Source organism: Sceloporus undulatus, chromosome 4 (genome assembly GCF_019175285.1).
Source record: "Sceloporus undulatus isolate JIND9_A2432 ecotype Alabama chromosome 4, SceUnd_v1.1, whole genome shotgun sequence".
NCBI classification, from domain to species: Eukaryota; Metazoa; Chordata; class Lepidosauria; order Squamata; family Phrynosomatidae; genus Sceloporus; species Sceloporus undulatus.
In genome coordinates this window covers 70,612,103-70,684,191 of record NC_056525.1, presented here as the reverse complement: position 1 = coordinate 70,684,191, position 72,089 = coordinate 70,612,103, and the positions used below count along the sequence as shown (strand labels likewise).

The window sequence follows — 72,089 nt, the reverse complement described above, 5'->3', positions numbered from 1 at the left end:
TGGCTTCAACATAATAACAAGAATGGCACCAGGAATGAGAACCCATACCCTCCAATAGTCCACAGATGAAAACTGGGACACATGTGTCCATGCAACATCAGAGTGTGGTTAAAAAACTGTGGCTAGGCAACAAGAGAGCAAGTTATTAATGAGGAAAACACACACACAAAAAACCTATCTTCTGCTGAAAATCCCTGGAATTCAAGAAATGTTCAGCGGGAGGATAAACTTATTTGGAAGGACAAAATTTTGCTCCCTCCTCTCTCCTTCCACCTCCTGAGTTGAGTGCAAGCCACCTTTTTACTTTGCACTCAGGCTGCAGCAACTGAAGAAAGCTGGGACAAAGGGGGGAAATGGGAGGAGGTGAGAGTATTTTAAAAGCAACTGAGAAAGTGGGATGGCAGAGAATTACCTGGGGTTGTCCCTGCACAACTGGGCCAGTTGGAGGAATGAGAACATCCTTGGTAAAGTGTATGAGTTTCAACTGGGGGAGACTGAAAGCAGAATCCTAAAACCCTACCATAATCTAAAAGATGTTACACTACAGCTGCTTGAGATTTTCTTTTTAAAAGGCCCTTAGCCTTTAATCAACAGTAAACCAAAGTGCAACCATATTGTCAGCAGAGGCAAGAGCTATTAGAGGTCAGAAATAATCTTGGATAGTTCAGTATATATCAGAGATACTGTTGCAGCTATGATACTGCTAGGAACTGCTGTTCCCATTATGAAAGGTTATATTTATACAACCTGGACTGACTAGCTCAGATAAAATGAATACCCTCTTGTTGATTGTTGAAACTAAACTTTCACCTAATGAAGTCATGAGAACCAGGCGGAAAAAAGCAAAGCCAAACACTCTCAAAAACTAAAAATACAGTAAAACTCAAGCTAAATAGCTTCTGTGATAACTATGAAGTTCTACTGAGGTCACAGAAGCCACACATCTAACAGAGGGCTTGTTGAGAGAGCCATATGATGTAAGGAACTCCTGCAAAATTTCTTGAAAGTCCAGGACATGCTGGCTCCACGTCTCTGCACCCTGTTGACGTATTTGTCCAGAATTATCTGCTGAAGATTTGATCAACCCAGCAAGCTGGCAAAATTGCTTACACGGTAGAGGACATCCATCAAAGAAAAGATGTGTATGACCAGACTGCGGTAAGATGAAGTGAAGGCAAGCCAAATAAACCATGACTTTATTACTATTTGTTACAGAAAGGAAAAAGAAGGCCTTGATGTCATGGCAAAATGAAATGAAATTTTTATGGGACTGTTTTTAAAATATGCTGGAAGACCAAACACTGCATTTTGAAACAGTGTATTATTTTTCAAGGAGAAATAAAAGAAAAGCAGACACTGTAGCACTTCTCTCTGTCATTAGGAAAGCTGAGGCTGTGAGCCTTTGCCTTATACTGGGATCAGTTCCGGACCCTTCTGCGTAAGGCAAATTGCGCGTATGCTTGAGCCCCATTGAAAATAATGGGGCTCGCGCATGGCGCATGCTCCATTATTCTCCCATCACACAGCTTTCAGCGTGGGAAGCAAAAGGAGAAGACCCAGGATTTTTTAAAATACAAATTTCAAAATTTTAATTTTAAAAAAATCTTTTATTTTTAAATTTTTCTTTAAAAACATCACATTTTAACCCAGTCTTCTATGCATATGTAAATACATATGTAAATAGGTTGTGCATATGAAATTGTAATTTGAAGGAATAATTTTAATTTTGCTAGTTGTTTATGTCACAACTATTAGCATTATACTCAGTGGTACAGTATATGGGAATTATCGGTAACATTAGTGCAAAAAATCATTTCTAAGGATTCTGTATGGTGTGAAATGGGAAGAGGTCAATGGCGGTGGTGACACCATGAGTTACCGCACCGAGTAACACCAACCCTAGGGATGCCACTGCCCTTGTGTACAGTATAATAGGGCTACTGATAATAGCTTATACTTTATCATCCTGTCCTACTGCCTGTCCTAAGGTTGTTGTTACTGTTGTGTGCCTTCATGTCATCTCTGATTTATGGCAACCCTAAAATGACCATATCATTGGCTCTTTTTGGCAAGATTTGTCCAAAGGGGGTTTCCCATTGCTTTCTGAGTCTGAGAGAGCATAGCTTGCCTTGTGTCACCCAGTGGATTTCCATGACCAAGCAGAGATTTGAAACTTGGTCTCCTGACGTCTAGCACTCAAATCACTACACCACGCTTGGTCTAGGGATAGAAAAAATAGTCTCCAGAAATCATTCCAAACAGAAGAATGAATTTCCTAACACTTGGGGAAAAAAACTTCCATGAAGAATAGTGCAGTAGCAAGATTCTTCACATTTTGTGAAGTCTCTTGGGGAATGATTCTGCACAGAAATACATAGGCTTAAATCTTGTCGTTATTCCTATCTAGAGTAGAATAGATCTACTGAATATCAGTCTCGACAGACCCGCAATGGGGAGTAATGGGGGCATGGCATGCACACTCCCCATGCTGCTGTGATGCCATGTGCCCCACCACGCAGCGGGCAGCATCACGGTGCTCCTCTGGCGCTGTGTCCAGATGATGCAGCAGCAAAGGAGCAACGAAAAGCCATGGCATTGGCAGCTATGGCACCCTTTCTGTGGCACAAAAAGGAGCTTTTTAATTGCATTTAATTGCTGCGGCCCCAATCTGGCGCTGAAAGGGGCGGCTGCAGGCCACCCCCTAGGTGTGGCCTGTTTAGCCCCTCAGTCAGATTTACCTGTGTGTTGACTCACAACACATACTGATTCAATAATTGATTAAATGGGCCTTCTATAGTTGGACTAACCAACAGGATGGCAGGCACAGTGTATTTTGTGCAGGAAACACTGTTTTCTGATCCAAACATTTTGTGTGTGTGCAGCAAAAATAATGCATATTTCTAAGCAGCATAATTCCCTAGGAGACTTCAGAATGTGTGAATGCCTCTTGAGAACTGTGCAGTAATTTTCATTTTTTCCTTCAGTAGAGAGAAAACTATGGGCACTGTTCCTCCTATCATACAAAAACAAAGAATACCAAGATTTACATCTTTACTTAGTAGAGTTGTTTATGACTATGCAAAGGAAAGGAAGCTGGTATGCTTAGTATTGCACATACTCTAAGGGCCATCCTTGGCACTGAAACAGGTTCCAAGGTTATGTTTTAAAGCACTAGTCTCCATTGTTTAAATTTAAGTTTTATTATCTTATTAAACCTTATTCTTTGCTCCAGAGTCACCTCTGATGCAAATCAACCTGGTCACTACTATTCTTTTCCTGTGGAACATGATAATGTAGTCAACTGGTGACACTGTAAAGCAGGGAGTGGATATAATGGTTCTTGCCTTAGAGCAGCACATTGAATGAGATGGCATAAGGGCATTTCTAACCATAAATGTCTAAAGGCTCCCCCCACCCATTCACAGTGGAGTTTGGTTATAGCACTAGAGAAGAGTGATCTTTTTAAAATATCCACTGCCAACTTCATTCAAAAATTGTCTGACTCACTTATGCATCACAGCTGTGACAATTTAAATAGATAACAGTCAGGACAAATACATAATAATGCAATTTCCTGCATCTGTTAAAATTCAAATAATTTAAATTAAGTAAAGATGGAGAAAATAAGCATCAGTCTTATTCAAGGAAATGCTAAACAAATAAAAATCAAATTCTGCTAAGTCTATTTATGACTTATTATGCTGAAGCCATCAGAGCTATTTTGGGAACAGGAAGTATAATCCATCAAGAAAGAAGATATATGTACCTAGTTATGTGAATCCAAAATCCTGATATTCCATCTTTGTTTCATTTTATTTGTTTGACTCGGAAGATTTACCAAATGGATTGTTGTTAAAATAGTTACATGTAGCATTTTGGTTTTGGATTCATCTGAATTCCTCAATTGTTTTTAATCTACATAAAATATCTAAATTAGATCATATCAGAAGCAGCGGCTTTATATTCAATACAAAATACTCAAAGGAACAAAGTGAAACCTGTGAGATAATATATTAATAGAAAAGGAAATATTGACCTAACTTAATCAAGTCCAGTCTAGTTAGATAATGCTAGTTAAGTATTTCCTTAAAACAGAACCAATATCTCTATACTATATCAACATTTACATAATTTCCACTGACTCAGTGAGTCTATTCTAGTCAGAACTGGCAACTGCATTTATTATATTTATATTTATTAAAATAATTATAATTATTATTTATTTTCCAACAACATGGAGATCCACATGTTTTCTAACTCTGGCTTAACAACTGCCTTACTGTGTTGTGTTCTTAGAAAAGAAGAATCCAGCCCACTTAATTTTTAAGTGAAATATAATATAATTTCCCCCCTTAGAATCTCCAAACTGTAGAGGGACTATTATATATTTGAATGTTCTACAACATCAAAAACTTTCTGAATATTACCAACCTGGGTTGATTCAGCATGAGTTTGGACCATTTGCTTAATTCCTTCTGCCAAAGGTGCTTAACATTTTTAATTCATGCAGTTTATGTACTTTTTAGTAAAATGTGATTTAAAATAAATCATCATCAAACAAGGTGGCTCCTATTCCTTTAATATTTCTCATTCAAATCCACCTCTTGATATTCCTTATTTTCCACAACTATTAAATGTTCAGGTGCTCATCTACTTAGCTACTTTATTTGGAGAAGATGCAAAGCTACACTTTAGTGAGTAGCTTCTGGACTTGGTTGATTAGATAGTCCCCCTAGTTTCTCTTTGTGTTAGTCTCTAAGGTAATTTTAATTGTTTTGTGTACGCTAATGAATATTCTATTGTTTATTGTTTGAATTTTATTAAATCTCTGGGTGGGGGATATGAGAGAAATTGTTATTTCTGTTCAGCTTTGATAGAATTTATCCAGTTCACACATGTTGGAGCCAAACCTGGACTCAAATGTTGTTTGAAATCAGAAATCAGAAATTCATATGTGAGACTGAGATCTGTTCTGCTCATCTTCCTTTGTCCACACATATCAGATATCCCGCAAACTGTGTTTGATAAATGCATGCATTTGAAAAATTGTGTGAAAAAAAGGGAGGCACTTAAAACTGCATACAAGCATGCTTTAATCAATGGGGAAATGTGTTCAAAAACAAAGGCACACCAAAAATGTGTGTGGTTATCTACACCTTATGTTATATTAAATCTTTCTCTCCACCAATGCTGCAGATACTCCCTCACTTTGAATAAGAGGACACCAAGCAGCCACCTAAGTCTAGGGAGTAAAGGCACATAAACATGCTTGCTCATTTGGCCACCAGACTATGATAGCCATTTGACAAAGAGGACTGGGCTTCAGTACATAGTAACAACTATAGGAAAGAAGGAATTTCAGCAGGGGCAGATTGCTGGACCAGTGTGAGTGTGCTATGCTCACACACATGCTGTAACTCCCTCTTTCACATACCTACTGAAGATACAAGAACCTGGTTCTTTCCTTATGGCCATCCTAGAGCCATGGAAGTACCCACTTAGAATCCTCTTGCAACATTAGGCCAATGTAACTCAGGGAGGAGGGCATAAGAATGCTGCCTCTGTAAGTGAAAATCTTCTTTGTTCCCCAAATTTCTAGTGTTAAAATCTAAAATTTCAGTTGAGCATTTAATAAATATATGTTATGCATCCAAAGAAATGGGGCAGGCAAAATTACCAGGGGGTTGCAAATACAGCAAATATATGCACTCCAGGTGTGAACCATTTTCAGTATCTCACTCTCTGGAATGCTAGAAATTTGGAGACTGAAGGAATATTTCATTTAAGAGGGTAGAATTCTCATTAGGGTAATTTCTTCATTTTCCCCTTCTGTAATTACATCCAGAGAGCCAGCATGGTGTAGTGGTTTGAGTGACGGACTACGACTCTGGAAACCCACTGAGTGACCCTAGGCAAGTCACACACACTCAGCCTCAGAAAAAGCCATGAGAGATTCACCTTAGGGTCACCATGAGTTGGAAACGACTTGAAGGTGCACAGCAACAACAAATAACTACATCTGTAGTGTAACCCCTGCTTATATTGGTGGTTGTACTATTCAGATGCTTATACAAGGAGTTAACATGCTATTTCCTTGCAAAACAAAAGTATGTGGAAACACTGCTCCTCCTACAACTAGAATGACTGCCTAACAGCTGGGAAGTTACCAAGCATACTGTTCAGTCAGCACCTTCTGCATTAAAGCTCTGGTGGAGCTTCATGTGCTGCCATCAGTAAACAGAATCTTTGCCGCGAGTAAGAGAATTTTTGCTGTTGTTGTTGTTAACCACCCTCGATCTTGACCTAACACAAGTCTGTGGATGACAGAGCTCTGAGACTCCTTGTCCTCCACTGATCTGCTTAGTTCCTGTACATTCATACCCGTGATCTCTTTAATAGAGTCCATCCATCTAGCATGTGGCCCTCCTCTCTTTCTGCTTCTCTCCACCTTTCCTAGAATTATGTTTTTTTCCAGTGAGCCATGCCTTCTCATTATGTGGGCAAATTACTACAGCCTCAGTTTACTCATCTTGGCATCCAGGGAGATTTCAGGCTTGATCTGTTCAAGGACTCATTTGTTTGTCTTTTTGGCTGTCCATGAAATCCTCGGCACTCTTCTCCAGCACCACATCTCAAATGAATTGATTTTCTTCCTATCTGCTTTCTTAACTATCCAGCTTTCACATCCATACATGGTGACGGGAAATACAATGGTTTGTATGATTCTCTTCTGAATAAACCAAGCCTCATGAATATACCAATTCTGAAGGCTTTCAAGGTGGGACTGTGAAGGCTCAGGCCACAAGGCAATATCTTCCAACATGTGAATACTCTCTGACTATGTCTTCTGTGTGTTTATTCCCTTCATGACTTGCTTCTCATGCATATTCTGTGTTTGGAGAATTGCCTTCTGATAGACATTGGAGTACTGGCCTTTGGACCTTATCACACTAGCAAAATCCCATTCAGAAACGGGATTTAAACTAGATTTAATTTTTTTAAAAACCCACAAATCTGGGAAGTTTATCACACAACATTCCTGCAAACGTGAAATAATGTGAAAATAAACCAAAGGTAAAATGGGGGAAACTGCAGCTTTTTACTTTCAGGAAATTCCGAAAGTAAACTTGTGATAAACTTCTCACATTTGCAGGTGTTTTAAAAACTTAAATCTGGTTTAAATCCCATTTCTGAATGGAATTTTGCTAGTGTGATAAGGCCCTTTGTTAATTTGTAGTTGCTTTCTTTTACCATGTTATATTACTGGGCATACCCAAACTGATTGAAACATCCCAGATTTTGTTCCTGTTCTTTCAGATTTTATGCTGGGTTAAAATAAACCAACCTGGGGAGCTGGTATAAAAAGTTTGTGATCATATCAGGATCTGACAGAAAATATTTTGAAATACACAAAACAGCTATTGATTTTCAAAATAAAACTGGAAAGAATGGGAACAAAATTGGAAACAGTCTGGTTTTTTTAATCAGTCTGGATGTGCCTTTAGAGTTGAAAGTGAACATCTCTTTAGAATGATACCAGTTCTGAGGACAATAACTGGAGATTATTCCCATAGAAACTGTTTTTTAAGAACAAGATGGGATAAAATATTTTAAACAAATGAAATAAACATTAGCTTTAATTCCAGAAATAAACTAATCAGATACAACTGCTCATTATGCTGGCTATGTATAAATGTGTTCAGGGCTCACTGTACTTTTAGTTGTTTTGTAGAGGGATTTTCAGCAAGTGTGGTTTGCCATGCAAAATTTCCCTGCAAACCTTCTCTCATCTGCTCAGTGGTTTAAAGGTACAGCACCCTGTACTTACTTTCAAGAGACAGTGGTATTTCTAATTCATTTTTTATTGTTATGTCCCTTCAAGTCAACTGTAACTTACAGTGCTCCTATCCTAAGATTTTCTTGGGAAGATTTATTCAGAAAAGGGTTGCTGTTGACTATCTTTAAGGCCGAGAGAGTGTGACTTGTTCAAGGACACTCAGTGGGTTTCCATGGGTGAGCAGGGATTCAAATTGTAGTCTCCCAGAGTCCTAGTTCAAAACTCAGACCAGTATACCACACTGCTCACTTCTAATTCTTATTTGAAATTTGAAGAGAGAAAAATTGGCATCATGGACAACACTGCCCTTTTTTGATACCTATTATAGCCAGTCAATCTTGATATTTTAAAATAATAAAAAAATAATCCAGCTTTCTTTTAGCTTGTGTATAAAACTCTTGAATATTTGCATATATTTACTATACAATCCTACATATATTTATTGAGAGATAAGTTGCACTGATCACATAGACATTATTTCTAGATAAGTTGTACAGGTCATGTCTTGAATCTGCCCCCTCCCATCCCCTGTAGTCCTGTGTCTTCAAACATTATTTGAAAGAGATTAAACCAAAATTTTGCACCTAGTGCTGTGATTTTTCTAAAAAGTTTAAGATGCAGTAGGTAAATAAACAGTGGATATCACTGCTCTTAATTTTTTGTTACTTTTTTGTGTGGTTTTGTAAGGTGAGTGATTAAATAAAAATCAGACTTTTAGACAACATAGGGTGTTTTCTTCTTTCTTTCTTAGCAATGATAACCATTTTCATTTTGAAATCCAACTCTTTATTTCTTATGATTAACTTTCTTGCAACTTGATTCTACAAACACATTGCAATACAAATCACAGCCCACTAGTTACAGTTGAACTGACAGTGCATTAACTTCACCACTGTTGCAGTAGACCCAAACATCTGAGCCCAAACATGAATCAGCTGTAGGCATTTATATCAGTTAACAAGACAAAAGAAATAGTTCTCCAGCTGTTGTTAAAAGTATTAACATGAGAAAGATAAATTCCAACATTTCTAGCTACTAAGGCAGACTTAGCCAGGTTTGGGGCTTCTCCCAACAATATCTTTGTCTTAGAATCAGGCTGCTGACTTACTTTTGTCTCATAACTTGCCTAATTCATGGTCCATCCTCACAGTAACTGGGCTACAAGTACATGCTACATATATTATTCAGACAAGACTGCTTCAACAGTTAAAATCAGATAAGCAAGATTTTTTTAAAAAAAACTTACCCCGGTGATAACTGCACACTTATTCAAGGCTATTAACACAAAAAAGCACAAGATTTGTACAATTATTTTCATGATGCTGGAGAAAATGGTTAAATCCTTGTCTTTCCTCCTCCTCAAGTTCTCTCTTTCATGTCACAGCTGATGCACTGCTATGCCAGTCCTCCTGTTCTCCCTCCTCCTTGCTAGGTTTTCAAAGAGATCTGATCGCCTCCTGCTCTCTATTTAACATCTTCTCAGCCCCTTTCACTTTTTCTTTTTTGCTGAGGCTGTACTTATGGTGACGATCCCAGGTACCACCTCCCATGAACACTGAATGTAAAACATAGTTGAACAGGAAGCAGAGGACTGAGTGGTTTTTTAAATAATAATACAAATAATACAGATATCTTTAAACTATGTTTTCTTTTACATCTAATATTGGTGGACTTACCAGTAGCATAGGAACTGGGATCCTGTTGTTTTAAAAGTTTTAATGTATGAATTAAACCATTTTATACATGCCCCTTTCAGCTATTGAAGGAGACCTTTTAAAAATGATCATCAAATATTTCTGAAACAATGACCAGATCCATAGTAAATGACCTAGAAAATGTCCTGGATTTCACTGTCATTGCCCAAAGGGCAAAAAAGACAATGAAGACAGAGCCTTCCTTCCTTTCCTCCCTCTTTCCTCCCTGTGCTGGGCAAATTCTCTTTCTGATGCCAGTGCAAGTTTAGGAACATAGAAACTGTCTTATATGAAATCAGATTATTTATCCATCCAGCCCTATACTGGGTGGCAACTCTCCAGAGTCTCAGATCTTTACATCAACTATTAGACACCTGACTCTTTTCACTGGAAGTGCTAAGGATGGAACTTGTGGGGTTTCCATCTGAATGCAAACCATGTGCTTTCAGTCTCTCAACCTCTGGGGAACATAAAAGATTCCTATGATTTTAGGCAAGAGAATCTGAGGGTACTAAGCCCTTTCCTAGTTACAGAGAGTAAATGTCCTTATACAGTGCATACAGGGTGTTAAGGTAAAACTTTAGGGAAAGATAGTTGCCTTCATGACAGGTGCAGAGTATGGAAATCATATTTATTGACTATACCTCCCAGAATTCTCCATCCAACATACTGTTTGGGAGATTCTGTGAGATGTAATTCCTCAAAATGGCTTTTTTAGGCTCTGGGAGCTGCCCACAGCTTCTTGGATGCATTTAGCTGGTCACTGTAAACAAGTTGTTGGTCTGATGAAGCAGGACTCTCGAAGTCTGCTACCGATTATTGGTATTTGGAATGTGTGATGAGTTCAGTTAATTCACTTCTGTCTCAACTATAGTTCAACAGGTGGTTCTAATAAAGCACCACCATCATTCTGTTTATTTCCATTCTCAAAACATGTACCTGGACCCTGCTAAGACCTCCTTCTCTGCTATGATCCCAGCAAATAGCTGCTCTTCTTTCCTAGTTTCATCTATATGCATTTATCTGAAATGTGCAAAGGCATTTTAATAGCATGCATAATTTGGCCCAGAGCAGAGAAGCACCCTATATGTCCAGAGTCACTGCTGTAGAAAGTGGGAAGTGGGGAGGTCATGAAACAACATGGTCATGGAAGGCACTTCTTTGAAGTGAATGGGGATCGTAATCCAATACATTTAGAAGACACCAGGTTGCAGAAGCTAAGGGTAGAACAGATAAAATATTTTTTACGTTTGGGGGATTACAATGCCCAGACAGAATGCTGTCTGGGGTTTCTGGGATTTGTAGTTAAATATGTAACTTTTTCCAGCAGTAACAGAAGATGTTGGCTTTCACGTAGGGCTGGACAGTCCATGGCAGAACCCACAACTTTGTTCACTGCTATAAGCTTTCCACATGTAAAACTATAGCTTATTTACATGGAAAATGGTATATATAGCAATTTGAAGGCACACAACAACAACAACAACAACAACAACGAGCAGAATGTTTTTTTAACTGAGGTCCACAATGTTCTGGACTCAGATTGTACAATAAATCACTGCACAGCATGGCCTGACTGTGTGCAAGAGCATCCCAAGCCTGAATTAGTTAACAACTGAGAGAAATATTTCCATTTCATTATGATAAGTAATTTCTAAGTATCCACCTATCTGCTTCAGTCAGAATATGCAATAAATAAACCAATGAGGAGCTTGTATGGCAGTGTCTGGATATGCTAAGAAATATAATTAATCATCTACTAGACATGTTCTGTTTATCTTCTTAACATTTGTTTTTAGATGACATTTAATCTTGACTAACCTTAGTTGCTTTTATGGAACAGTGAAATCCTCAAATCTGATCACAGATACGAACATGCTGTGGCTGCTGCTGCTGTTGTTCCTCTCAGGGTGCATCTACAACACACAGTTACAACACTTTGATACTATTTCAGCTATCACAGCTCCATCCTGTGAAATCCTGATACTGTATTTGTAGTTTAGTCAGAGATGAATTAATATCTTTAGAGACACTAAACACTTAAAAGATTTTGGTGCCCCCATATATAGCTCATTCAAAATACAAACAATAATAAACTGTAAAATAAAGACAAGCGTGCTCACATGAGCCTCAGTGGACCTTGTGGCAGTTTACCAGCTACCAGATTATAATTTTGTTGTATTCTCAAGAGTAATGTATATCATTAACCTCTATTATTACTAAATTAATAATTTTTATTTGTGTGTGTGTGTCTGTGTGTTTTCATTTATTGTGGGAGCATTTTCTTTTGGTGGAACCTGGTTCAGCTGCACCATTTGCTTATTTTGCTTAATGGTTAATCCAGCCCTGAGTGTAGTGAGTGATTTAGATTTATCTACCAGACACTCCAGTGCTGACTTTGAGGGGAAAAGACCTGACCACTTTTGCAGAGAAGTCTTAGGTACTTTAAGTAATTTGAAGGGGTGTCATATTGAGGATGGAGCAAGTTTGTTTTCTGTTGCTCAAGCGATAGGACCCAGAGCAGTGGATTCAAACTACAGGAAAAGAGATTCCATCTCAACATTAGGAAGACCTTCCTGACAGTAAGGGCTGTTCGACAGTGGAATACACTCCCTCGGAGTGTAGTGGAGTCTCCTTCTTTGGAGGTCTTTAAACAGAGTCTGGATGGCCATCTGCCAGGGGTGCTTTGATTGTGTTTTCCTGCATGGCAGGGAGTTGGACTGGATAGCCCTTGTGGTCTCTTCCACCTGTACAATTCTATGATTCTAAACTACAGATCCCAGAATTCCACAAGATAAAGCAATGGCAATTAAAGGTGGTATCAAACTAGTATAATTGTGTCATGGATACTGCCCCATTCTCAACCAACATCATTGCAGTGGAATTCTTCTGTTCTTCTGTTACATGGATGCAGAACCCATAACCCTCTGGATGTTGTAGGACTCCAGCTCACATGACATCCGCCAGCATGGCCAAAGGCCAGGGCTGAAAGGAGCTGGAGTTAGACAACAACTGGAGGAATGCAAGTCCATCACTCTTACTCTATTAAATATTATTTTTTTCAAAACTGAGAGCTACCTTTAATAAAGGAGCCATTTTAAATCCTTTAGTATATATGATCATCTGTCCCCTTCTCTTCCTCCCCTATTCTCTTTCTCCTGCTCTGTTGCCTCGACCTTGTTTGCTTTCTCGTTTTCAAACACAACAGCAGCAAAACAAGACAGCTGTAATAGGACTACTATATAAAAAAAATTAAATAGGACCTTTTCGGGCTGGGAGGGCAACTTGTACCTTTTTTAAAAAAATGAAAATTATGTGACTCAAATTGCTTTGCTTATAGCTCTGCCCCTTCTAAGTCAGAAGCAATAAATGCTACTGAGTCTAATAGGGCTAAAACGTCAAGGTAAGTATATTGGTTTTCAGCCTTAAAACAGTTTTTGTGTCTTTTTGTTAATGTAGGATGCTTCGAGAGTAGATCCTACCCAGCAGATAGTCAAGTATAGCAAATTTCATTGAACATCTTCTGGCACTGTATAACATGGTGTAGTGCTCTCAAGTAATTAGGGAAATTAGAAAAATCCAGGTTTAATATCTAAACTAAGGCAAATATATCAATCTGATAGACTCAACACAATTCCTTAGCAATAATTCAGTTGACACTGATGTGTTTTAATGTTAATATTTATTAGGCAACTTTTAAAAAAGGCCTTAATAAAATGTTGACCTGACTAAACAACTAATCGATATTAAATTATAAACCTTTCAACTAATGATATTTTCAAAGAGTGCTAGTTATTTGACAGTTTGTGTGGGGGCGGGTGATGGAATAAGCTTGGCCTTAATAATGCTCTTCATGTGATCTATGGAAGGGGCAGGCTATGCCATTTCTCAGCTAGTTTCTCTAGGAGGCTTATCGCACAGCTTTTATAATGCAGCTTACCACTAATTCAGGCTGCATCCTGGTCCTATAGTATGGCTTTTGTTGCCAAATCTGCCAAATATGAGTACACCACAGCTGCAGCTTGTGCTTCTTAATGCGCTTTGGTGGCCATTTTTCAAAGTTGGGAGCTTTCTGGCTTTCTCTCAGCCTCCAAGGATGGCAGTAGCAAACCCCTCTGAAGAAAGTTGCCTCTTAGAGCCTTAGAGTCACTTTAGTCAGAAACAACTTGAAGGCACACAACAACAGCAACAACAACAACAACAACAACAACAACAAAGGATATTTGAGCCTGAGAGGAATGGTGAAATATTAGACTCAATTTGCATCTGACCCTCCTCGTATTAACTGCAACTATGAATTGACTGAACAGTAATGTAAAAACAAAGCAAGAAATAGTATGACAGCTGGAAGTAGACTTCCTGTTCTGTATTTAGATCCTTATGTACCCATATTTAATTATCCTGTCCTCTAAAGGTACATCAGCAACTTTCTCTGCTGGAAACTAGTAATTATTTAGAAGACTGGACTCTTTAGATGGCCCTAACACTTCAATCCCATCCCAGCATGCATGACTGTGAGTTAATTACCCAGAACCACCAAACAGACAAAGTAAATAAGGACTTAGCCCAGCAAATGACCAGAAATCAAATACGACAATGAAAAGACACATCCCAGGAAGCACAACAGACCTGTTGCTCATGCAGTATCCTGCAGTTAGGGCTCCTCAGCCCATTACTTATCACACTCTGCTATTTAATTCCAAACTCAGTCAATCAACTTGTGATGCCTTGAATGTTTTGTTCTAACCAATCAGAAATGGGATAATGGACTTGTACAAATATCTGTCCTATTTATGAGGGTCACAGAGGTCCTTATCTCATCCCAGCTGTTCTTGGCCTCCCTGCCCAAGCACCAGAAATTGTCTGAGGCTTCCCTGCCAGAAATTTCCTTGGGAACCTGCAAGAAAGGAATAACCATAGAGGGAAAGGAGGTCATTCAAGGGATATTGCTAGTATTTGGGGGGGGGGGGATAGAATTCCTCAGTCTACTGGAAAGAACAAGATTCTGTCCCTTCCTCTCCTCTCCCCTTTGCTAAGTTAAGTGTGTGCAAACTACCTTTTGACTTTGAAATCAATTTGTACCAACTGAAGTAAACAGAGGCTAAATGGGAAAGATGGAAGAAGAAAAAAGGAAGTGGGACATTTTTAAAGCCACTGAAAAAGTAGGATGATAGAGGATTAATCAGGACCATCTCTGCCAAATTGGGACAGATGGAGGGTGTGCAAACATATGGGATTTTGTGTTGTTGCTGTTGCTGTTCCAGAATACACATTTATGAACTGGTTTTTATCACTATTATAATTACACTTCAGGGGATATCCTGAAGAGTTTTGTGGAAATTTAAAGTCAAGCAGAAAATTTTAGCTGTCCTTCCAACCCCATAAAATTAATGGTTTGGGTCCATTTTGCATGGTACCTTCTGTGAAATAAATTTTAAGGACTGCCAACATGTCTTAGTTTAGTCACACTACAAGGATTTAGATGCCAGTTTAGATGCATTTAAAAACAAACAACTGTTTCCTTACCAGTATCTCTCAAAACTATGAAACAAAGCAAAGGCAGACCAAATTCTAATACACAATTTGAGTTGCATATGGGGTTACAGAACAAGAGCAAAAATGATGGTGGTTATGGTCGTGATGTAAATGATGATATTACAAGCCTCCTGGGAAGAATGAACAATATTTATCGCTTTGTGGAAATGAACACAGCTGGGTGGGTGGAGGGATGCAAAGTTGGAAAGTTGAACAGCTAGGACTAGATTTACTGGATTTTCAGTACAGATACAAGGTAGTACAAAGACACACAGTGCGACATCAGTAGCAATGGAAAAGAGTGGAAAAAGTAGTGTTACTCTGTGTATGTGGAATAAATATGTAGAGATGGCATTGCAACGTCGATATGTCCTGTAACACTCCTATGTATATGGAAGCCTAGGAAATATACAGGGCATGGGAAAATAGCTATTAAATATAAAAACACATGAGTGCCGTTTTCAGCATTTTTGGAAGCTACAGATGCCAAACAACATTGGTCCAAAACACACTGCAGAAATAATCAAGTATGAGACTGTTTTAACTGCCCTGGCTCAATGGTAGGGAATTCTGGGAACTGTAGTTTTGTGAGAAATTTAGTCTTTTTTGTCAGAAAGCTATGGTGCCACAATAAACTACAATTCCCAGGATTCCCTAGCATTGAGCCAGGACAGTTAAAGTGGCCTCAAACTGGATTATTTCTGCAGTGTGTTTTAGACCATTGTTACATCAGCTTTTGGAGGCTAATATCAATGAGAATAAGAACCTGAAATTATTTATTTGCCTTTAGTTCTAGTTCTTAATTGTGTGATTATATTTTAAAGTTTGTATTGTATTTTCTGTTGTGTTTTGTATATAATTAGAAACATACAACAATACTTTAATAAAATTCCTAGTGCCATCACTGCTGTCTCAAATAAATGTTCTAACTGTAGAAAAATATTTGAGAGTACAGGTATATTTCTTTACTTGTAGACATTATTTTATGTATAAAAGAAGGTGTATAAGATGCTGCATCTACTCATGTGTAAATGTAGAAATTTCAGTTAAAAAGTTGACACTCCCCTACCCCCAAAAAAACTGGATTGATTTATCCACATATCAATGTAAATATTGTACTTTAACTCTTATCAAAAAAAGCGATCGTTCCCTTCTATGAGTAGAGTAGTAACAAGTGAGAGCTTAGTCCATCCTGGAAGAACCTAAAAGAACCACTGACCACGGACTGGCATGAAGGAACAGCCAGAGGCCACTCTTACCCTGATCAGGCCAGGATTGTGATGAGAGGCTGGCCTGCTGCCAAAAGTGGGCCACCACTGTGGTCTGGAACAGGCTGCTGGCAGGAGCGGATTTAACCTGCTCCTGGAAAGTCTGGCTCCTCCTGCTTTGGCACAACTTCAGAGCGGCTTCCGGCTGCTTCAGAGGCATGCATCATCTGAACCGCACACTCTCAAAGCAGCTGGAAGCCACTCCTTTTGGCTTGTCTGTTTTAGGCTCCACTCTATTCTCTTTGCTGCAATACCACTTCTGGTCTTTTCGAATGCCTGGAAAATAGTGGTAGCAGTGACTCCTTGGTGCTTCCCCTCAAATGAACACCAAGGAAGTGGTGGGGGTCAGTGCTTCTTTTAGGTTCTCCCAGGAAAATATATTTGGTACGTTTTTATATAGACATCCTGAAGCTTAAATTTCAGTTGAAATCAGAACTTTGATTATTGGGAATCGTGGAAGAACAGATAGAGAAAAATGATCTAATATATGTTTACTACACCAGGCATACTGTATGGGCAGAAATGGAAGGATGTAGATAACTGATTTTATGAGAAAATATTGAGGAAAAATAGAAATTTTAAGATTTTAAGAATAGAAGTTTGGACTAATAAGTAAAGGTTTATTTTACTTATTTATTCATAGCAGTGGTTCCCAAACTTTGGTCTTCTAGGTGTTTTGGACTTCAACTTCCAGAAGCTGCAGCCAGCATGGCCAAGTGCAGATATTGTAAGATGGAATGGCCAGAACTGCCTTTTACTGTTCTGTACACAAAGTATTTCACATTCATCTATTTCACAAATATTTAAGAATGACAATACTTCCAATTTTATTTTCATCTCCCTTCCTAACAATTTGCATATTCTTTACTTCTACAATGCACTGAACTGACATTTTCACTAAGTTATCAAAGAGCTTAGAAATAACTGGTGAAATTACTTACCCCATTGCACCCAAGGTATAATGAATTAATTTGTTGGTTAACAGCACTCACTACCAGAGTTTGGAAATAACAAAATCAAATGTAACTAATTAAGAGCTAATTTGCTGCTCCCCACTGTGAAGGAGGTATGAAACTGTTACAGAAAAAGAGACTTTAAAATATATTACTGAGTTGCACTTTGTTGAATGAGTGTAAAGCAACACATGGAATATCTGAAAGCAAGCAATCTCAGCACAGAGAACTCTGTGATGGGAGGGAGGTCAGAGTCTCTTAAGAGTTCATTTGGTGACACTTGAGAGAGACACTTGAAAGAGTCAGTGCAAGAATAATGTTCAACAATTACACATGGAAAAAGAGGCTTTTCTGTCCCTGATCTATAGCTGTGACATCCCTTTTCATTGACAGGAAAAATCCATCGATGACCTCCCAGTCGCACTAGTCCCCAGCTGCAAAACATTGCTGGCATGGAAGTTGTGATATTAGCAGGCATGTGGTGGTATCAGAATCTCTTCCTCTCCCCTTCTCCCCCTACTATTCCAAAGCAGCCTGATTGCCCCCATTTCTTTTGTGGTTATTTTTAACATCAGTGGCAGCAGCAGAGCTCCAGAGTGAAAAGGTTAAAATAACAGAGTTCTTTTAGTTATCCCAGACTCCATATTACATTTTCAGGTCCTAAAGCTGCTGTTTATGAGATGGCACACAAGCCCAGTGCTGGGACCCAGCATTGTAGGGAATCTGATAGATTCAGTGGTTCCAGGAGAACCCATCAATGTTTCTGTTTTCAGTGTGATTTTTCTACTATTATATGTCTCAACAATTGCCTACTGTGATGCTACCATTCACATTATCTCCTGGTGGCTAGTGGCTTTTCTGACAGGGTCCAATGAATCCTCTCTGTGTGGCTAAAGTTCAGCACTTCAAATTGTTTCCTTAAAACTCAAAAATAAACCCCAGTGTAAATTTGACCCTTGAACCTTTGATATTCAAGATGCTGGCCTCCACAGCACCTGTTAAACTCATTGGGGAGGGCCCATGTGAATGGTTTTGGAGTGAAGTAAAGGACACATTGCCTGGGCCTCCTTAAAATTAGTTGCAGAACTGGAAAGGCAGCTCAAATGAAAAGCTGGACTGGTAGATTTTTTGAGACTTTGAGAATCATTGCTTAACTTGGCCAATCAATAAAATTTTAATTTTCTCATCTGACAAGCCGGGATCTATTGACACAAAATGGTTAATTTACTGTAGCAGGCAACCTATTTGTATCTATCTGAAGCTCCACAAATTAACTTTCTGAGAATAACATTTTACTTCCTTTCTGATATTTAAATGGGAAAGAACTGCTTGGCCCATGGAAAATGGAAACTTTTAATTTTCTTTGTTTTAGAGCCAATGAATTAACATCTCAAGGCTATAACGTTGTTATTGTTGTGTGCCATCAAGTTGTTTCCAACTTATGGCAACCCTAAGTTTTTCTGGGGCTATGAGTGTGTAACTCCCCCAAGATCATCAAGTGGCTTTCTATGAATGAGTGAGAAATTGAATCCTGGTTTCATTCCCACTTATATTTAAACCGGTTTGTGATTCGCCTTGGCTCCATGTCATTGAATCGGTTCCAAAAGGTCCGTAGTTCCCACTATGGAAGCGAATCTTTTCATTACTCTCTTGTAATCACTTCTTTTTTGGCATGCCTGTCATTCCCACTAGTTTGTGCCACTTCAAAATGCATGCCAATCATTTATGCGTCATCGGTGAAAACAAGGATGGAGGGAGAAGAGGGAAGGGAGGACTGGGAGAACCAGACACACCCCCCCCCAATGGAGGACCATCCAGGAAAAACTATATAGTGAGGACATCCCCAAATCAAAGCCCAAAGCACTGCTAGGTATGTCAATACATGCCTCTTGGTAATGCTCAATATGGAGGAGTTTCCAGAGGATCATTCCTAGGAATGTTGATGCAGAGTTTCTCTAAGTGATGCTCAGAGTGGGGGACATTCAAGGGAGGACTTAACACATTTGGGGGGGGGGGGGGGCAGGTGCTACCCTCCCAGCCTTGCAGGACTTGGAGGACATAAGGGTTTGAAGTGATGCCCTCTCAGCCTTGAAGGACTTGGAGGAAAGGGGGGGGCTTGAGGTGGTGCGCCCATAGAGGACTCTCCCATTGCCATCCTCTGAGGCTGAGAGTGTGGCTGATCTGGGATTCAAACATGGGTCTCCAGAGTCCAACATTCAAACCGCTGAACCACACTGCCTTGGAAGGATCACTCTCTCTTTTTCTAGACTCTACTCAAAAGTAAAGGCTGGGAAGCCAAGGGTGGGGGGTGGGGAATCACTTCTTCTTTCCCCCCACTCCAGCAGCTCCACAGCAGCCCTGAATGAGTCAAGCACACTATTTCTCCTTTGAACAGACCAGCTTGGCAACTATACCATATATACTTGTCTATAAGTCGATTTCATGTACAAGTTGAGGGCAGGTTTTGGGGCCAAAATTATGGATTTTGACATGACCAGTGGATAAGTTGAGGGTAAAACTTATGAACATGTAACAAAGGATCTAAAGGATGGAGGAAAGGAAAGCAATGTTAAAATACTTACAAAATTCCAGCAGGCATGTTTGTGTTCATACTAAAGTGAACAGAGTGGGGTCAGTGCTCCCAGGACAGATTACACTCTTGCCTATCACCAGGGGATGGTTCCTTTTTAAAATAAGAGTTAAAGTACAGTACAGTGGTACCCCGGGATACGAATTGATCGCGTTACGAAATTTCCGGGATACGAAAAAGTTAGATTGGAAAAAACTGTTCCGGGATACGAAGGTTTTTTCGGGTTACGAAATTTTTTTCGGCGCGAAATTCAAACGCGCGGCTTTCCAGCGCTAACGGAAAGCCTTTTTCGGGTTGCGAAATGCATCGGGTTACGAACAGGGCGGCGGAACGAATTAATTTCGTAACCCGAGGTAGCACTGTACTTACATTGACTTGTGGATAAGTCGACTCAGGTTTTTTGGGGTCAATTTTTTGACTAAAATTTCTGCTTATACATGAGTATATACAGTATATTTATTTAAAAAAATTAAAAATGACAGAATATGCGATCCATTGGTTTTGCAGCTACGTACTTGTCTCACTGAGCTGCAGCCTGGCACATCACCCAAGTAATTCCAAGTAGTTGCAAATACAATGGATCACATAATCTGTCATTTTTTTTATAAAAAGAAAATATATGATCATACACCTATAAGTTACATCGGGGGGCTAATTTCCCCAAAACTAAGGAGGGATCATAAACACCCTTCTGCCATAGTCCCTCCCCTCCAGAATGATGCAATTCAGATCCCTCGTTCCCACTTGTTGAACATGCTTCATAATAAATTCTTTTCAAAAGAACTGGCAAAGAACTAGAGTCAGGAAAGAGCGGGGTTTTTGCGTTTGCAAGCCAATCTCAGTAGGGTCAAAACTGGTCTCAAGTGGGAATGAGGCACATATAACCCAATCAAGTGGGTTCCCAGAATAGATCCCAGCCATGTAACACTCCCCCCACAGTCATATACAAGCAAAGACTCTGCCCACCATTATTTTATTATTGTAGTATTGTTTTTAGATTTTTATCATCTGTAATTTTAATGGATGGAATTGTTTAATCCTTTTTTAAGGGGGGGATTGTATATATTGTATTTTTAAAGGTTGTATGCCACTTTGATTGTGGAAACAAAAAGCGGGATTTAAATTAAAGTTTTATTATTATTATTTATAATCAGCAATTCGCTTTAAATCATAGTGGGAATGAGCCCCTGATCTCCAGTCCAACACTCAAATGACTACACCACTCAGGCAATAACTTTATCATTGTTAACTGCCCTCAGATTGACCCCAACTTACGGCAACCCTGTGGAGGAGGCATCTCCAAGGCCCCCTGTCCTCCACTGCTCTGCTTAGGTTCTTCAGATTCAGGCCTTTGACCTCCTTGATTTCTTCAGGCTAATTAAAATATATAAAACATGTATACATGGATTCAAACATTCCAAATGAGGATTCTGTAGGGAACAATTCACTGGGAACTTATTCTGTAGAAGGCCCATTCAAATAAACGAGAGAGATGTTACCAGGGAGGAGGTTACCAAGGAAAAAGCATTCTTGGTGGTGACCCCACAACTGTTGAATTTTCTCCTCAGACAAGCTCAACTGGCACCCACTTTGATAGCATTTTGGAATCAAAGAATAACTTCATATTTTTCCATGCAATCTTATCATATCTTATTTTTATTTTTATCTTTCTAGGTGCTCTTCATATGTTGTTCTCTTTAAACTTGCTGCATTGTATTGTAAGTATGTTTTAAATTATACCTCATTATATTTCTGAGTTGTTACATTTAGTTTTGTTTTGTAGTGTAAATGGCCATGTGGAATTCGTTTGTGCCCATGATACAATAAATAGATATGGCCATTAGCTAGTGAATATCCCCTGAAGTGAGAACCATCTTGGAGAGGTGAGCAGTGCATGGCCAAATCCTATTCCACCTCACTTACTCAACAGTGATGGGTGATAAAGGGAGGATTCTCTTTGAGCACTACTTGCTCTATAGCTAGAATAGCCTACAATGTTTCAGGAAACTTGGCCAGACAGGGAGTTATCCCTTGGTATTTTTGTCTGACAAAGAAAACCCATGGGATTCTGTTCAATCTAGCTGTTGTTTTTGTTGTTGTTGTTGTTGTTAGTTGAAAGGAATGGGCTAAACTGAATTTGATATGATTGAATCCCAATATGATTTAGAACTCCAAAGGAAAATTAAGAATGTATAATAGCAAGGGACTGTTCCTTATCAGTAGGTAGGGTCCTGTTTTCATAGAATCATAGAGTTGGAAGAGACCGCAAGGGCCATCCAGTCCAACCCCATTCTGCCATGCAGGAACTCTCAGTCGAAGCATCCCTGACAGATGGCCATCCAGCCTCTGCTTAAAGACCTCTAAGGAAGGAGACTCCACTACACTCCAAGGAAGTGTATTCTATTGTCGAACAACCCTCACTGTCAGGAAGTTTTAACTATGTTGTACTTATAATATTGTTTTATCATTGTAGAGGATATTAGATATGCATTTAATGCAGCATTAGATTATATTACTGGCTTATATTTTAATGGTATTCTAGATGGTATATCATACTTTTTTCCTGACTTGATTGACGATAGCTTTGGGGTACACAATAAAGATTTATTTTGGCTATCCAGCAGGCAATTGACTGTATTATACCAGCTCTCAAATGGATGCATCATTTCTTGGCAGGTTCTCTTACAGCGATGTTCTCCTTGGGGTGATCGACACAGCTGTAAAGAGAAGTCGTATTTTAGTGCAGCATCAACATATTTGAAGCACTTTGCCTTTGGTTTATAACAAAGTGCTTCACAGGAAGCGGTCTTAACAGCTCAGACTCCATCTAGCAGCCACAGTAAGTCATCTGCATTGGATAAGTCAATGAAAATGTATTTTTCATCACAAAGAGATGACAGGACCAAAAGGCCAATGTACACAGTTCACATTTTTCACCTCAAAGAGATGACAGGACCACAAGGCCATTATACACAATTCACATAAGCAAATGTATTTTCATAAAAGTAATATTAGCCTCAGTCAAAATAGATGTAACAGCAACAGGCTCTTTAAATGCAAGTCTGTCATAAAAATGCACAGAGATGGTGAGAGTTTACAGTAAACTACAGTTTAGAGTCCAAGATCCTGAGGGGCCTCTAAATACCCTCCCCATTTTAATTTTTTTACATAATAGTTACAATAATACATACATCAGGTAATGCTATAGGGCCTTTTAAACTCCATACGATTTAGGATCTCAGCCTATCTTAATCCATCTATAGTGAAGGTAGGAGCCATCATTTTGAAGCTTAACTCCCCATTATTTTACCTAAACCTCTTCCCTTGCAGTTGGCTTCACCTCAAGAAAGTTGGTCTCACCTCACATTGGACTTGGCTGAGAGAAGAGTACCTTCAGGGCAGAGGTGTAGCTATGCTGAGAACATGATGGCATTTCCCCTCTGCCAAAAATACCCTTCAAATATGAGGGTATCCCCCCCCCAAAAAAAATAAGAATTCTGTCCCTCCCAATGCAATTTTCCTTCAGCTCCCAATTTTCCCACAGCTCTAAGTGAGAACCATTTTCACGGTTTCACTCTCTACATCGCTAGAAATTTGGGGACCAAAGGAAATTTTATGGGGGCGGGGAGGGAATTGAGAATTTTTATTTAGAATGGAATACTCAACCATCCCCATAACTATACCTCTTACTGAGGGACAGACTTCTGGAAAGGAAGTTGAAGGGCTCAGCTTCTCTCACTTAACATGCCAGTTTGTTCTTCAAATCAGTTTTTTCATCCCCTGCTGACTGGAACTGGCCCACATTCAAATGATGGTCTGCTATTAGTAGGTCTAATTTGACTTTTAAACTTTATGGGAACAAAGTATATGTGCTAAAGATAGCTGCTGTAAATTATCACAGTATTAGGCAAGCCAATGAGAACAGGGAAAGACGCATATTCAACCATTCTTGCTGCTACTGCTAGTATGCAAATTGGGATTTCTTTAGGGCACAACAGGGTAGCCCTTTCAGGTAGACAGGCCTTTGGTTGATTTGCTTAAGTCTTTGGGCTATGGGAGCCTTTGATTTGCCTGCAGCAGAATCCTGGGATATTAATAGAAGGCTAGAGAGCAGGTATGGGGAATATGTAACACCTCACATGCTGCTAGATCATAACTTCCACTATCCTTCATCATTTTCTGTGGTAACATTGAGGGGATTGCCATCCATTTTCTTGTGGGGCTCAGGTTCCAATGTTTGTTTTAGAATAGTGGCTTTAAATCTGGAAGGCTCCAAATGTTGTTGGACTTGATCTCCTAGAATTCCTGACCACTGGCCATGATAGCTGGGGGTCCTGGGAGCTGAAACGGAACATCTGGAACTTTTCTGGTTGAGGACCACAGTTCTAGTACCTTTATATTTTAGAGTGTTAATTCATACCCACCGGTGGCTGGGACAAATTGGCCTCACTATGCAATCATTTTTGGCCCAAAGTGCAGTCTTTAATTTTATTTTTTAAAAAATCAAGTTTAACAACAAACTTTTAAAGTCTTCTCTATTCTATTTTAAATGCGCTGGTAACATCCTCTAGAACCCTGAAATTTGTAGCTGATGGAGAGTTATTTAGAATACTTAGCTAGAGAGCTCCAAAGCCTCACCAAACGAGGACCCCCAGGATTCCATGGGACATAGACATGGCAATTAAAGTGTAACAATAGTGCTAGAATCGTGTAGTGTGAAAGGACCCTCAATTTGCTATCATATGCTTCACCCTTAATCTAAGAGAAATGCAAGCTAATTCTGCTTTTTGAAGTAGGATCTGGTGGCTCTCAAGTAAATAATAGCATTATCAGCTCTTGGCATGCCATCTTCTCCAACGACATACAACTCCACCTTGGCACTATGAGGTATCATGTTGAAAAACTGTAGTCCCAAGTAAGAGGATATTTCCCTTTATTTGTTTTATTGTCATGGATTTGGGTCATCTCATATCTGGACTTTCTTTCTGTAACAAGGTGCTATTGTTTAGTCAAGTCTCTGTGCTCATGTGTCTCCTACGCCTTTTGATCATGTGGAGCTCAGCTGCAATATACTATAATTAAATAAGTTATCTTTGCCACCTCACAATGAGAAGTGAACAATAGCTTCTCTACCAGAGACAGTCAACTATGAATTCTTACTCATCTTCTTGGAACAGCAATGAACAGCAACACATTAGTCATAACCTAAAAAAAATCAATCTTGTGATGGCCCTACCGGATTTGGAAAATTCAGAGTCTGAATGGCTAAATTAATTTTATCTGTAAGGCCCCAGGGGAAATTAGGTTATTGATGCTGTTGTACTCACAGAATACCCATGGCTCCCTTGGCAATCACATCAGATTTGTATTTGTTCATCATTCTTGCAAAGCAGAAATATCGTTCTGCCATACTGTGTGGGAGATTGCTGTTAGATGGTGTCAATAGATCCAAGATAGACTGAATGTAAGTGAATAAAGATGTGTACAGACTAGACAAGCAGTGGTTGCCTCACTTGACCAGGTGCATGAGCAAACTGCCTATTCTGAATGGGATGCAAACCTGAATGAGCAAGATCCTTAAATCCAACCTAAACATGCCTGTTCTTTCCTTGTTTTAAAAGCTGAATAGTGTGTCAGGCCTGTTTAATACTTAGATGTGAGACCACCAAGTTAAACCAACGATCTCTGGGTAGGGCTAGGAAAGTATTCCATTTGAAACCTGGAGATCCACTGCCAGTCAGAGCTGACAATACTAAGCTAAAATGACCATTGGTCTGATTACATAAGGCAATTTCTTTATGTGTTTCTGGAGTCCCAACTAATGGATTCAAAGATCCAAAATACACTGCAGAAAATACCCAGTTTGAGTCTGCTTTAACTGCCCTGGCTCAGTGCTAGGGAATTCTGGGGATCTGTAGTTTTGTGAGGCATCTAGCCTTCTCTATCAGCGACCTATGGTGCTATAATAAACTACAATTCCCAAGATTCCCTAGCAATGAGCCAGGGCAGTTAAAGCGGTCTCAAACAGGATTATTTCTGCAGTGTGTTTTGGACCACTGACAGCTCCCTAGTTACATCCTGGTGGCTCCACAAGGTTAGATCTAAGATGACTTCAGGCAAACACTGGAAGTTAACACTAAGGTGTTGGAGAAGATAGCTGTGCTTGAAAGATATCACTAAACTAACTAGGTTTTCTGTCTGGTTAGAAGAAACAGCATCTTAATTTGGAAATAAGCAGTATATGCATACATTTAAGTTGAATGTCTAAAATTACCTAACTACAATACTATATGATTGGATTACTGGGGGGAAATAGTTTAAGGAAGCATATGATGCACCATTCCCCATTTCCATTCTTCCTCTCTGGCCCAGTTTTTGCAGTTTTTCAATCCACCTATCTGAGCTAAAAAGTTTACGGTACTTTTTACAGGTTGAAATCACATGATGGGGAAAAATAATGTGTGTCATCCTCTTGTCATTCTAAAGGCATTCGGTTAGCCACTTTTACCATTAAACACTGAATACTGGAATGCAGAGTATAATTCACTGGGAATAAAAATGGTGACTCAGGGCAACCAAAAGTTATGTAAAGTTAAGATGCAGCTGATTTTGATTTCTCCCTCTGACCCTTTTACTGGTTATCTGCACAACTCCCATTTCCACCAGGAGAAGAGAAGTGTGTTCCATTTGCATTCTGCACATTCATCACTTTGGTGGTGCAATGGTTAAATGCCTGTACTGCAGCCACTCATCCATAAACCATAAGGTTGCAAGTTCAATACCAGTGAAGGGCTCAGGCTCAACTCAGGCTTGCATCTTTCCTAGGTCACTAAAATGAGTACCCAGATTGTTTGGGGCAACTAGCTTACACTTGGTAAACCATTTAGGGAGTGCTTAAATGCACTTATAAGTGGTATAGAAATGTAGTTGCTATTGCTATTGCTAAATAACAAATGATGATTGTTGCAAGTGTCGAAGACGTCATCTGTAAATAACTGGAGATGCAACAAAGAGATGCCCATTTGACGAGTCATTTGCAAGAAATAATCTTTGTACATTTCACTCATGGCTCTAAAATAATCAGTAGTTTCATAAAATTAGAGGCTTTCATATCAAAACAGCTCCAATGTTGATTTTATGAAACCAAAGGTTTTTTTAATTCTAGTACAGTGAAGAATGTGCAGGTAACATTTTTACCATACTCATGCTCAATGAGGTGAATGAAAAGTCTTCTGAGCTCACTTGGACTTTGAACTTGCACCATTCAAAATCATCTAATTGCATGGACTTCAAACCTATTCAGATACAGGTTTCTTTTTAATAATAATTTTTAAAAAATCTTTTAAATGAGCTACATACTTACTATAGTAGAGAAATCAATATTCTATTTATATTTTGTTTCAACCCCAAAAAATAAATTGACCAGCTGTACTGCATGAATGTGCCTCACACTGTGAAGCCTTAAGACTTCTATCCCTTAAATTAAAGTATAATTTTATATAGTAAATTATATAATATATAAAGTATATAGTATATTTGCTTGGGTATTTATTTTGTCATGTGCATGGCTGAGAAGAACCACTGATAGAAGAGTACTAGGATACAGACAGACTCACTATAAGGCAGCTTCCTGTATACTTATGTAGTGTGTGTACAGTGGACCCTTGGTATACGCTGGGGTTTGGTTCCAAGATCCCCCGTGGATAACAAAATCTGTGGATGCTCAAGTCCCATTAAATATAATGACATAGCAAAATGGTGTCCCTTATAAAAAATGGAAAATCAAGGTTTGATTTTTTTAAACATTTTTTGATACTTTTTAAAAAACATTTTCAAACCGTGGATGCTTGAATTCATGTATAAAAAATCTGTGTATAAGAAGGACCGACTGTACTCACATGCTTGCTCTGCACGGAGCAAGCATCTGTTGAGTCTGTGAAGTTTTACCTCATATTATTTAGTAACAACTGTGTATCGAAGTAGTAAACAATAGCTGTTCATCTATACTTTAAGTGAGCATGGATAGAATTTCATTGATGTAAATATTTTAGGGCTCCCAGATCACAGGACCTGGCCAATCTTCTCCAGACATCAGAGCAAGGAAAGACAAATCATAGGGTAAGAGAAAAATTGTGTGCAAAAATATTTTCTTTATTTGTTAGACTTGATGTCTTTTGTTTGAATGGCATACTCTGTGCAACTATGTTGATGCTTTATTGCTGTTTGTGCTGTTCGCCTTCAAGTTGTTTTTGACTTATGCCAACCTTAAGGTAAATTTATCACAGGGTTTTCTTGGCAAGTTTTTTCAGAAGGGGTTTGCTGTTGCCATCCTCAGAGGCTGAGAGAGTGTGACTTGCCGAAGGTCATCCAGTGGGTTTTCATGGCTGAGTGGGGATTCAAACCCTTCTCTCCAGAGTCATAAGGGCCATTCACGCTACATTATAAACTGGTTTGCAAACTGATTTGCAAACCGGTTTGAAAGGGGTTCATTCACACTTGCACTGGATTTTCCTGCTCTGAATTCAAAAGGGGCCGCCCGGGGCAAATTCCCCCTTAACCCGGTTCTGGGAATTTCCAATTTTTCCCCAAAACACCGGGTTTTACCGGGTTCTGCCAATGGGAACTTGCTCCCCATCCCATATGGGGCATCCAGGAGGGAGGGGTTAATGTGCAGGGAGCAGATCATGCCCACCCCTTTGCTCTCTCCCTGCCAGCCAAGTGCCAGCCAAAGCAGAAATGCAGTGGATTCAAACTTCCCGTTCTTTGGAAAATGGTCTCTTTAAAGCACAGGCCCGCCATTTTTCCTTGTCTGCCCATCAGTCCCCTTATTTGCACCGATGTCTGATTCCCAGCCCAGAGCTCACCAAATCCAGGGAGGGGGTTCTCCTGAGAACATCATTAGACAGTGTTTTCTTTTAAAAATATTGATAGCTTATGCATATATTTGCTATTGCATGGCTACAGTTGACAGCACCTCTAAATACTCACATCATCAGTATGACAAAGGTGTGCATAGGGTTGCCATAAGGTAGGACCTCCAAACCGGGACAAATGTATGACAAATGTAGGACAAATGTAGGGCCACATTTTCAAATGTAGGACACGGTTTTTTTAAAAATGGAGGACACTTGAAAAAATTGATAATTTTTAAAAAATGTTAATATAAATGCATGTTTCTTAGGCATGCTCAAAATGGAGGACATTTTGGCATTATTCTTAGACAGAAGGCTGAAATGTACTTCTCTTTCTGGCCAAACCCCCCCCCCCCAATTATACAAGAACATTTCCCACTCCCAAGCAGGCATAGCATTTGCAAGATCACAGGCAGTCCCTTGTGCCATTGCAAACTACATTTCCCACTCCCAAGCAGCCATAGCATTTGCAAGATCACAGGCAGTCCCTTGTGCCATTGAAAACTACATTTCTCACTCCCAAGCCTTCTTAGCAATTCCCCCCTTCCTCCTTTTCCTTGCCCCCTCCAACCCCCCCAAACCCCTCACCCCCTCTTTTTCCCAGGTATGTCTCAACTTAGGAGGGATTTATGGGACAGATCCAAAGCCTTTTTTCTTTTCTAATGGGGCCAAAGCCTTGAGAAGCCCTGGACCCCTGAGAAGAAGAGGAGGGGGGCTTAGAGAGAGGAAGAAAGAGAAAAAGAAGATGAGGAGGGGGAAGAAAGGAAGAAAAAGGAGAGGAGGAAGAGGAGGGGAAGAGGAGGAGAAGAAAAAAACGGAATAACAAGAAGAAGAGAAGGAGGGGAAAGAGAAAGAGGGGAAGCAGCTTGCCTGAGTGTAAATTCCTCCCTGCTTGGATGTTGGAGTATGCCCAAATAAGGAAGCAGAGGGCTGGCCAATAGAGGCAGGGCAGTGCAACAGACCCCGCCCCTGCTGGTTTCAGTCCTCCTGCTGCTGCTCCAGACAAGCTGCACAGGCAGCACTCTATAGAAGGCAGGCAGCAGCCCTGGGAGCTCAGAGTTGGGCAGCCACCCGGGAATGGGGCTGGGGGTGGGATGGGACCGGGCACACCCCCCAGGAGGCGGGAAAGTCCTGCCCACCGCCGTGAAATGGCAACCCTAGGTGTGCATGATTTGTTTGACAATTAAAAAAAAAACCCTAACATTGATGCTGTGGGTCTGGGATCGTTTTTTCCTATTTCCAAAGAAATAAAACCACAACAGACTCTGCACTCAGGTTGGTGCAAACAAAAGCTCTCACAGAAATATTATATTGCATTTGTACCCCACATTTAAACCTGTGAGGGCTTTTTGGCTGAGAGAGCGTGACTCTCCCACCCCCCAAAGACTAACCTATCCCAGGGTTTCTTGCAAAGTGTTGTTTCAGGGCTTTCCATTGCCATCCTCTGAGGCTGACAGTGGGTGTGTGGCCAAACAATGTGATGCAGATGTACATCATTTGATTGACAGTGTAAACCCCCCCCCAAGAACAATCGAAATGGCGACTCCATTTTAAATCGATACAAATGGTAATGTGAACTTCATTAGGGTTAAGTTGCCACAGAGAGATTCGATCGAGGTAAACATAGTGAGAACTTTTATTCGGTATTGCACCATCGAATCTCCCTGGATCTACTCGTGAATGGGGCCTAGTCCATTATCCCTCATGCTTAATCAAATCACCAGGGCTTACCTGTTATAACGTCACAATTGTCACATGACCAGGGCCTGCCTCCTGGGACATTACGAGGAGTTGCTTCTAGTCCCAGGTTTTGGCGCTGAAATCCCAGGGCCTGGGATAATTTTGACCAAGCAACTCTGCCTATGTTGTATAGCTGCAAAAATGTGGAGTTGCTTGAACAATAACATTTGTAATCCTTGCCTGCCTAAAATGATGATGGAAATTTCTCCCTTATTCATAGCTCTAGACCTACAGAATGATAAACCTTCATTTTCTGCAAGTAATTCAGAGAGCTTCTCACTCTGGCACTATGTTGCTGTGACAGATGGGATTATGCACATCTCACTTCCCTGTTGGTGATTGGAAGTACCAAGAGAGACATCATTTCTTTCTGCTTCTGACTGCATCATCAGGGAAACAGTGCTGATGCACCAGAATTAATGTCTCATTTGATTTAAAGTTCAGCATCCAGTACTCAATTCCAATCATTGCATATGGCTTTAGCAGCCAGACAGCTGGGGCTGTACCAGAGTTGCAAGAGTTTGCCAAATAGTTTTCAAAAAAAAGGTATGGGTGGCAGTTCATATGGAATGAAAGAGAGAGAGAGAGTAAATGCACACATTTATTTTAGAACTGAACCACTTTCACAGCAGAGATGCACAAATACAAGGATTTTTATTTTTATTTTTTTAAATGGTCTTCTTCTAGTTGTCTGCCTTCAAGTCATTTTTGACTTACGGCAACCCATCATGGGATTTTCTTGGCAAGATTTGTTTAGAGAACGTTTGCCATTGCCTCCCCTTGAGGCTGAGAAAGTGTGACTTGCCTATGGCCACCCAGTGGGTTTCATGGCTGAGCTAGGAATTAAACCCTGGTCTCCAGAGTCGCAGTCCAACACTCAAACCACTATGCCACACTGGCTCATAAAAAGATCTGCAAACAATTCTTTCAAGATTTGGGACAATTCAATTCAAATAGGATTGTGTAGGATATAAAGGGTCCTTACACATTTGGGAATGGAGGTATTGAATTTCAAAAAGTTATCTGAATATTGGTGTGGGTTTGTTTTTGTACTTATCCATAAGTCTAAATGGCTCATAAAAACACTCATAAAACTCCAGTTCCTAGCATTCCCTAGCATTGAGCCAGGCACTTAAAGCGGTCTCAAATGGGATTATTTCTGCAGTGTGTTTTGGACCAGTGAGATCTCTAGTTCAAATATCCTTTAAGTCACAGCAGTCCCCTGTGCCTTACAACCTTTAGTCCAACAATTCCCCCGCAGTTTGTAAAGAGGAAAAAAACCCTAATACATACTGGTCCACTTTACAGGAATTTTGCAAGGATTACTGAGATGATGTTAAGGAACTGCTTTAATAAAAATGCATGCCTTAAGTCTTCTAGTGATGATAGAGATTGAAGCCCTTTCCCCAGCAAAGCTGGTAGAAAGGATACAAAAGGCATCAGATCTCCTGAAGGGTTTAGTGCACCTGATGTAAATTTCTAAGGCTATCTGGGCATCCAGTTTGTGCCGCTCCTTCTCCAAGACATGAACAGAAAGTGGACAAGAGGAACACAGCACCAAAGGCTGAGAAAAGGGAAAAGAAGAGTTCACTTTAAATAGAAAGCTCAGATCCACCAAAGGAAGGCAGGATCTGTGTCAAACCTACAGCAAGAAGGGGCCATTGGGAGTGGTCAGCTCAGATTTTATCTTTATTTAGTTTTGTACATAAAATACATAAAATCAACCTTCCATAGACAGGACATGCACATATATACATATAAACATACTTTAGACATGTAAACATAAACAATTAACATATATCTATACATAGAACTTTCATACATCCACCCACTTGATACCTACACCTTACATCCTTTCTTCATTCTAACTGATACAATACGTACAAACGCTTCTTGATGATATGATGGCCACAAGAAAAACAACCTTGAGAGAGAGTAAGTAAATGGACACTAACTCAAATGGTATCTTTGCAAGGGCTCTGACCTTATTGAGGTTCCATGTAGAGGAGTTTAGCACACAGGGGACAATTGGAAGTATAAACAGTGATTAACCCGCAATAATCCCACAATTGCGCTAATGGTTTTCACACATCTTGTTCAAAGTGCTATTATCCCATGAATAAAACCTGTGATAAATCCCGCAATTGCGCTAATGGTTTTCTCATGATGTTGTGTTGAAAGCACTATTATCCTGTGAATAACCTGTGATAATCCCACAATTGCGCTAATGGTTTTCAGATGACGTGAGATGAAAAGTGATTATAGTGCTATTATCCTTTGAATAACCAGGCAAGAAAGAGCAGCACATCATTCAGGGGATTTTCCTGTGAATCACTTTTTGCTGTCTGTTGTCTGGTTATTCCCTGGTTATTCACGGGATAACAGCTTTTGTGTTAATCTCATTTTAATCACGTTTCAATGTCAACTGCACAATTTTCAAGGTTAATCTCTGTTTAAAGTCCACATTTCCCCCTAAATTCCTAGGAAAACGATGCATCATCTGCTTTGGTCAGGCCTCACCTGGAATATTGTGTCCAGTTCTGGGCACCAAATTCAAAAAGGATGTTGATAAATTGGAGCATGTCCAAAGGAGGGTCACCAAAAGGGTGAAGGGCCTGGAAACCATGCCTTACAAGGAGAGACTTAGGGAGCTGGGTGTGTTTAAACTGGAGAAGGGAAGGTTAAGAGGTGATATGATAGCCCTGATTTTAAACATTTGAAGGTATGTCATATTGAAGAGGGAGCAAGCTTGTTTTCTGCTGCTCCAGAGAACAGGCCATGGAACAACGGATGCAAACTATAGGAAAAGAGATCCTAAACCTTAGGAAGTAAGGAAGACACTGACAGTGGAAGATACTGCCTTGGAGTGTAGTGGCGCTCTTTAAACAGAGGCTGGATGGCCATCTGTTGGGGATGCTGATTGTGAGTTCCTGCATGGCAGAATGGGGTTGGATTACATGGCCCTTGATTTCTCTTCCAACTCCATGATTCTGTAATTCTATGAATCACTTTGTATGTGTGAAATTTGCCTTGTTGTTGTGTGCCTCCAAGCTGTTTCTAACTTATGGTGACTCTAAGGCGTGGGGTTTTCTGGGGCTGAGAGAGTGTGACTTGTCCAGGGCCATCGAGTGGGTTTCCATGACTGAGCATGGATTTGAACCCTGGTCTCCAAGAGTCCTAGTCCAGTTCTTAAACCACTACAGCACCGTGGCTCTTTTATGCAATATAGGTGTTTTAATGTAATTTTCCTGTTATATTTTCAACCAAAAAAAGAATCCGTTAAAAGAAAAACAAGAGGGAAAGGCCCCCCTCGCCCCCCCCCCCCCCAGAGGGAAAAGAGATGACGCGCGTGCGCGTTCGGCCTCGAAGAATTAAGAGCCAAGTGAGCTGCCGTCCTCCTCCTCCTCCTCCTCGGTCACGTGAGCGCGGGTCAGCTGACTTTGCGGAAGAGGCTTCAGCGGGCGGCAAAATGGAGGGAGCCCTGGAGCATCACTTAGAAGATACGTAAGTGCCACGGCGTTGTTGTTGTTGTCTTCCATGCTCCCTAACCCTCTCCCCCGGGGCTCCTTAAACGCCCTTGTGGCGGGAGCGAAGGGCTGCTGATGCCGCCTCCTCCTCCTTGATTTCTGGCCCCTTCTCTCTCCTCCCCCCCCAGGATGAAGAATCCCTCCATCGCAGGAGTCCTCTGCACCGACTCCCAGGGGCTCAATCTGGGCTGTAAGTAACGCAGAAGAGGGGTTTGAGGGTTGGGCTGAGACTCTGGAGGCCCGGGTTCGAATCCCGGCTCGGGCATGGAAGCCCATTGGGTGACCTTGGCCCAGTCACACTTTCCCGGCTTCAGGGGAAGAAGATGAATCATAGAATCGTAGAGTTGGAAGGGTCCCCGAGGGCCATCCAGTCCAACCCCCTGCTATGCAGGGAATCTCAGTCAAAGCATCCCCATTGACAGATGGCCCTCCAGCCTCTGCTTAAAGACCTCCAGGAGGGAGACTCCACCATAATCTCCGAGGAAGGAGTGAGGAAGGAGTGTGTTCCACTGTCGAACAGCCCTTACTCTCAGGACGTTCCTCCTAATGTTGAGGTGGAACCTCTTTTCCTTGCATCCACTGCTTCATTGTCCTAATCTCTGGATCATCAGAAAACAAGCTTGCTCCCTCCTCAATCTGACATCCCTTCAAATATTTAAACTGGGCTATCATATCACCTCTTAACCTTCTCTTCTCCAGGCTAAACATCCCCAGCTCCCTAAATCATTCCTCATAGGGCATGGTTTCACCATTTTAGTTGCCCTCCTTTGGACACATGGCTCCAGTTTCTCAACATCCTTTTTGAATTATGATGGCCGTGGCAAACCTCTGAACAAACCTTGTGATAGCTTTAGGGTCACCATAAGTCGGAAACAACTTGAACGCACACAACAAGAAGTAACAGAGAAGTTTTAACCTCATGACATAGCTGCTAGCGGCACTTTAAAGCTTGCCACTCCTATTCAAAAATAAGCTGCTTTGGTATCATTCCCTGCCTTGCCTTGGGGTTTCTCTTAGACTGTTCCAAGACTTTTTTCCCCCTTGCATTCTTTCTCCACACCTCTAATAACTTGTTTTCTGCAAAGAGAAGATGCCTTTAATGTTCTTGAGCTTACTTGGAAGAGGCCATTTTAAGTGTGAGGAGGAATCCCAAGGAAGGAAAAGTCTCTTGTCTCCCCCCCCCCTTAACTAGAGCAATAACTGTCTTTATATAAGTGTGCAAAGGGATGTTGAAACACCTTTGAGACTAACTGTGCAAAATAAGTTGTATCATAAACTTCTGTAGACTCAATAGCATCACCAGGAGTATGTGTGTGAAGTGCAATGGGTGAAACCTGGTTGGACCCTATTTCCCCTTCAGGGCAAGAGAGGCTCACACATACCCTTGCCAAGGAACAGAAGAGGCACACTTTTTGTGCACCTGATGACACTATAGTTAGTGACACCACTGCATAGACTTGGGTCTAAAACACACTGCAGAAACAATCCAGTTTGAGACTTTAACTGCTCTGGCTCAGTGCTAGGGAATCTTGGGAATTGTAGTTTATTGTGGCACCAGAGCTCTCTGACAAAGAAGGCTAAATGTCTCAAGACAACTACAGGTCCCAGAATTCCCTACCATTGAGCCAGGGCAGTTAAAGCAATCTCAAACTGCATTATTTCTGCAGTGTGTTTTGGACCTCAGTCTGCTTCCTCAGATACATGGAGAGAACTATTGCCCAGGAAGGACCTTATAACCAGACTGTATGATTGGCCATGGAAATGCAAAACTTGTGGGTATGGTGATGTGTTTAGTTATGAGAACTAGACGCAAGTACAGCATGTTGTAAGTAAGAGAACTGTGTAGAACCTTTTAAAAAGAAAAACTCCTTATGTAGCTCTAAAGTGCTCCCCGTGCAATACTTGGTAGCAAGCAAGTTAAAATAGACAACTTCTTTAATACCAACCTTTTTTCAATTTAAAAATGGCATCAGTACAAAACATGAAGTCATTTGGACAGCTGTGCAATGAACCAGGTTCAAACCAAATGAGAAATTTTCCTTTATGATACATTTGCTTTCTTTCTGTCAATGTAGCCTGATGTAACTGCCTTGACATGAACAACCCAATATTGGTCTCACACTTCTCACAATATGAGACCCAGGGCATTTCACAGTATGTTAAAACAAAGCACAGACATAACAATATTTAAGCAGTCATATTAAGGACATTAATTTAAAACATTTTAGGGTCTCTCAAAAAAGGGCAGAGACTTTTGGCTTTAGTTTGTCCCATGTTCTCTCACCTTTCTTGGCAAGCAATACTGACAGACCTATCCTCATGTTTTTTACCCCCCCTATCAGATCTGGCTCTGGGGGGGGGGGGGGGAGGTGGTAGGCATTTATGTAATGTACCTGTTTATCCATCTTGGTTTGTGTGGGGTTACCTGTTTCCTGTGGAGACTGGCAGAGCAAATAGAAAGGGAATGGGGGGATGTTCAAAAGGGCAGGAGATATGAGATGGGTGGGAGGAAGGAAAATATTAGAAAGTGACTAGGAATGGGAAAGGAGTCATGAAGAGAAGTGTAGAGCTTGGAAAGGGATCAAATTGGGAAGAAACTCAGTTCTTGATAAAGATAAAAGTATAAATGTTTCATGGGGGATAAAACAATTTTCTCTCCTCTCCTTTGGGGATAATTTTGCTCTTCTCCAACTTTGACTCTAAAGTCTGGATAGGAATGCTGAAGGATGTCAAAAATTGCAGTGGGATCAGAGAGAGATGCAAACAGCAGTGAAGGTCTGCTCCTGTCTGCATTTCTGAACAGATAACTCTTGAGGGAGTATGCCTATCAATAGGGGAAAAATCTCCATCCCTATTATTTAGCTAGAACCAAGTTAGTAATTGAAAAGCAATAGAAAATAAGAACAAGAGGAAGCCTGCTGGATCACAATGGTCCACTTGTTCAGGCATTGTTTTCTAGAGAAGCTATGCGGATACTTCTGAGGTTTCTATGCAAAATAAGAAGGCATTGGCTTTCTTGTTTTAGTCCACCAGATACATCCTCAAGACTTAGAAGCCCCACTTAACTACACATAGCCCTAGTAGTTATCGTTAACCTACCTAGACTTTAACCCCCAGAAGCTCCAGCGAGCATGGCCGGAAATTTGGAATCTCAAGTCTAAAATATGTAGAGCATCAAGGCAATCTACAGTTTTAGACAGGATTTTATCAACCTGTGTTTTTAAAAACATATTTGAGTAGTCTCACCCTACCAAGGCATTGTAAAGACTTGAGTAGGGTAAATGAATGAGCCCACCTCTTCCATTGCTATTTCTATCTCCCTTAAGGGTGACGGTCTGAAGTCTCTTCCATACGTGGCGTTTCTCCACCAGCTGGAAACAGTGGTTTTGAGGCAAGGGTGGGAACTTCATACTGTTACCCTCCAAGGGTGGAGCTAATAGAAATGAGAGGGGCAGGATTATCTTCTCACTCATTTAACTTATTGAGGCATTTGAGTGCCTCAGTAGGGCTTTAGTAGCCATTATAATTTTTCATATATGTCAGTTTTTCTTCCTCTCTTACGTTCAGCATATTTTCTTCACATGAAGCCAGTCTTAGTTGTTAACTTAACAAAATAACTGTATCCTGTATTTCTTGATTAATCTTCCATCCTTGTCAATTATCTTCTTGTCTTCTAGGTCGTGGCACCCTCTCAGATGAACATGCAGGGGTGATATCTGTTCTAGCCCAGCAGGCAGCCAAATTAACAAATGATCCAACAGATATTCCTGTAGTGTGTCTTGAGTCAGACACTGGGTAGGTGTGTTCATCGAGATCTGTTGCTTTCTTCTTTTGTGTGAAATAGGTTCAAAGCCTCATTCCATAAGTTACTTTCTGACAGATTGATGTCAGTAGGCTGGTAAACATTTTCTGCTCTTTGGCTTTCATGTCTCATGCACACATTGACTTGTTTGAAAGAAAAGCTTTTACATCTTTCTTTTTCTTGGATAGAATGTGAATTATGTCCTCCAGATTTTTTTTTCTTTTTGGCCTCACACTCCCATAAGGCATGGCAAGTGATGAAGAATAAAGGGAGTTTCAGGCCAGAAAAGATCTGGAGGGCCATGGTTGCTCGCCCCTATTCTAAGGAGAGCCTTGGTTAATGGGCTTTGACTTAGGTTTTTGGCGTAATCAGGTGGAGGGGCCAGAAAGTTTTAGTAAACTCGGTTTAGCAGATCTTAAGTGCTTTGAGATTTAAAAGGTAGCAATGCTAGGCTGGAGTTATTTCAATTAATGCTGAGAACTTGCTTTATTATGTGAAAATGTGTGTAAAATCTAAACTTCCTGTCTCTTTCAGAAATATCATGATCCAGAAGCATGATGGCATCACAGTGGCAGTACACAAAATGGCTTCTTAACCTGAACATTCAGAACACTCATTGTTCTTCAGCAACTCACCTGTGTGGAACACATTTTTGCAGATTACAAGGGATTGGCTATTCAGTGTCACTTGGCTGGATCAGACTGTAAATATTCTCCTTGCATAAGTTGGTCAAGAAACTTCTGAACTTCTGCCATTTCGTACTGTCACAAGTGGAAATTGTTTATGTTTTGTAGCTGGAGGCAGCATATTGACAGATTGTCCAGTTACCAACCCCACCTCCTAATTAATTAATAAATAAAAATGCTGCTTTCCCTGGGCAGTGTGACTAAATATCTGTGCATTTCTGTCCATGCCAGTGTTTTGAACAGCATTGAGATTGTTCTCTTTAGGAATGCATAAATCTAACACTCATATAGTGAAAAGGACCTTGACAGTATCAACGATATGAATTCTGTGCTGCTTTCTTAATCCAACTGATACACAGCATTGTTTCTGGGTTATCTAGGTATTGGTTGAAAACAGAACTTCATGAGTTGCACCTCTCAGTCTCCTAAATTTCTTGAATTGGGCTGACTGATTAGTGATCCAAATAGGACTGCTTACTAAACATGGACACTTCACATCCTAATTCTTGAGACCAATAAATCTACCAATTAAAATTTTTCGAAATCCTTAAATTTAGAGGGTAGCTCAAAATTGTTAATCCCTAGTATCATAATCCATTGGCAACTATCGATCAAACAAATAACACTTGACGCTCGGGAAGGTTCTATTTAGCTGAGCTAAAAGGAAGTTAGCTCCCTCCACAAGCCTGCAACAGTTGCAGTGTGGCTTTTCTTAAGGTCTAATTTTTTTCTACTTAAAAAACTTACATTATTACCCTCCTAGCCTGAGTTGAAGGCTTAGGTACCTTTTGTATCTTCTTGCTTTAAAATCCTTCCAAATAAATCATTTTAGTAAAATTTCTTTGCACCTGATCTCTACTTCAGAAACATTTTTTATTGGAAACATATTCAGGGCTAGCTGTGTTGACTGTACAGCAAAATAAACCAAAATCACTTTTTTGTGGATTGTTTACTGGAGTTATTCAAATATTGGATGTTCAATAGAAATTTAGTGCAAACGTAAATGATATAAGTGTTAAAAAGAAAGAAAAATTGTGGAACATCCTGTCCCTGAATAATGAAAACATTCCAGGTTAGCATTATTAGAACCAGAAGTACTGAACACTACCTAAACACACATCACTGGTTAAGATGGGTATGAAAGCAGGACACGAATACTGCAAGCATTCCTATTGTCAAGATGTGGAAGCAAGGTTTTGCTGTCGCCATAATTCTGTCTCAAGTGTAACATTTTAATTATGGAGAAGTGTTCATTTTTTGGGAAAAAAATCCTTCAGTAAAACACAGCAAGATAGCCACGTATGTATTGTAACTAGATTTTAAAGACACACTGAGGATACTATGGTAAGAGAAGGGTGCAAGATTTGGCCTGGGATGCTTATTTTGTGATCTGGCCTCTTAAAATGAGTTTTCTTACGTATCAATGAAAATCTAGCAATTACGTTACAATAAATCATATTTGTACCCATTAAAAATGCATTAATATCTGACATACCTCAGATTGTGATCTCTGGTTTTCTCCTTCCTAGCATCTATTGTTAACCTTGTTTGAATTATTGAAAATGGTGAAGTGTCTTTCATGATAATACACAAGTAGCCTTCTCATTAGAAATACTCGACTTGCATACCCACTTCTCAAAAACCTTGATTTATATCCGAATTTATATACCTGCTAATTTCTTATATTTTCCTTATGGCCCCCAAAGTTGCAAGCATAATAAAAAAATTATTTAAGAAATGGATCAAAATAGGTCTTTTCCATCACATCCAGCCTTTCTCCTCTCCTCAGCTATTAAGAGAAATAGGAAGGCTGAGACAGCTGTATAGGGAAAATAGTGAAACAGAATAAAATGAAACAGCAACAGGTACTACAAATATCAACACACAATATCCTCTTCTGAAAAAAATTGTGTCCAATGGCAAGCAGATATCTGGGGTGGAAGGGTGTTATCTTAAATGCTCTTCATCAAGCAAGAACATTGGGAAGGGTATTATGCTGTAGAAGGGTCAGTATTGGTTCGTAATGTTTTCATATCGGTGTAACACCATTACAGAATAACCAGTGAGACAGCAATTAAGAGATTCATTCTAGTCAGAAGGGCCATGCTTTTATTCTTTAAAAAAATGTGGTTAATGGTTAAGTCAAAACAGCTGCAGTTAATATAAAGTAGCCTGTTTTAAGAGGCTGTCTGTATTGAGAACTAATACCTTCAGAGTGACAAGAGGACTTTGACAGTGCTATGTACAGCTCAAGATGTGCAGCAAGAATGAAAAAGGAAGAGGCCCACCTAATAACAAAGATTCTGATCATACAGAAGTTCCTGATGGAGGGTGGGGATGGCTGATTGTGTTTAACTTTTTTCTGGTAAGTAAGAAATGGGATAAATCATAGAGCATGTTGTGGTCTTAAAATTTATTCCAGTCTCACTTCATTTCATCACTAATACAAAGACAACAGTGCAGAAAGGTGGGTTTTTAATTTAGGGCCAGTGTTATGTACTTGTTTTAAGTATTGGCCAAGGACTAGGAGACCAGTTTGAATCTCCTCTCAGCCATGGAAGCAAACTGGGTGACCTTGGGCAATTTATATTTTCTTTGCCTCAACAATAAGGCAATGGTAAATGTCTGGATAAATCTTGCCAAAAACCCCTCTATATTAGGGTAGCCATAAGTCAGAGTCAATAGAAATGCCATTTTCCCTTTATAGCATAGGTATAGGGTGCTATACCTGTAAATGCTGTGTAGATAAGGGAATGTTTGCAGGCCATGTTTGTAAAGTCAATTACACCCACTGATTAGTTACAACTCAAGTCTATATGACAAAAAGGCAGAAGCATGAGCTGTATATTAGTAAGTGGCTGAGATTTCATGGATAACTTGTGGGCCTGAGGAACACTTTTCAGGTTGCTCAAGAACTTCAGAGCTACCATTTAGATTTTTTCTGGTTTAAAATAGATTCACCCAAGATATTAAGTACATATCTAAAAATCTAGATTACAGATGGAACAAACATATACAGATACATTTGTGAAGCAGCGATAAGTCTAAGATATACTGACAACAAACAAACTGTTGTCCCGCATGGCATGTAAAATGGCTTTTAGTTACATTCCTTGAAGTTTTCTAGTTTAGAAACTGCACTACACTGAATTCCACAGACGGAAAGGAAGCACATAAATGTATTCCCCCCCCTCCCCCCCCCTAATCCATCATGTCACAAACTCAATGAGGGAAGGAACCAATGAATTACCATCAATCAAAATAAATTAGGTGGATCCATCAGTCGGCCAACAAGCTGGTACAACTTATTCAAGTTTATCTTTTAATAAAAGGAATTTCAACATGAAACAAATTCAAGAATTAAACTGCCATGTTAAAACAGAAACAAACTAGAGCCAATAAGCTGAGCATTGTTCTCATGGATTTATGAGTTGACTCACCCTTCAACGTGACTACTTTCACTTGGACTAACCAACAGATTCAGTCTGAGTAACTTTAGCAGCATCATTCCACATCAAACACCCTCACCATGATGCTTTTAAGTATCTTAGCTTGAGGAAGACACTCTGGTTGAACCCGAAACCACTGAGATATTTGTGTGGTTTTGGAAGGCTTAATAAAGGTATGACCACAATATGGACTCTGGAATTTAAGGTCAACAGATACAACTATCATTGCATTTGTATAATTGAATTAGGTTTTTTAAAACCATATTAACAATTAACTAAAATGTGTTATCTGTTTCACATTAACTTTCCTGTCTCTGTACAATCCCTTCAAGAATTCAACTGTGACAAACCTGGAATCACACTGGGGAGGGAGGGAAAAACTGGGATATTGGGTTCTTGTATGGATTCTTTTAATTGTAAGCCACCTCGATTGTCTTTTTAATGACAAGCGGGGTATAAAATAAAATAAAAAACCTCACTGCTCAATAAAGGACCTTCAGCTAGAATATCCCCAGTAATAGACATCCAGAGATCCCACTGCCTCTCTAGGCAATTGGTTCTATTGCTAAACTGCTTTCACTGTCAAGACGTTCCTCCTAATATTCAACTGAGATCTACCCAGCTGTAACTTAAAACAATTAGTCCTAGTTCTACCCCCCGAGGCAGCAGTGAACAAACCTGCACTCACGTCTGTGGCAGCCCCTTGAGGTATTTAAATAGCTCCTACAAACCTCTTATCCCTATTATTTCTCTTCCTCCTTAGGCATTATTTCTCTTCCTCTAATCTTTGGACTGGGAGAGACCCACAGGTTCATCCCAAATATGACTGTTCAAAACTCTTTCAAATACCTATGGAAGCATCTACTGCCCCTCTTCCTCCCATTATGTTAAGATCATAAATTGCTGTTCTGCATGACAGGACCAGTCTGTTTTACATGTTCTGCAATCTAGAAACACCCCATTTTATGTTTCAACTAATATTTTACTGATATGTTTTATTTTTGAAAGGTAAATATAACTGTAATGGGAACACTGAAAAACTTTGCAATTTTCTTTGTGGCCTTTCAAGAAGATATTGGTGGCTCTTCTGAACATGTCACCTGGATTGGCGCTATTATGTCTTCTCTTCGATTTCTAGCAGGTTTGCACAAATATATTCACCTAAACTGCTGCTGCAGAAATAGCACAACTCAGGCCATGAAATTCTTCTTTTGAGAAATGTTAGTCCTGAAATATTTTTAGCTAGTATGAATGGCTACTTCATTCGCCTATCTATACAGCAATCCTAAACCGAACTGGGATCTTATGGCCATAAATCCACTGGGGTACAAATCAAGACCCTTGTATTACAGGGGAGGACTGTATGGGTATGGGGCCTTTAACCCTTGGGCTCACCTGATTGAGGTCAGGGCTTCCTATGACATAGCGATACTGTTTTTGGAAATAAAATATAGCAGGCACACCAGTTCAGGATCATAGTGGGGTTGGTGGACAAATAGTTTGTTTTCCCCCTGCTTGGTTTTTCAGCTAGATTAGGCTCCCTGCACATACATTAGTATAAGAAGAATAAAATTATTCAAGTGACATCTAGCTTGTCCTCAAATTTGGTGTGATGGAAAACAGGTAACACATAAAATTTAATGTGATCAGTTTCCACAATGTAGCATTTTCTAGATAATTCTTCTTTGGGGTGAGTGCAATATAGTGATCACAATATTGTGATCAGTATTCTAGAACTCAAGACATCACCTCTGTTTCAGCACCACTGGTAACCACAGTATGTCAAATGCTAGGGGAACGGACAACGGCTTTGATCGGAGCATGTCTGGTTGGTGCTGGCTGTCTTACTAGCACATTGGCCACAAGCATTTCTTTCCTCTGTGCAACTATGGGATTCCTAGCAGGTAAGTGTGCCCTGTCAATATGCCGTACCTACTGAGAACACAGATAACCTGTATACCATCTTAATCGACTAGATGGCAGGTGGCGGTTTGGCTTTTGCAAACAACTTCTCTAAAGAGAAGATTATGTTTTCCTTGTACTGGCACTGATGAAATACTGGGCAAAATTAGAGAAACATACATTTTAAAACTCAATACAGGGAGAATTCTAGTTGTTGGGCAGGGGCCACCCTTAGGCAACAGTGCCACATTTTCCTCCCGCACTCCTCATTAGGACAAACATGGAGCTATTGTCTCTCTCACTCACACATATATATACACACACAGTTGTTTACCTGGACAAGGCGATGAAAAGCTCTAGAATTCTTTTCCTCATTGTCCTAAAGCTATTTAGGATTACTTTTCTTTTCTTTTTAAAATAATTTTTGTTTTATTTACAATTTAAAAACATTCTCTAACATATAATTTCACAATAATCTTTCTTACTTTTCAAATTTAAAACATGTACTAGAGATAAAAAAGTGAAACAAAGGAACAGTTTTTCTTCCATTATCTAGCCATTCATTTACAATATGTTCCTAACTTTACCTGATCTTTCAATTTAAGAAGCTGCCTTATACCAGCTCAGACTGTTTGTCCACCTAGGCCAATAACATCTTCTTTGCTCAGACTCACAGTGGCTCTCCAGTTTCTCAAGCATGGATCTCTCCCATTACCTGTTATATTATTCTTTTAAACAGGGACATCAAGTACAAAACCAGGGACTTTCAAGATGTCAAATACCTGCTCTATCGCTGAGTTGTGGTCTCTAAATCCCTTACTTATATAACTGTTCATATATGTTTGATTTGCACTGCCTTAATTATACAACTGTTCATATATAATTATATAAATAAAATCACAGTTAAAGGAAGTTAACCGATTGTTATTATTTCACAGCTCAGCTTGCTTCCAACAGTGACACCTGGGATCATTCATTTTGGGTTAGCTTTAATTCATGTACTGCTGCTTTTAAACAATCAAAACTATTTCAACTGAATTTTTAAAACTCACTCAAACAAAATTCAGTTCATAATCACTGTATTTTGTTGTTTTAGGATTAGGTTTTGCTTGCTTGTATCAGATTGCAGCAGTGATGACTGTTAAGTACTTCAAGAAACGTCTGGCTCTAGCCAATGCAATTGGCCGTTCAGGAATGGGACTGAGTGTTGTGTTGGCACCATTTGTTCAACTTCTGATCCAAACATATGGTTGGCAAGGTTAGTAACTTTCACTTTTCAGATTTCATTTTGACCAGGGGTAGGCAACCTGCGGCCCGCGGGCCGGATGGGCCCAGCAAGGCCTTGGGACCGGCCCCAGCCTGGTCCTGCTGCCGATTGCTGCTGGGGCCTCTGGCGTCTCGCACAAGAGGCATGGTGGGGCAATTGTCTATAGAAGCCTCAGAAACATGCATTTATCTTAACATTTTTTTTAAAATCAGCAAATTTTTTCACGTGTCCTCCATTTTTTATTTTAAAAGTTCCCTCCATTTGAAAATTTTGTCCTACATTTGTCCCGGTTTATTTATTTATTTAATTTTTAAAAAATTATTTAATTATGTATTTTTTGGCTTCGGCCCCCCAGTTGTCTGAGAGACAGTAACCCAGCCCCCAGCTCAAAAGGGTTGCCTACCCCTGATTTTGACTGTCAAATCAACCAGGGCCACAACATGTTTCTTGGCTTTTTAGCTTTTGATTTATTTTATTTTTTCCATTTTCTCTGAAATGTCTCAACAGTAAATGTCAATTATTTAGTTAAGATGTTTTCTTCAAAACTGTTAATCAATAGTTACAGTTAACTACTATGGGTTGATGTTAAACCCAAAACAATTATTTCAAGAGTGAAACAGTAACCAACTCCTCCTTCAAATTTTGAATTCTAAAATCAGTATCAATACTGATGTTTCCTACAAGAGGGGAAACTTTTAATATGAGGACTTGGACTTAATTCTTTGAGGCTTTTACCCGCAATAAAGGTAAAACCCTTTCAACTGGACTGCATTTGACAAGTTTTATCTATGCATCACCTAAACATCTGTGCTTAAGAACAGTTAACTTTGCATAAGACAGGGACAGCTGGATCACAAGGGAAGTTACTTTTCTATTGCTAATGGAGTTGAAATGTTATTACCTGTCTTTTATTGCCCTTTGTTCCTGGTCCTCATATGAACAAGGAGTAGCCTCTACTCGCAGCACTGAAATCCCTCAATACCATCTTAACTAACAACAGAGTAACATCTGTGTTAGAATACAGTCTGCCCTCCTTATCAACGGATTTTTTATCTACGGATTCAAGCATCCACGGCTTGAAAATATTATTTCAAAAAGTATACATTTCAAATAGCCAAGCTTGATTTTGTAATTTTATATAAGGGACACCATTTTTGCTATGCTAGTATATTTAATGGGACTTGAGCATCCACGAATTTTGTTACCCACGGGGGTTCCTGGAACCAAACTGCAGTGGATAACAAGGACTGTCTATGAGTAATATATTCGCTTTTTCTTCTGTATGATTTTTAACATCTTTGATGAAGAAACCAGTGACGCTCCATTTCAATTAGCCAATAAAGTTATCGTTCTTATGTAGATTTTGGAATTTGTTGTATTTTTCTGTACAACTAAAACGGTTACCCCTGAAGACTATTATATGACAAGAAGGTAGAAAATTTTCCAATGTTGCTGCTATTCTTTTAACAAGAACAAATGCTTTGCTGCTACTTCAATCAACAACAGAGCTCTGGTAGCGCAGTGGTTAAATGCCTGTACTGCAGCCACTCACTCACAAATCACAAGGTTGCGAGTTCAATACCAGCCAAGGGCTCAAGCCTGAGTCAGGCTTGCATCCTTCTGAGGTCACTAAAATGAGTACCCAGCTTGTTGGGGGCAATAGCTTACAGTTGTAAACCGCTTAGAGATTGCTCAGGTGGTATGAAGTGATATATAAATGAAGCTGCTATTGCTATTGCATTGAGAGCTGGTTAGAATATTCAGTTGCCCTAAATGACCCCCCTTTTCCAGGAAGCAAACAGCCCTACTGCAATAGCTACATTTCTATTAATCTGGTTAATCTGTTATGAGAATGGAGGGGGGGGGGAGAAATCACACCTTAGTCTCTTTTCTTTCCCTCAGGTGCCCTATTGATATACGGCGGTATGATGTTGAACCTTGTGCCTTCCAGCATGTTACTACAACCAGTTAATGATAAGAGGATGAAAGATGTGGGAACAAAAAATGAAGGCAATCTAGTATCTCTACACTCTAAGTTTCCAGAAACACTGAAAGACACCCTGGATGAAAACTGCATCACAGAAGTGGACATGGTGGCTTCTTCCAATCATGAATGTGAAAGTAAAAGCAATCCAGAACAGGCTGAAGCACAATTAGCCCCTGTAATCCACAAGCAGTTTGACATGCAAGTAAAAGCTCACCTCCTGGGCACCCACCAAAATGACAATGACAGCCACGCTAATAGTCAAAACTTCTTTCCAAACAAGGAAGAAAATGTCAAGTCACAGCTTTTCACATCTTTTCCCAGCAAGAGGTGTCCACTTGATTTTTCCCACCTGAAAAACCCTTTCTTCTACATTTTTGCATGGTCCTTTCTATTCAGCCAACTTGCCTATGTAATCCCCACCTTCCACCTTGCAGCCAGAGCAAAAACTTTGGGAATAGACCCAATGGACACTGCTTATATCATTACAGTAGCTGGTAAGAAAAATGTGATCCTTTGGCTTTGAACTGTCTTCATTATGATTTTCATACTAAACAAATCTTTGGGGATAGGGAGAACAAGCAGTTTAGAATTTTTGTACTACTGGTTGAGTTTCACTTATCCAGAATTCCAAAATCCAACATTGTCCACATGGGTGGCTGAGGTAGTGGCACACCTTTGCTTTCTTATGGTTCAATGTACACAAACCTTGTTTTGTGCACAATATTAAAACTATTGTGTATAGTGTTATATTCAGGCTATATATATAAGGTGTATACAAAACAGAAATGAATTTCATGTTTAGACTTAGGTTTCATTTCCAAGATATATCATTATGTACATGCAAATATTCCAAAATCCCCCAAAATTCAGGAAGCCTCAACCTGTATAAGCTTTTATATATATGGATCACAATATCAAAAGAAATCCAGAAACCTAGTAATTGGATGTCTGACATGAAAATACTTGTGGCCAAGAATATCATTTTAATATAAAAATGGTCAAACAACTGCAAACAGCAGACATGGCACTGAGGAAAAATAAATTGAATGAATGAATTTATTTACGGCACATGGCCAGCACCAAAATATAGCAAGAATACAAAACATATAACATCAAGTGTACTGCTAAAAGCCGTAGTTGAAGGCAAATATAAAAAGATACCGTATCAGTGCAGACTATGCCCTTACGGCTTTGAGGTGGTTGAGTCAATTGCTCATGTTCTTTTTCAATGTCCCCTTTATATAGAATCTCGTGCCACACACACACACACACACACACACACACACACACACACCCTCTTTTACAACACCTACCTGGCAGAAATGAGCAATTTTATGTACATTATCTTCTTTCAGACCGCAAGGAACTGGTAGCTATAAAAGTTGCCAAGTTCTTTGCAGCTGCAATTATCTGCCGTAAAAACTTTTTAATACAGATGAAGTAAGAATGCTTTAGAGTTTGGCCATAATGAGCCATCATCTTACTGTTTTTACATATTTTATCCTTATACCATTTTATATAAAATGTCACAGATATGGCATTGAAAAAGTTTGTTGATAACTGTATAACCATGCCAATTTTTTTTTAAATTCTTTCCCTAAATCTTGAAAAGGTTTTGTGGAATGAGGATGTGATATCCGACTGTTGACTGTGCCAATGTCTTATAATAATGCATGAATTTTGTGATGCTATGGGGGATGGGACTGTGGGCATTCTCCCCTTCTACATGGATATATAGAAGGTACACATCTTCGTTCGGAGTAGAATGTTGATAAAAATAAACTAATTCTGGATTATTGGACAGTTTATTGGAAACATCAGTCTTTGATGTGATGCAACCATCAACAATATTAGGAAAGATTTTAACAATTATAATACAGAATATGCTCTATTTCTTTGTCACATAGATGTGTCCATATGTTAACTAGTATGTATAGTTGTGTCAGACCATCTTTAAAAGGATATAGAACTGAAAAAGACATTCTTGTATTTATATCAGTTTTCAGTAAGATTACTTCTTACTTTACTTCGTTGTTTATTATAAAGTAAGACACAAATTCCAATAATAACAAATGACTTTATTAAGCAAATCTGTTAATTTTAATTAACTCTTTAGATTTTCATTTAATAATTCAAAAAACATTGCTAAATAGGGATCAACAAAAGAAGGCCCCAAGATGAAATCCAATCCCCCACCCCTTAGAATGAATGCTCTCCCCTGCTCTACCAGTTACCAGCTCAAAGGCAAGAGCAGTCTAAGAAGGGATCAGCAGGTGCGGGGCAACTGGGACTTACCAATAGGCAACTTGTGGAACTGGAAGCCAGAGATGAAACCTTGGTTCTTCATTCTGATTGCATTTAATAAAACAGCTCTCCAATAATCCTGAAGAATAAGGAAACAGTCTACAACTGAAGATAATGGGGAATGGCCACCGTCTTCCACTTTGCGCACCAGGCTACACACAGGCAACCGAGGGGTTTGCTTCTTACCCCTGCAAAAGACAAAAATTAAACCTAACTGCACATGAAGTTTGTCTTTTATAGTTTTGTGCAGCACCATATGGCTTCCATTACTATATTAACTAGTTTAAAAGAACAACAAACGTTTACATATACATAAACAAATTTGTCAGATTACAGCCAATTTAATTTTCTGTTGAAGAAAATAAGTGAGGAAGCTGCTTTATATGAAGTTTGTCCAACTTGCCTCATACTGTTGTCACCGACTAGTAGTGATTCTCCAAAATTTCAAGGGAAATTCTTTCTTCTGAATCCAGACTGCAAGCTCTACCACTGAGCTATCACTGGGCTACAAAAAAGATCAGTCAGGTATCTGGGTGTCTTTTACTAGGAGATCACTACATGTTTTCCAAATATTGTATAGTGATCTGGCAATTAGACTTTTGTATGTAGATCACCAGCCTGCTGACACTGGCAACTAGCAGTGATGAAATACAATGTGCAACCTTCCAGTCTAGTAAGACCAACAAATCAGTCCTGAATAAACACAAAGTGTTGTGACCCACTGATGTGTTTATGAATGAGTTTTAGAAGTAGCAGAGAGCTCTGAAAATTACTTGAAGTGTTTTGTTGTTTCATTTGCAAAAAACACCCTAGATTCACAAAAAGCAATCTCTTTATCATTAATGTACTGGCAATCTAAGAGGATCCTTCTGACAAAGCAATCTTGACAAGGACAGGCATATTTAGCATATGTCTCTCTTTCTTTTCAATGAATTAGTTCTCAACAAGAAATGCTGATTGTTAAAAGATTAATAATAATAATAATAATAATAATAATAATAATAATAATATTTATTTCTAGCCTGCCCAATCACGAAGAATCCAGGTGGGTTACAACAGTAAAATACATCAAATTACAATAGAGTTTTTTAAAAAAATCAAACCCTAGACCTACCCCCCCCATTCCCAGTACTAAAACAGAATTAAACAGTAATAGTATAAAAACATTAACAACATTAAAGAGATTAAAAACATTAAACAAAAAATAGGCAGAAAGATAGGCGGGGAAGAATAGACAGATGAGGGGAGAAATATCTCTATATCTGGGGAGGGTGACTAAGTTGGAAAGGCCTGCCAGAAGAGATCCGTCCTGAGTGCTTTCTTAAAAACTGTCAGAGTAGGAATGTGACAGATCTCCTCTGGCAGGTCATTCCATTGCTTTGGAGCAGTAATAGAAAAGGCCCTCTGGGAAACTGATGTTAGCCTAGATTTTTTTGGCTGTAATAGATTTCTTCCAGAGGACCTTAATGTGCGGGACGGACAATAGGGAAGAAGGCGTTCCCTCAAGTACTTTTTAGATGTGCAGTCCTTTCTGAATTTTTATATTAGCCTTAGAGCCCTTGTATAAAGTATGTGCTTTTAACAATTTAAAATAAGTGGCTATTCTTTTGCCTTCTAATCTTATGCATGATTTTTAAAGATTCTTCAATGATTATGTTTGACCATTTGTTCATTTCCCCTCGTCTCCCTCTAGGAATAATAGAGACAATCAGCCTATTGCTCTCTGGCTGGATTGCAGATCAACACTGGATCAAGAAGTATCATTACCATAAAACATACCTCATACTTTGTGGTGTCACTAACCTGATGGGTCCTCTGGCCACAACCTTCCCATTGCTTACAACTTACTCTGTATTCTTTGCCATTTTCAGTGGTGGATACCTGGCCTTGTTACTTCCTGTATTGGTAAGTAGGGGGAAATAGGAATGAAAGTTATCAAAGTTAACAGTGAAGCACCACTTAACCAACAGGCAGAGTCTCAAACGCAACCTTTTTTTAAAGCGTGCAAGGTATTTTTTTTAAGTCATTTGCTTTGGTACATGGAAAATTAAACAACTGGAAAATAAATGCTTCAAAGATGACACCTTCAGGTCCTGTTCATTTACTGGAATGTAAGAAAGAGAATCGCACAGATACAGTGAAAACATATTTCACTGCCATCAATCAATTTTGAGTCAACAGTTTTTCATCTGCAGTATTCAAAACATCTTTTCTGTACTGTCTCAAGGTGAAAATGTATATGACATAATGCACATTTTTTTCAAACAGCACAATTAAACTGGAGGCATGGATTTTCACAAAAAAGCAGCCATTGCCTTGTTCTGGATTGGGGTCCAGCTGCTATTTTCCCTGCAAAATAGTATAATCAAATGTTTATATTTCAGACATTTAAAAGTGGAGGGAGCCCCATCTAGTCAGTCACACTGCATTTCATGAGAAGGAGTTACCACACAGAATGCCCTTTGTTCTGTGTCTTCAAATTGTTTTCAAATTATGGTGACCCTATTATAGAGTTCTCTTGGTAAGTTTTGTTCAGAGGAGGTTTGCTATTCCCTTCCTCAGAGGCTAAGTGCATGACCTGGCCAAGGTCACTCAATGGGTTTCATGGCTAAGCTGAGAATCTAACCCTCATCTCCAGAATCGTAGTCCAACCCTGAAAGTGCTACACCATGCTGGCTCTCTAGAATGCCTTAATAGCTATTCTTTGCACCTCAGCTGGCTGGAACAACTGAAAACAGGCAACTGAAGAAGATCACTAGGTCTGTGTATGTACAGATTGAGAGGTAATCATAAATAACAAAGCAGTGATGTGATTCAATTGTCCAGGCCTCCTTAAGTCTTGTTTATGTCTTGCTGTACTATTTTAGACACATTGAACATTTGGGATCAATTGCATTACAATATCTGAATAGGAGATTACTAGCATATGATATGGGTAGCATAAGCAAGGCTATCTCCAGTCAGGCAAAGATGCAGTTACTATATCAATGTGAACCTCATAAAAGGCTCTCCAGGTCACAGAGGCTGTATGTAGCTTTAATGACAACAGTGGACAAGCACTTTCCAAGCTACCAATCTAATCCCTTTAGGGTGAGTTCAGCGCCCCTCAACACAGCTTGAACACCACTGTCTCAGATTGATGAACATTTCAGTAAGAGTACCTCAATCTTGTATGGATGGAATTCCATCTTACCAGCCCTCATCCAGTTTAGTCAGTCACTGATAAGTTACTCCCACTGTCTTACCTAAATATGAGCAAAAGATAAAAGAAAAAAGAAAGAAGAAAAAAACAAAAAGGAAGTTGCACAATTTTAACACTGGTGACCAAGTTAAGCATGCTGTTTAAAAATTATATATAACACCATATGTGGCTTGCACCTTTGAAGTTTCTCTTCCATACATGGATGCCTTTCCTCCTCATATATAACTTTTTTTTAAAGGCTTTGAACATTGTTCTTGGTAGTTCTATGCTGAAGCTTGCCTTTTTGCAGGCAGTTACTGCAAGAATTTGCTTGCTTGCAAATAGTAATGTTATTCTGTAAAGATACGTAGTTGCAGTCTATAATTATCAAGATGATTTGGGGGAAAATACTGTTCAGAAGGTTCCCATTCAGAGTTGTTAAAATAATTTTTAACCAGATCTACCTTCATGGCTATCTTTGAGGTGTGAGTGTGCACACAAAGCATACTCCTGCTAACTAGGGCCTGTTACAGACTGCCAAAATAAAGCTTCTTCGGGTCTCTTTGGAGGTATGCTGTTTAAATGATGCATGCACCCTAAGAATCCAGAAGCTGCACCAAAGCTGCACTCCAGTACTTAGAAATGGAGTGTGGCTTTGGCACGACTTCCGGACTCTTAGGACCCACGCGTCATTTAAATAGCTTACCTCCAAAGAGACCCGAAGCAGCTTTATTTTGGCAGTCTGTAACAGGCCTAGGACACTTCATTCCTCCTTCAAACACTTTGCTTACTAAAGGCTAAATAGGAGAAATGTTAAAGGTTAATAAGAAATAATGTGCTTATTTAGGCTTGGGGACACTAATCCATTGCAAGTGCAAAATAAGTGGCTGGATACAAATATCAGTCAGTGAATTGAAGGTAAAGAATTCTTATTGAGGCATGTTTTGAGTACATTTGAGTAACATAATATTTTTCTACATAACTGAATGAGTGAATTTTCTTTGCCTCCCACTTCCAATCATTTATTGTGATCTGCAAAAATCAGTACCACTGCAGGCAATAACCAGGGATCCCCCATTTAGTTGATTTCATCTACACTTTAAGAGATCATGCACTGAATAAATCCACTATTCTAGGCAGGAGTGAGAGTGCATATCTTTTTATCTTCTAGCTCCAAGCCTCCTCTAAACTCCAGACTTTTTGACCCATAGGTGAAAAAGTGGATAGAAAGCTGGAGGGGGTTAAACCATAAGAAGAGGAAATAGAAGTTGGGTGAAGATTTCTCATTTCAATAACTTTAATTTTTAATAATTTAATATTTCACTTATGTTCCAAGTGCCCTGCAATAAACATGCTGATGAGTATAAAGAAGCTCACTTCAGCTCACTTCAAATAAGAAAGAAAGAAAGAAACAAAGAAAGAAAGAAAGAAAGAAAGAAAGAAACTTACAACCGTCACCCAGAAAGAATTCAGAACTCTTACCCAGACTAATGGAGTGGTAGAACATCAGAAAACACACAACAGGAGGGTTTCACAACAAACACAAAAAGAATAGCAGGGAGAAACTGACAATGTAATGAACTATATTACAATGTCCCAAAGGAATGAAACCCCAACTCTACCATATATATGATGATGCTCACATACCTATGGCATACATATGTCTGCCTCTGGCTTCCACTCCACCAAAAGCATCTGAGAAAGTAGAATGAAGTCTACAAAAGTTCATGCTACTAACTTCTTTAAATTAGTCTCAAAGGTGCTACAAGATCTCTCTACATATATCTATATGTAAGTACAGTAACCACATTACAGCAGTACTACAAAAAGTAGGATATACAATACAAAGTGCTATAGAGAACTATATATCCCAAACTATGTACACTAGGTATTTTAAGCCCTTTGGACATTGTTATAATTTGCATTGTCAGTTTCTTCTTGTTATTCTTTCTGTGGTAGAACATCAGCCTTCAGCCCTAAAGGGCCTAACATTCTGAAGGGACAATGGCTGCCTGAAGATTTCACCTTTGCACACTCACTTTCCATTACTCCATTTCAGGCAAGGCCTAAGCATTTTCTTGCCTCACTAGAACAATACAGCCAGTACAGCAGTATGTGATGTATTACAATTCTAAGCCTTCCCCTGAAGCCTCCTGCCATATTCTATATGGAAAAAACCACACCCTCAACCCAATTAAATTTATTGACCTACACCAAATAATTAATTAAAGTGTAGAATGTATGTCAGTGTTAATCAAGAGAACTTTGGAATCTGGGTGTGTTAGGGGAATGACAAATGAATTAATAATTTTACTAAGTTGATTAACAATTTCCCCCCAAATTCTTGCTACCATTCTACCACTCAGCTAGTCTTTCCCTCAATTTTGTCCTGTGCATTCTGTACTGGGAAATTTACAAAGTAATGTTGGTAAATTTCACTGGTAATATTGATGCCCACTCTAAAGCAGAAACAGTTAAATGGCAATCTGCATTGGACTCATTTTTACAGCAATACTAATTGCTTATATCAGTGGTGAGTTAAGGATCACAGAAACCAGGTGGTCACGACTTCCCCCAAAGTAAAAAATTAACAAATGCAATGTCGGAAGAAAAACATTTTAGTCAATATAATTTTCTAAACATGCCAACATATAGCATAAACTACAAATATATGTGGCTTTGGCTTATCTTTACAACTTTTTTTACTATTTTGTACTGATGTTAAATGTTTTTATGTTAGAAGCTGGGCTACTTTTTGGAAAAAAATGATGAAATGTACTTTTTTGATATTGCACTTAATGATTTTGGTAGGTAATACCTTTTATCACCTTCAGCTAGATTTTGAGTAGTCTAGTTTTGTTATCATCCTTAATTATGCTGTTTGTTATCTGTATTTTATTAAGGACGTTGTCTTGCCTTGGTGTCGGGACCAATCTTTTTGGCAAGGATGGTACATATAAGATGGTTCCATGCTAATGGACACTTTGTACATCTGTAGTTTTCCAAGACTTAGTTTAGCTTTTCATTTAGTCTACTGAGCTAGGGAGAAACCAATAGTGCAACACCAAAGAAACAGTCCAGACTATAGATGACTTAAACCATAGTCAGGCTCCACATACCCAAAGATGTTGCCACAACTTTGGCCATTGTCACAAACTGGCCAAACATTACTTGATTCTTAAGACTCAATATTAATTTTAATTGTTTTTTTTTAATTTCAATCATATTCTAATTCTAATCTTCCAAATAATACAGTGTCCAAAACTGATGATATGTGGCCAGAGTGCAAATAGCAACATGAAAAAATATTGATTCTTTCAACAGGTAGACCTTGTAGGTGCCGCCAGATTCCACAGTGCTTTGGGACTTGCTTCATTTATTGCTGGGCTTGGAGTCATCAGTGGACCCCCTATTGCAGGTAACATAAATAGCAGCTGCATCCTTTCCTTGAAATAAGCAATTCTATTGTCAAAACAAACCAGAAACCTATCAAAGATGTAGAGAAAAGGAAAATAAAGACAGTATTGAAGTTATCCAGCCTTCCTCCTGCCTCTGCCACAAGCTGTCTAGCACTAGAAAACATTAAGAAGTAACAATACACACTTAATCTGTAGCAGCTCTGCAGCACCATCTGGCTAATATATATTGTAGACCATAATTCCCTTAGGGCAGGGTCCTGTCCTCTCAATCTTTGTAAAGCACCAGGCAGAAGAACAGTATGTGGTAATAACAACAGTGAATAGTACAGTGTGGGAGGGATAATTATACCCCAATTTTACTATTAGTCCTTGTTTGCCAGCCTAAATACCCTAAAAGCGCCAGATCCCCTCTGATTTTGGAAGCTTACCAGGGTCAGGCCTGGTTAGTATTTGGATGGGAGACTGCCTGGGAATACCAAGGTTGCCTGAGAATAGACTATAATTCAAAGGAAGGAACTGGCAAAATTACTTCTGAGTATTCCTTGCACAAGAATACCCTATGGAATTCATGCAATTGCCATAAGTCAACAGGCAACATTTCAGTGCACATACATACATATGTACACTCTGCAGCTATTAGCCATGATAGATTAATGAAATGTATATCTAGGAATGCATTAGGCATTGAGGACACAAGGTAAATGAGGCTGTACGTAGGAAGTATGTGGCTGGCAGTGCTGAAAATTGTGCTAGACAAAATTGACCTTGGGACTGATCCTATGCTCTCCTTTATTGTGATGTGAATGACATATGGAAGCACCCCATGAATATACAAACAGAAGCAGGTCCTTGGTGAGGAGTCCATTTTATAATACAATACCCTTTCCAATGCAGAAAAGGTAAGGCATGAGCCCTCTAGTGGTTCATTTTAAAACAGTATGGCAGAAATGGAAAATATTATGTAGAGAAAATTGTTAGCGTTAACAAAAAGGGTTATGGGGCTATATCCCTCAACAGAGCATACTGTCCCACTACAACTGTGGTCAGAATAGTATTTCATACTCTAATGTTTAAACCAATAGGCTGTGAGAGGGGCATAAGAATTCATATCACTCTTGTGAACATATGCAGTCTTGTGGAAAAGGGAGACATGTGCCTTCTAATTATTAGCTCTTCCCCTATTAAGGTCCAAAGCACACTGGAGAAATAATCCAGCATGAGACCACTTTAACTGCCCTGGCGCAGTGCTAGGAAATTCTAGGAACTGTAGTTTATTGTGGCACCAGAGTTCTCTGACAGAGAAAGCTAAATGTCTCATTAAACCAGTGCCCAGAATTCCCTAGCACTGAGCCAGGGCAGTTAAAGCGGTCTCAAACTGTATTATTTCTGCTGTGTGTTTTGGACCTAAGTCAATTTTGAGATATCCATTTTGATCCTACGCAGGGTTTCAGTGCACAATTGTGTCATGCCACAAAAACAACAAACATTAAAATTAACAACAGATTAAAATGCCTGAGAAAATAGTATTTTTGCCTGGTTCTAAGTATATTACAACACTGGCACAATGCAGACTTTGCTAAGGAAAGTGTTCCAGAGATGAGACACCACTTCTGAAAAAGTTCTTTCTTTGTTCTTGAATGGCATGCCTCTGATAAAGGATGTTTGTGAAGGATTACTTTGACAGAAGATCCTTTAAAAAAGGCAGATTGGGCAATTTAAAAAAATTGTGCTAACTAAAAGAAATAGTGCAACATATAATTTAAAACAATAAAGTTGCCAAAAATATTTTAAAAACTAACTTTTTATAAATTCCAGAGAGAATAGTGTAATTTAAAAATAGATTATGCTAATGCAATACTCATAAGAGTTTTTCTGTTTGTGTGAACTCTCTAGTAGAAATGCCATGGGATACTCGAAAAGATTAGTTAGTGAAAATTAGTTTTCATCTTGGCAAAAGTCCTAATGCTTAGTAACTGAGCCATGGTGTTCTTCCTACAGGTTGGTTGTATGATTACACTTGGACATATGCCTACTCCTTCATTTTTGCTGGCATCTGTTTTCTTGTTTCTACTGTTTCACTATTCCTTGAACCTTTCACCCAAAAATGGAGACTAAAGAAAGAACTTGAATGAATTGTGTAAGCCAGCACAACTCTACAAAAAACAAAAGATTTGTAATAAGTGTAATAGCTTGTTTACTAGGTGTAATAGGAAGCAATAAAGGACTTATAAAAGAAGTAAGGACAGAAACAAAGGAATATCTTTTTGAAATTGGTGCTTAAGTAACTCAGTGTGCAAGTGAACTCGTTCAAAATGAGGCAAGTCTAGTTCAAATCTTAAAACATGCATGTACTTGAGTGCCTCTGTCACAAAATGACCTATTATTAGATACAAAAAAATTACAAAAAGAGAAATGTCAATGTACTATTGAAGCAGCAGATCTAATGAACACTTGCATCCACCCCTTCCCAAACTGAAAAGCTGTCCAATTATTTGCTAATATTCCAAAACACAGGAATAGCTAACTCACCTTTAAAGCTCTCCCTTTTTACAATCTGCTTCATAAACATTCAGAACAGTTTTATGTGTATCTACTCAACGTTAAGTCCAACTGTATTCAAGGGGGCTTATACTCTGGTGAGTTTACAGCCTTAAAGACTAAGCAGCACATTACTGAGGATGAAAGAAATTCCATCGAAAATCTTCCCTCGTCCCTTTTGAGAATTTGAACAGAACACACTTGGCTCTCATCACATTACCCCCAACAGAGCAGAAACAAAAGGTACAATTCATAGTGGCCCAACTTTCAAAATTTTATCTTTATGCACATTTAATATCCTGATACTTCCCATTGTAGAACATGTCATTTGGGCATTTTTCATTGTGACAAATAGTGACTGGGGATGAGGGTTGAAGTCCAACATGTCAGGAGGGTTCCAGGTTGGCAAATGTTCCTCTAGGGACACATGTTGATCCCACATTTTCAATGTGATCAAGGCAACACAAAGAACAACCATTATGACCAAGTTCATCTGGAAAGTAGACCATTAATATAAAATCATCCATTGAAACTCTCAGTAGCAGTAATGCAAGAAATGTTTTGTTTGTAGTCTTTATCTTTTGTGTTTATGTACAAACACATGCATCTGAGGAAATATACTGAAGTCTACAAAAGGTCATGCTGCCAATTTTTTTCTTGGTGCTACAAGATCTCTCTATGATTCTACAAGCTAACACAGCTATATCTTTGAACCTACACAGAGGTTTTAGGGAATACAAACCCATTGAGAAGCATTTGTTAAGTAATTCAGAGAATCCTTACATTAGGAGGTGGATTTGTTATTTATGCTGTTGTCAGTACTGTGCATAGCCCATGAATCCATGGACTCACCAGTTCTCTATCCACACTAGCATGGGTTGAGAAGGGGGAATAAATCCATACCAGCTGTTTTTCATATGATCTCTTGCTTAATAATTGCCCAAAGAAGCATCATCTATAGAAAAGGGTAGAACTGATCACCCTTCCCTCCGTACCCTGTACAACATGTCCCATTGAGTATGGTGTGAGAATCTACATTTCATGAAAAGTACAACATGCTCAAAACTGGTGTAAAGTGCAATCTTTTTCCTGTTTCATTTTTCCCAAATGCGTCTCCTTCTGAAATTGCATTCTCATGCTAAGCTGTTTTATCAGATGTTCAGCAGATTACTTCTCAGTACTGAAATCCAGATACTTTATGATCATGTCTCAGGCAGTCATGCATTTTTGACATAATGTAAGTAACACACAGCAATCCCTATGCGTGCAAAATCTACTTTACTTTAGCAAAACCCAGATCTGCTTCATCAGGAGAAATAGCTGCGTAAGGACTGGGAATGGGTAGAGATATTTTCACTCCACAGAAAATTTCAAAGAGCAACAGTTGACACAGCAGCAGCCACATCTAAGATATGGAAAGCGGACATTTTCCACTATGAGGTCCCCTTCTCACCAATCCTTTGTAAATTATCATTGCTTTTTAAATAGTCTCAATTATTCATGCTCACTTACCAAGTCACCTTGAAGTTTGTCCAAGAACGACAGAAAGGCAAGATTTAAATATTTTGAATATAATAATAGAATATACAGTATTCAATATCGCCAGAAAAGAAAAACACTACCTAGCATTATTTTTTCCTAGTCCAGTTCCATTTACTGGGATCTGTTTAAGTCTCTCCAAGATTAAATGTTAACCACTTGCCAGCTGCAGTTAAATTAGTATTGATTTTACTTTACACTACTCTGAGTGTTTATTATACAGGTTGTGATATAAATATTTTAATAAATATAATTAATTACAGTTGGCCCTCGGTATCTTCAGGGGATCCATTCCGGACCCTCCCTCGCGGATACCAAAATCTTCAGATGCTCATGTTCCATTGTCATCAATAGCAGCAGATGCACATGGCCACACTGCCATTAGGGACAGCTCCCGTTGTCCCCAGTGGCAGCACAGCCATGTGCACAAGTTGCCACTGGGGACAATGTGATCTTGCCATCCACAGATGTTTGAATCCACAGATGGCAAGTCCACAGATACCAAGAGCCAACTGTAATTAATTATGGCTGATTCTCTCAATGTGAAAATATAAAACTGAGTTCTTATCTAAATCCAGGTTCTTCAGTAAGCAGAGAATGCAAGGAAGGAAAATTGTATTACCAAAACTGGAGATTAACTTTGGATGGTGCTCTAGACTGGAATTGGGAAGATAATCCTCAAAGAACAAAACTCACCTTCAAATTGCAAATATTAAGCAAAATTATTAACAGATTGGCTTCTACTGACTTTTACCTGGTCACCACTCAAAATTAATCTCCAGTTTGCTAATATAAGAACTGCTGTTTCTCTTAATTTTTGCTTAATTTAAGAGGCCTGTGTGTTTCAGTTAAGGCTGAATAAACATCCATTTAACTGGTGTGTGTGTGTGTGTGTGTGTGTGTGTGTGTGTGTGTGTGTGTATTGGGGAATCAGATGTTACAAGTTTAGTTGTTCTTACATTTCTAGATGAAACATGGAACCAACATGACAATTAGTATTGTCATTTATATTGTGTTCTAGTTTTCTTCTCTGGTTCCATGTTACATCTAGAAATGTAAGAACATCTAAATTTCTAATGTTTTTAAATATGTTTTTAATTCTTCTGCTCATTTTATGTATTTGCATTACTTCTATTGTAGGCACCTTGAGTTCCATTTATAGAAGAAGTCTATTATATGAATTGAATAAACCTTTTCTAACTTCCCACTACAGCTACCATCTATTTGTCTGCATTCCTCTTTTGTCATTTCCACCTTCTTCCATTTCCTATACAGTACATATGCCTTTTACATTTCAACTCATCTGAAAATTCTTTGTACATTCACCATAGTTTCTTGGGACAGCTACCACTTTTCTTTCTGATTGCACTTGCTTACAATGGTTCCTTCATCCTCTCATCTTTAAGAAGCTCCCTGGCATCATGACATCTCTTCCCTTTGAACATTTCTGACCTTAGGATTTTACCCATTATTTCTTTAAGTCTACTGAAATCAGCTTTCTTGAAGTTCAGAGTGCAATTCTATTTTTGGCTTCCCCTTTCCTCTCTGTTACAAATACCATGAAGACATGGTCACTCCCACCTAAGGATTCCAGTATTTCCACCCCATTCATCACTTCTGCTTTATTGGCTAGGATCAAATCCAAAATAGCTGATCCCCTGCTTGCCTCTTCCAGCTTCTGCACAATGACATTATCTGCCAGGCTGGTGAAAAATTTGCTGGACTTTTTTTTTCGTTTTTGGAATTTGGATTTCCAACAAATATCAGGATGGTTGTAGTCTCTGTATCTCTCCATTTTGAATGTCAGTTGTTTTAGGATGATCATTCATTTTAAGAAGGCATCTTCCAAACCTTCAGTCAAGCCTGGGGGTCTACAGCAGACCCCAACAATGATGTTAAAAAAAGGAATACATAACAAGAGTTCTGAATATCTTGAAAGATTAACAATTTGCATAGGTTTTTTTAATTTTAATAAAATAATGCCAAGTCATAGGTTCCCCCCCACTTACAATGCTTGTTTTGGTTTATGTGCCAACAATGACAATACACTGTAGTTTTACATATAAAATAAAGAGGATCTAAATTAGCTCCAAGAAACTTCTTAGGATAATAATAATAATAATAATAATAATAATAATAATAATAATAATAATTCCTAATTCTGTCCTTTTTTCTATGCTGTAGGTCAATGCACTACAGCACTGGGGAACAGGGAAGAGTAAGGAACTATGAGATAATGATTCAAATAAAACTGCAAGGTTTATTGTTGATATACAGATATGCTACAAATACCTTTTGAATACAGTTGCCTAAATCCTCTTTTAATCCTGACTAGAATAGTCCCATTAAATCCAATAGGTTTATCTACAGGTTTTCACCATTCAACAACTGACTGAATGGGTCTACTCAAGGATAACAGCCAATGTTCTAGTTAACGTATCTAAAAAGGATAATATAAAAGTGGAAATGTATAGCAAGAGGTCAACTTAAGAGGATGGATGAATTAATGCCTCTTCTGTAAAAGGATAGGTATTTGTGGTAGGGACACAACAGAAGGGAAGACAAGCAATGTATAGGTTGTTACGCACTCTGCAGACTTGCTGTGAAAATGGGGTTTGTTGAAAACAAGAATTCTTGCTCCTAGAAGCAGGCAAGAACAGCAGTTCTCCTCTAAAGCAGACTCTTGCTTTAGGGCAGGAGTGAGAGAAGCATAGTCCATGAATAGCATCTGTCCCTAGACCATTTTGGAGGCCCCTAAGCCTCTTTAACCCCAAGGGGCATGGGTGGCAATTTTGCTATGTACTCTTCCTTCTCCAGGGCCATTTTAGCTCCCAATGGGGCCTTTTTTGCAAAAGGAAATCAACCAGAAGTTTTACTCTCTTTTTTGGCAGGAAGGGAATGGGGTGTAAGAAGCAATTCCACCATGTTTTGGGCCCACAATCCCTGGCAATTACCCAACTGTTTTAGTGAAAGGGTTCTATTTCCATGTTTTCCCCAAACCAGATGTGAACTTCCAGCCACTTCCAGTTCTGAAAACATGTACATACATATACACAAACATTATTTGTGGTGGGGCTGTGTGGGCCTAGAGTTCATATCAAACAAAGTTGCAAACTTCTGCCTTAATTTACAGAGATGATTAAAGGCAGGGAGCATATTTTTGAAATATTACAGTAATATAGTGTAAAACTGGGCTTGTTTTCTTCATCTCTTGATACTAAAAAAATGGTACCTCCCAATGAAGTTGAATGGAAGTTCATTCAAGACAGACATAAGAAGTATTTTCTTCCTCACACAACGCCTAGATAAAGCAGGAACTTTTTCCCACTAGATGTTATCACCACTAATTTAAGCAGTTTTTCACAGCCTCAAACTAACTCATGCCATCTTTGAAATTGGATTACTTGAACTGTACACAGTATTCTAAAACTATCCCCACCAAAGATTTATACAGCAATATCATAATACCTACTATTTTATTTTTAACCTCTTTCCTAACTCTGGATTTCCCTTCTTTGGCACACTGACTTCTCCTATTTTTATGCCAGGTACTGTACTCACATTCAGACAAAAGAATGAAGTAAGTAGTCCTAATATACATTACTTTTATACTTTTTATTCTCACCTACTGTTTTATTGTTCACTTCCTGAATAGTCTGGTGTTACATACATACATCTTATCTCACAATTTACCCCAACTCATCATATTTCAACTTACATTACATGGTATTTGATACTTTCTATATTTATTTTGGGCTTCTGTTGTTTCTCAACAAAATACAGTTCTCCTCAACAAGTGTGGACATAACAATTGAACTATCTGGCCTGGTTAAAAAAGAAAAATAGAGCTTGCTGACATTACATAGATATATAATTATTTTTCTGTTACTCAGTGAACAAAGTGGTAGAAGAAATGAACCTGAACATTGTACAGGAAAAGCCCTAAGCATATAAAGTGCATCATCACAGATCTCCCTGGCTGAAAGTTAGTATGTCAAAGGACCAGTTTCTCAACAGTTTTGTCAGCCTAAAAAGGCATGAGTTCAGACAGCAAGAGATTTTCCACATATCTTCAGGGACATAAAGCATGAGTAAATTTCTAATAGTGTGAACTCCAATTCTGAATTTAAAATAGCAGTCCCCTACCCAAGCTGAATGAAACATTTTTCTTCTGCACAATATCACAATGAATGTAGAATGGCTCATTTCCTGGGTGGGCAAAGTTCAGATACACTAGGCTATTCACTAATTGCACCTTTGACCAGATGGCACTTTACAGCAAACAACACTAAAGGTCTCTGTAGTCCCTTTATTGCAGCAGTATTTTATCCTCAATCCAACATTTGTACCCTAGCTTCCCTTCCCATTCATCCAGGACATCCATAACCCAGACATATCTGCATAGGTTAACTGGTGGTCAAGGATGCCAATGAAAGACTCTGCTAAAAAAATCTTTGCCAACCTTATACAGTATTCTAAGCAATGAGAACAGACAGATATTCCTCTAGGATTTTGAGATTTCCTACCCCTTAAAATCTTCTGGAACCAGAGGATCAAATTTCATATCAGTCTAAAGGATGGGATCCTGTCGGGTATGCTTTGATTTAGAGTTCCTGTATGGCAGGGGGTTTGGACTGGATGGTCCTTGTGGTCCTGGGCCCAGTACTGTTCAACATCTTTATCAATGACTTGGAGAAAAAAATTGGGGGAATACTTATCAAATTTGCAGATGACACCAAATTAGGAGGAATAGCTAATACTCCAGAGGTCAGGATCAAAATTCAAAATGACCTGAATAGACTAGAAAGCTGGGCCATAGCTAACAGAATGAACTTCAACAGGGAGAAATGTAAGGTGTACTGCACTTAGGGCGAAAAAATGAAATGCACAGATATAGGATGGGGGACACCTGGCTTAAGGAGACAACATGTGAAAGGGATCTAGGAGTCCAAGTAGAACACAAGTTGAACATGAGTCAACAGTGCGATGCGGCAGCTAACAAGGCCAATGTGATTTTAGACTGCATCAACAGAAGTATAGTGTCTAGATCAAGGGAAGTAATAGTGCCACTATATTCTGCTCTGGTCAGGCCCCACCTGGAATATTGTGTCCAGTTCTGGGCGCCACAATTCAAAAAGGACATTGAGAAACTGGAGTGTGTCCAAAGGAGGGCGACTAAAATGGTGAAGGGTCTGGAAACCATGACCTATGAGGAACGCCTTAGGGAGCTGGGTATGTTTAGCCTAGAGTAGAGAAGGTTAAGAGGTAATATGATAGCCCTGTTTAAATATTTGAAGGGATGTCATATTGAGGAGGGAGCAAGCTTGTTTTCTGCTGCTCCAGAGACTAGGACCCGGAGCAATGGAAGCAAGCTGCAGGAAAAGAGATTCCACCTCAACATTAGGAGGAATTTCCTGACAGTAAGGGCTGTTCGACAGTGGAACAAACTCCCTCGGAGTGTAGTGGAGTCTCCCTCCTTGGAGGTCTTCAAACGAAGGCTGGATGGCCATCTGTCAATGGGGATGCTTTGATCTGGATTTCCTGCATGGTAGGGGGTTGGACTGGATGGCCCTTGTGGTCTCTTCCAACTCTATGATTCTATGATTCTTCCAACTCTATGATTCTATGATCCTAGTGTAATAAGGAAGACATCAGTAGCTTTAGCCATAAAGTTATGGTTGGTTATTTTCCTCACCACTAGTTCTAAATTAGGCAGCAGAAGCAGAATAACAAAAATCAGTGTCACCGGCAACATCAACTCCTTAAGTATCCTCAAATAAGCAGTACAGAATCACTGCTCTGGTCTCAGCCCCTCAGACAGCTTCTCTTCCCTCTCTTTGGCATCTTTCACTTCCCACCACAATTCAAGTTGACCAATTCTACTCCCTCATTGCCATATGGTTTCCCAAACCAGAAATTCAACAAGCTTAGAGTGTTATAAGCCTGGATCTGGTGGAAATACATGGAAGATTATGGCGTGAAGCAGATAAGAAAATGCTTTGCCCCATAATATACTCCTTATTTCCCATCCTCTACCACCCTAGACCTTTTGTAGAAGTAAGTTGATTACATATGAGCTGCCACTCCTGCCCTCGAGTGTTCACCCTGGCAAAGCAGAATATTCCCAACTTCATACTGTACTTGAGTTCAAAATGGGATGATACTCAGCTCAACAAATTCCTAGTACTAATAATAGGAAATGAGAGAAATTCAGCATATTACTAATGGAACATATTCAATGTATCGTAAAATCACTATTAAACTACAGAAAACATGCAGGGGGTAGCTGTGTTTTCCATTTAGTAAATTCATACAAAAATCCACCGAACAGTGATACCTTTATTGGCCAACTGAAATGCACAATATACTTGTTGCAAGCTTTCAAAGTTCCTCTGACTTCTTCATCAGGCAAGATGTTACATACCAAACTTAAAGTCCATTTCCATATCAACAAGGACTCCTCTTTAAAAGATGAGTCCTTGTTGATATGGAAATGGACTTTAAATTTCTTGGACTTTGCCCAATTGCCCCATGGCCAGAGGAGGAGAGAGGAGGAGGGGCCAGGCTGCTAAAGATACCCTCCCCATACCATCTTAACTAAGGACAGAAGAAACAAAATGCAGGCATCTTACTAACATCTCTAATTTTTCTCCTGTTTGCTATGTAACATCTTGCCTGATGAAGAAGCCAGTGGAGCTTCAAAAGCTTGCAACAAGTATATTGTGCATTTCAGTTGGCCAATAAAGGTATCACTGTTTGGTGGGTTTTTGTTTGTATTAAACTACAGGTCATACATAAGAAAACTATATACTCCAACTGCAATAAATAAGAATTTGTCCATAAAGTAGGGATAAGGAGCATGTGATCCTCTAGGTCCTGTGAGACACAATGCTAGGTAGCATTGCCACAAACTAAAATTTAGTTATGACTTGAACAGGGATGGGAAGTGTGGAGACCTCCAGAATGCATAAATGTAGCTAGCACAGCAATGGTAAGGAACAGTAGGAACTGCTATTTAACAACATATACTGGGTACACAATTCTAACCCTTGAACTTATAATATCTAACACAATTTAACTTCAGCCTGGGGTCCAACTGCTGTACCCTTTGAAGTCACATTTGTTGTTTTAAAACTAACCAGTCCTCTAAACAAGCTTGAGTTTGCAACAATGGCCTGTTACAGACTGCCAAAATAAAGCTGCTTCGGGTCTCTTTGGAGGTATGCTATTTAAATGATGCATGGGTCCTAAGAGTCCGGAGGTCACGCCAAAGCCACACTCCATTCCTAAGCACTGGAGTGCAGCTTTGCTGCAGCTTCTGGATTCTTAGGATGCATGCATCATTTAAATAGCACACCTCCAAAGAGACCTGAAGCAGCTTTATTTTGGCAATCTGTAACAGGCCAATATAATTTAGAGTTGTCTGGAAATAGACACTACAATTTTTTTATCTCAAGTGTGCAAGGCAATGGAAATGGACAAACACAGCAAATTATGCAAGATACAACCTGAAGAGATGACTGCCCTAGCCTGCTTATCATTATCCTCTTTGATCTGAATTCACATTGTAAACCTATGTGGTTTTTACTAACAACTTAGGATCATAAGATATATCCACTTAACAGGTTTAGAAAAGTGAAGATAAAGATATTTCTGGCAGGTTCCTGGCAACAGCAACTTGCTAAGTTATAAGACCAAATATACCAGAAGTCAATCTGAAGTGCTTTCTTGACAAAAATAAAGAAAATTAAGTTAGAAAACTTGAGTAAGGCATTTTCTTCTCCATTTATTTATTTATTTATTTTGTAATTTCAGCTGCCACAAACAAAATTATGACTGGCTTTAAGTGAAAGACTGTGTATACTCTTCACAAAAAAAAATAAATCAAAATTATATATGAAATTAACTTTTGCTAACTACTTAAATTAAATCTGTTTACATGCTCTTCTTATTTTCAATAATTTATTCTAGTTCAATTACTCATGGAGCAAAACACTATCAAGGGTACCAAAATCCCATTCTCTACTATATGATGGACATTCTATTCATATTTCCCAATGTCCAGTCATTGAAGTTGTAGGGGGCATGCTGACATCCCTTTGCCATTTACAAACTTATCTGAAAAACAAAAGCAATTCTCCAGATTCTCTCTTTGTCATAGAATTGGAAGAGCAATCGTCTCCCTGCCATGCAAGAATACACAAAGCACTCCCAACAGATAGTCATCCAGCCTGTTTAAAAAACCTCAAAAGGAGACTTCATCACACTCCAAGGCAGAGTATTCCACGGTTGAACAGCTCTTAAAATCAGAAAGTTCTTCCGAATGTGTAGGTGGAATCTCTTTTCCTGGAGTTTGAATCCATTGCTCTGTGTCCTAGTCTCTGGAACAGCAAAAAACAAGCTTGCTTCTTCAATATGATGTCTTTTCAAATATTTAAACATGGCTATCGTGTTACCACTTAACTTTCTCTTCTCTAGGCTAAACATACCCAGCTCCCTAAATTGCTCCTCATAGGACATGGTTTCCAGACCTTTCAACATTTTGTTCACCCTCCTCTGGACACACTCCAGCTTATTAATGTCCTTTTATGACCTATGGTGCCCACAACTGGACACAGTATTCCAGGTGCGGTCTGACCAAAGCAGAATAGAGTGGTACTATTACCTCCCCAGATCTAGACACTATATGCCTATAAATGCAGCCTAGAATCGGATGGTCTTTTAAAGCTACTGCATCACACTGTTAACTACTACTAAGACTCCTAGATCTCTTTTACATGTACTGTTGTCAAGCCAAGTGGCAACCATCATTCACTTCATTTCATTTTTCTTCCTCAATGTAGGACTTCTCATTTCTCCCCGCTGAAATTCATTTTGTTAGTTTTGGCTCATCTCTCCAATTTGTTATGGTCATTGTGAATTGGATAAGCACTAGAATGGCCAAGCAAGGATTATACTGCAAACCATTATCATTACCTGCTTATGTTTAATATACTGTATATACTCATGTATAAGTCTAGAAATTTAGGTCAAAAAATTGACCCAAAAACCTGAGTCGACTTATCCATGGGTAAGTACTGTCTCTTAACTCTTATATATAAGAAGGAACCATCCCCTGGTGAAAAGCTGGAAGTACCAATCCCCTTTATCCTCTCATCCATCTAGCCTTAAGAGTAAGCACAAAGAGTTGTTTGCTGGAATTTTGCAAGTTCTTTGACAATGTTTTGCTTTGCTTCGTCCTTTAGATCCTTTGCTATATGCCCCTAAGTTCTGCCCTCGACTTATCCACAACTCATAGAAAAATCTATAATTTTAGCCCCAAAACGTGCCCTCGACTTATACATGAAGTCGACCTATATTTTTTATATACGGTACCCTAGGAGCATGAAACAAAGCATAATTTATATGCTCATTCCTATTACCCCTAAAGAACAGTTAATGAGATCTTTTATTTACTGTTATGTCAATGCCCCAATCAAGATGCATTGCCAGATACTAATATAAAGTCTTCATGTTATCAGATTGGTCAAAATAGTATCCTTAAAATCTGAATAATCTTTAAAGGGACAAATGAAATAGTAATGAGAAAAATGATTTCTCACAATCCATTTCCTGTAAAGCCCTTACAGAATACAGGACTCCACATTTAACATGTCTTCCTTCTTTCAGAAACAATACAGAAATCCAATTCCAATGGTTCACCAATGTTTTTTAAATACACAAAAAGTAAACAGAAAATATGATCCCCTAGGGTATCATGATAATTAAGGCAGAACTAGCTTATATTAAACTGCACCCTTTTGCTTAAAAGTCCTAAGTGCCTTTCTGTTTCAGACAAAGTGCTGTTTTTTTCATGAGAATTCCAGCTACTAACAGGTACTAGGTGGCACACCAGAAATTATTCAATCACTCACTCAGATATTACAATCTATCTTCTTCTACAACTAATTTCCAGAATTCTAGGTTAAGGAATCAGAAATATATCAACTCAGTAAGGATATTATATCCTTTCTGCCATCTAAAAAAATTAAGTGCACAGAAGTGCACAGAAGAATCTACATCCATATCTTTTCCCTCGTTGCTAAAATTAAGCCAGTATTAGAATGTAAAAACCTTTAAATAAATATTCATATCCATTGCGATTTACTAGATTTATGAAGGGTATAAAGAGAAGCTCCATAAATCATGGGAAAATGTGGCTTATCGTGATCTGCATGCGATTCAGCAAGTTTTGGACTCACACTTTCTCCTGTGCAGTAGAGAAGGTGATTAGAAAGACTTTGCTTATTGTTTCAACCAAACCAACGATCATGGTTTGGCACTAACTATAGTCAGTTTCCAACAAGCCAATTTCAGGAAGTAGCTTGTTTAAACTAGCTACAATTAAGTGCAAACTCCAATACCCCATTTGCACAAAACAGGAGCAATGTTTAAATAAAATCAGAAGTAAAAGTGCCCAGTTATTCTCCTGGTTACAGAGCAGACAGGCCCAAGGCTTGCTATAGTTGGTGCACATCCTGATAAATCATGGCTTACTGCAACATGTAAATAAAACTGAAGTAAGCTCTCTTTGAATCCAACTGCTCTTGCTATTAAAAGATAACAGAAAATCTAAAGCTGTATCTCTCTGAATGCATCTGCTCTTGCTATTAAAAGATTACAGAAAATATAATGCTAAAGCTTAACGTGTCACTTCTAGAGGTACTTCCCAACTCTTCTTCACAGATGCTACAAATAAGAAGCATAACAACTGGTTATCCAGAAAATTTTCAGAATATTCTCAGCTGCAGGTCATCTTATTGATTGAAAATATTTTAATTTGGTTGGTTCATCATTTATATCTATCTATAAAATTACCTTATAAAATACTTTCATTCAAATTAGTTTGGATTGTAAAACAAAATTTACTTTCAAAATTTGATTTTAGAAATGTCATACTGTTCTTAAAACACAGACCAGCTGAAACTAAGCACTTTTCAGTTCTATTGATTTCACTAGAGAAATAAGCATATTTTCTCCACACCCCCCCCCCCCAAGAAATCAATGGGACTTTAGAACAAGTAATTATGGCTGAATCATGCACTTAATAATATATTGAATGGCAACCACATAAACTATTGTTTTACAGTTCTAAAGAAACATAGGCTCAGTGTTCAAAGAATTATGTGTCTGCTGGCAAGCTCAGAGTTGCATTTATATTTCTGTTTGTGATATGCCACAGTCCAAGCCAACTTAAGCAGCAGCATTTCAGCATTAAGAAAAAATGTATGGTTACCTTCCAGACAAAGGTGTCCCTCAAACCAGTCCAGAGGGGTTGAGCAACCCTGTGAAAAAATAACTCACTATTATGGATAGCCATTGGAGCATTGTCCAGGAACACAAATGAAGTGCAGTTAAAAGATACTAGGGAAAATAATAGAGAAGTACATTCAAATGTTCAGGTATTCAAAAGAAATCAGAATTCAGCTCAAAAGAATATACCAAAGTAATGTTACACATAAAGCAGACTGCTATTTGTGAATAATTCCTATTTGCTAAGTCCACCTACCATTCACTTCTTCAAATAATAATAATAATAATAATAATATCAACAGACTACAATAATATGTAGGCCTAGTTGGGAATAAATCCCACTGAGTGGAATTTACCTCAGTAGACATGCACATAATTGTATTGCACAAGATCCCAATTGCTTGAGTTGTAACTACATTAATTCACCCCTTTAATTCACCCCTTTAAACAGACTGTTTTCTTGTAATAATAAAAGGTACTTCAGCTAAAATTTTAGCTATTTGGCAAATCTAGGACACCGATGCAGAAATTTACAACTACGTATGTATATTTGTATCAGGCAATTTTACAGTAAGCTGCTCTAGCATTCCTCAAGACCTAAAGTATGCTAATAGTAAGTTCTGCTATTTAAGGAAGACTGACCACCTCTTCACATACAATGACCTTC

At 39.0% G+C, this 72,089-nt stretch overlaps 3 protein-coding genes and 1 long non-coding RNA gene across 6 annotated transcripts in view; 2 read left to right on the top strand and 2 right to left on the bottom strand.

Moving 5' to 3' along the window:
- The window catches only part of PROK1 (prokineticin 1), an 11,518-nt gene extending 2,185 nt beyond the window's left edge, over positions 1-9,333 (bottom strand). Inside the window, exon 1 of the mRNA XM_042465609.1 lies at positions 9,084-9,333. Within this exon, the coding sequence (XP_042321543.1) occupies positions 9,084-9,155 (72 nt within the window). The 5' untranslated portion in view covers positions 9,156-9,333. The remainder of the gene's footprint in view (positions 1-9,083) is intronic.
- Positions 9,334-33,878: 24,545 nt separating this feature from the next.
- Positions 33,879-38,749, top strand: LAMTOR5 (late endosomal/lysosomal adaptor, MAPK and MTOR activator 5). Its single transcript, XM_042465607.1, has 4 exons — positions 33,879-34,033; positions 34,185-34,246; positions 37,734-37,851; positions 38,393-38,749. Exons 1-4 carry the CDS (start codon positions 33,999-34,001, stop codon positions 38,451-38,453), a joined length of 276 nt encoding a protein of 91 aa, XP_042321541.1. The 5' UTR covers positions 33,879-33,998; the 3' UTR covers positions 38,454-38,749.
- Positions 38,750-40,501: 1,752 nt separating this feature from the next.
- SLC16A4 (solute carrier family 16 member 4) lies at positions 40,502-58,360 on the top strand. Of its 3 annotated transcripts, XM_042462669.1 has the most exons (9): positions 40,502-40,909; positions 43,002-43,134; positions 43,754-43,897; positions 44,992-45,153; positions 47,065-47,643; positions 51,147-51,358; positions 55,959-56,052; positions 56,871-56,952; positions 58,052-58,157. In XM_042462669.1, exons 1-9 carry the CDS (start codon positions 40,799-40,801, stop codon positions 58,062-58,064), a joined length of 1,530 nt encoding a protein of 509 aa, XP_042318603.1. In that variant the 5' UTR covers positions 40,502-40,798; the 3' UTR covers positions 58,065-58,157. The 3 variants fall into 3 exon arrangements, with proteins under 3 accessions (XP_042318603.1, XP_042318602.1, XP_042318601.1); XM_042462668.1 differs by lacking the exon at positions 56,871-56,952 and having other exon boundaries at positions 43,787-43,897; positions 58,052-58,360; XM_042462667.1 differs by lacking the exon at positions 56,871-56,952 and having other exon boundaries at positions 58,052-58,360.
- On the bottom strand, positions 49,213-57,302 carry LOC121928240. The gene is made up of 3 exons (XR_006103466.1): positions 55,965-57,302; positions 51,257-52,698; positions 49,213-49,958 (listed from the first exon to the last, which is right to left on the bottom strand). It is a non-coding gene; the product is annotated as an uncharacterized LOC121928240 (long non-coding RNA).
- Positions 58,361-72,089: the final 13,729 nt, after the last annotated feature.

Bases quoted from the DNA above. Each gene is read 5' to 3' on its own strand.
- LAMTOR5 (XM_042465607.1), top strand. From the start codon at position 33,999: ATGGAGGGAGCCCTGGAGCATCACTTAGAAGATAC. The intron at 34,034-34,184 runs GTAAGTGCCACG...CTCCCCCCCCAG, and splicing joins GAGCATCACTTAGAAGATAC to GATGAAGAATCCCTCCATCG. The intron at 34,247-37,733 runs GTAAGTAACGCA...CTTGTCTTCTAG, and splicing joins CCAGGGGCTCAATCTGGGCT to GTCGTGGCACCCTCTCAGAT.
- SLC16A4 (XM_042462667.1), top strand. From the start codon at position 40,799: ATGTGCAGCAAGAATGAAAAAGGAAGAGGCCCACCTAATAACAAAGAT. The intron at 51,359-55,958 runs GTAAGTAGGGGG...TTCTTTCAACAG, and splicing joins CCTTGTTACTTCCTGTATTG to GTAGACCTTGTAGGTGCCGC. The intron at 56,053-58,051 runs GTAACATAAATA...TTCTTCCTACAG, and splicing joins CAGTGGACCCCCTATTGCAG to GTTGGTTGTATGATTACACT.